This window comes from Lactuca virosa, chromosome 4, assembly GCF_052849685.1.
Source record: "Lactuca virosa cultivar CGN04683 chromosome 4, Lactuca_virosa_CGN04683_v6, whole genome shotgun sequence".
Classification (NCBI taxonomy): Eukaryota; Viridiplantae; Streptophyta; class Magnoliopsida; order Asterales; family Asteraceae; genus Lactuca; species Lactuca virosa.
The window spans coordinates 94,701,998-94,774,086 of NC_136429.1; the positions used below are offsets into that span (position 1 = coordinate 94,701,998).

The 72,089-nt window shown below is 38.8% G+C and overlaps 1 protein-coding gene across 1 annotated transcript; it reads left to right on the forward strand.

Annotated features, from left to right (window-relative positions):
- The first annotated feature begins 49,645 nt into the window (after positions 1–49,645).
- UNE1 (intracellular protein transporter, putative (DUF641)) lies at positions 49,646–51,288 on the forward strand. Its single transcript, XM_079043434.1, has one exon. It carries the CDS (start codon positions 49,794–49,796, stop codon positions 51,162–51,164), a length of 1,371 nt encoding a protein of 456 aa, XP_078899560.1. The 5' UTR covers positions 49,646–49,793; the 3' UTR covers positions 51,165–51,288.
- Positions 51,289–72,089: the final 20,801 nt, after the last annotated feature.

The following is a 72,089-nucleotide window of genomic DNA, read 5'->3' on the forward strand; positions in this document are numbered from 1 at the left end:
CAAGTTTTGAAATTCTTCAAAACTTTTCATTTCATAACTTATGAGGTAAAGGTTCATAAAAGTGAAGACTCTTCATTTTTATGTAACTTATGTGTTTAAACATTCATTAAAGGATGTGACCTTTGGAAATCCATAACTTGAGGACAAATTATGGATTCCATTAAACCACATAATTGATCAAGAATTAATCATTAAACAATTTAGCAAGTAATTCCTATGATCTAACAATAACTCATAAGAACATGAATATCCATATCAAAATTTCAAGAACATATGAACACATATAAACATGGAATTTTGATATTAGCCATTGTAAATGGATTAGAACAACCATTACACCATCTAAAACAGGTTTTAAAACATCAAAACAGTTTAGGGTAATGTTTCTAGTCCATTTCCAGCAGCAAAAGTCGAAAAACTGCACTCCGTGTCTCCTACTCGTCGAGTGCACGAACCTACTCGACGAGTAGGATGAATTTGTGCTTGGACTCGTCGAGTCCCCCCATGGACTCGGCGAGTCCACTGCCCAGACAGCTCAATTTTGCGACTTTTCAACAGTTTGCATCAAGTATTCAAGAAAACAATCCTAGGCTCTGATACCACTGTTGGGTTTTAAGCAATCTAACACTCCTAAGGTGTTCATGCAACCCTAAAACCTTGGATCTATGTTTTCCTATGAATACATGCAACTTTGATTTTTCCAAGGTTCATAACCTATCTAGCATGGCATGGGGAACATTAAACATAATGGCTAGAAGAATTACATACCTTTCAATTGTGAGTTGATTCCTTGGAGTTTGAGAGCCTAGCACCAATAATGTGGATGCCTCAAATGGAAATCACAAATCACCACAAACTTGGAAAAACCTTATGAGAGTGTATGTTGCTTATAGAAATCGGCCACCTCTTTGCACACACATAACTAGTGCCATTTCAAGCATCATAAGCTCCTTTATATAGTGTGGAGGATTAGGGTTACATCCATGTAAACCCTAATACCCATGACTCTTCCTTTCCAAGGATCCATGGGTTAAAAGCTCCATGGACTATCCATGGACTCCCATGCAAGCCAAGCTCATTCCAAATGAGTATTAGTCCACACTTATATAAATACAAGAGCCCATCTTTAATTAGTCACCTTTTTGATCACCAAATTAATTCTAAATTAATTTATGAACAATACTAATTAAATCAATATGATTTCATATTAATATATTATAACTTATAATATATTAACAAATCATAAACATACAATTCTCAAAGGTTTAACCATAAATAGTTCGGGTGAAGTGCAACCCAAATGGACCATGCCGGGTTGGGTCAAGTATATACCAAATAAAGTTATGGACTTAGACACCTTATCCAACACAATGAACATACTTTCTAAAACGAAATACTTATGAACTCACCAACTTAAATGTTGATACACTTTCAAAACCACTTGTATTCTCAGGAAACTAGTAGACAGGTACACACACAGGTTTCGAGAAGATGGAGCATAGTAGCTTCTAGTCTTTGTTTTGCTATTTACTTTTGGAAGTTAATCATATATGATTTGAATACAATGTAAACACTATAATATTAATGCAATGGATGTTGTTGCTTGCTTTACTATGATATATTTGTTGTGATACTGAACATGACGTCCTCCGCACCCGAATGTTTCTGCCATCTCGGTTTGGGGGTGTGACAGACTCTGAGTTCATATGTACTTATCTTCTGGAATCGACCATGCCACGTCATGTAAGTGAATTCCACGTCATGACTTTAGCTTTTTCCGTGGGTTTTTCTTTTCTTTAATTCTCCAAGACTCCAAAGTTCCGATCCTTGTCGCTTTTGGTCCTTGTTCTTCAAGATGACTCCTTTTGGCTGCAAAATATAATTTAATCTTATAAGTACCACTTATCTATGCAAACAACCAAAATATGTATAATAATGTATTCAAATATTGCCTAAAAATATGTATAAATATGGCAATATCAAATACCCCACACTTATCTTTTGCTTGACCTCAAGCAAAACTAATTATTTTTAATTCAAACTTTCATCACCAGCATTACATAGAACAATCCATTTTGAACTCAACCATTATACCAAGACCTCAATGCGCATATTTGTGTCTAAAATCCTAACAACCTCCCAATCCTAAGTACGCACAATCCATATGAACCTTCATCCCTTAGTTTATACGACACTCATTTCTGCAACCCTCCGAATCATTCCTCAAAAATCTTTCTTAACCTCAAGGTATTTTTGGTTAAGCTACCCAAGCATACATAATCTAGAAAGAATTACAACTTTGATACCATAATTGAGCACTTTGGAAGTCATCTCTTCTTTGATATTTGATCTTTGATTTCTTTGAATTCACCACCTTTATTGTTTGATTTTTGGTATCTTCAACTTTTTGAATTTCTTCAGAATTTTTGATCTTTTGATCTTCATACTTTGCCAGCTCCAAAATTCTTACAACTTTTTGGTAATTTCTCTCTCTTTTTTTCAGTATATATTTCACTTTTTTCGCTCAAATCCTACATGCTTAAGCAAGGGATCTTAACTTCAACCTTTATTGGTTAAAGGTATTAGTCTAAGTGCGATGAATACATAAGCTCTCCTGGATAGATTTCAGGTTTAGGCTGCAAAACATATTATGTCATATAAACTACCAGATTACCTTTCATATCTATAACATCCCAATTTTTAAGGCCAAAAATTTCATTTTTAATTAAGTTACTTATAAAATCATTTAACAAAAACATTATCGATATCATATCATTCCATAAAAACCATCAAAACATGTCTCAAATCATATCGTCAAATAGTAATAAAATCAGAGTACAATCCCATGAATCACATAGTGCGGAAATCTGGTGTGCGTGTGATCTGCAGCTACCGCACCGGCTCCTTCCCCTTCGCGGAAGAGGTACCTGAAACAAAACTGAAAACTGTAAGCATGAAGCTTTGTGAGTTCCCCCATCATACCCAATACCATACATAACACATACTGCCAGGCATATCTGGGTGCCCGACCTACCCTGCTGAGCATACTGGGGTGCTCATCCTACCCCAGTTAGGCATATCGGGGTGCCTAACCTACCCCTGTCAGACATACCGGGGTGTCCGACGTACCCCCTCCGGTTTATCTCAACCGATTACGGGGACTATTTCACTCCTACCACTACCACATAAAAGCATAGCATAAACATATTGTCAGTCATATCCGGGGTGCCCGACCTACCCTTCGGTCCTAACAACCAAGCTTGGGAACTATTCCCCTCCTACTATCGCTATCACATATAACATATCATGTTAGCGCATAAACATATCAGGTAGTAGCAAACCTAGATGAATATCACAAAGACAACCATCTAACATACAACTCCTACTAGTGTGTTGGCATTGTGGCCGTAGACCCACCACTACTGGAAGGTAACTCACCTCAATGTCGTGTAGTGTCTGCACTGTCCTCAGTATGGAAATCAACTCTTCTCGACTCCTCAATCCCTACACAACATCCTTTCTACATTACCATTTCATACTCATAACCCCTACAAGGGCCAACTCAAGTCCAAGTCAAAGTCAAGGTCAAAACCTTGGTCGAAATCAACTTTGGTCAAAGTCAACATCTGGTTGACTAGACTCGCCGAGTTGGTCTACCAACTCGTCGAGTCCCCATGTCCAAAAAATGCTACAATCCCGTCCGTACTCATTGAGTCTAGCAAGAGCTCGACGAGTTCTCCTTCAACACAACATCGGGAGCTTCTTCATCTGACTCGTCGAGTTCATCTTCATCCGAATGAAGGTGATTAGTCTATGACTCGTCGAGTTCCCTTCGAACTCGTCGAGTTCCCTTCGAACTCGTCGAGTCCGTCTTCATGTGGGTGGGACATTGCCTTGAACTTGTCGAGTTCCTCCTTGAACTCGTTGATTCCTTCGATCTTCAAGTCCATAACAAACCCCACCAGGCTGAGTTTTCCTTCAACTCAACCAAAGACCATTTCCAGAAGACGTTTGGGGGAAACTACGACCCGACTCGCCGAGTCCTATGAACGACTCGCTGAGTCCTTCTATGTCCAAAACTATACACTCGTCCATAGTGGGTCTTAATGCATCCAAATCATAGATCTGACCACCTAGGGTCCCTTTTATACATAAAGTCACAAACCTGGTGTCCATGCATGGGGTATTTGAGTCAAAAAGCCATGAAAAGAGGTTTATAAGATGCATGGGATTCTCATGGCCATAAAGTTGGCACCTTTATGCCATGGTAACCCTCAATGGCTCCAGATATGAAGTGTAACTCCATGATACACACCCAATCCCGAATATGGCCTTACAAAGCATAGAAAAAGGGGTAGAAATGAACCCTAACTAGAGATCTAAGAGTTAGATGGTCAAGGTTTCAGCTTTATACCCCAAATGAGCTGGAAATGTGCCAAAACCTCTGGATCTTCTTGCTTCCTCTTGATCTCTCAAGCTTCCTTCTCTTCCTCAAGCTTCAAACACACAAAAATGGCACCACAAAGCTCAAGAACACTCAATAAATGGTTAGGGTTTTAAGTTAGGGTCTTCTGGAAGTGATAGGGACGATGGAGGCTGGGTTAGGACGAGATAAGTTGTTTAAATAGGGTGCTAACCCTAAATATTAGAGTTTCATCCAGATAGCTTCTACTCGTCGAGTCGGTCCCCCGACTCGTCGAGTAGGTCACTAAAACCCTCGAATAAAGTCGAGTCTACTCGAAGAGTTGGTCCCCCAACTCGCCGAGTTCCAGAGTAAAATACAAAATTATTTGAATTTAAATACATACCAGGAACCTGGTGCCACAAATCTCCCCCACTTATTTTAGACTTCATCCTCGAAGTCTGTTGCTGAATCCGGAAAAAGCTCGGGGTAGTGCTCTCTCATCTCGTCCTCCGGATCCCAATTCCATTCCGAGCCCTTCCGGTGCTGCCATTTCACCTTCACCAGCTCCACCCTCTTGTTCCTCAGATCCTTCGACTTCCTGTCGAGGATAGCTACTGGCCGCTCGATGTAATTCAGGCTGTCATCCACCTGAATATCTTCTAAAGGCACCACTGCTGAATCGTCTACCAGAAACTTCTTCCAGAACCTAGAAGTTTCATGAAGAGCTGGGTACGCGTTTGCATTTTAGCATGGCTTTCCACCCCGCAGACGGATGAGCGAGCAGACCATCCAGACATTATAGGATATTTTGCGGGCGTGCGTATTAGATTTCGGTGGTAGCTGGGATACCTCCCTTCCTTTGGCAGAGTTTTCCTACAATAATAGCTATCATGCGAGTATCGACCATCCTCCCTTCGAGATGTTATACGGGAGGAAGTGTAGGACCCTGATATGCTGGGGTGAAGTTGGACAGAGGGTCATGGGGAGCACCGAGGTGGTGCTCAAGATGACGGAGAGGATCCAGCAGGTCCGGAGCAGGCTTCAGACTGCTCATAGTCGGCAAAAAAGTTATGCCGACAAGCGCCGTTTGGACCTGGAGTTCCTAGTCGGGGATATGGTCCTCCTGAAGGTGTCATCCGATTCAGAAAGCGGGGCAAGTTGGGCCCCAGGTACATTGGACCTTTCAGGGTTGCAGCCCGGGTGGGCTAGGTGGGATATAGGCTAGATCTGCCAGCCGAACTCAGTCAGATTCACAGCACTTTTCACGTCTCCCAGCTGCGGAAGTGCCTGGTAAGCTTCGTGATGAAGTCCATGGTAATATCCTCCCATTTCCACATAGGGATATCCAACGGTTGGACCTTGCCGTGCGGCCTCTAGTGCTCAGCCTTGATCTTCCTGCAGGTCAGGCATCTCTCAACATACCAAGCTACATCCCACTTCATATAGGGCCACCAATAATCAGGACAAAGATCTATGTACATCTTCGTCGCCCCGGGATGGAGGGAAAACCTGGATTTGTGCGCCTCCTCCATCACTACATGGTGCACTCCCCCATGATATGGGACCCACACCCTACAGTTTAGCGTCAACAATCCTCGGCTATCAGAATCGAAGGAGGAAACCTGACCCACAATACGCTCGCTCTTCCGATGTTCCTCCTTCATAGCCTCCTGCTGGGCCTCTCGGATCTGCTCCAACAGTGGAGTCACTACTATCATCCTCAAGCATAAATCTCGTATCGGAGCTGTTACTGCCTTGCGGCTCAGGGCATCGGCCACCACATTGGCCTTGCCCAGGTGGTAAAGGATCTCACAATCATAATCCTTCACCACATCTAACCACTGACGCTGCCTCATGTTCTGATTCGGCTGATCCATGAGGTACCTCAAACTCTTGTGGTCCGTGTAAACGGTACAACGGACCCCATAGAGGTAATGTCGCCAAATCTTGGGGCGAAGACAACCGCCCCCAACTCCAAATCGTGCTTCGGGTAGTTCGCCTTGTGAAGCTTCAGCTGCCTCGAAGCGTAAGCGATAACATGCCCTCCATGCATCAGTACCACGCCCAATCCTAAAATGGACACGTCGCAGTATACCACAAAATCCTCCACGCCCTCTGGCAGGGCGAGGATCGGCACCTCACATAGTCTCTGCCTCAATGTCTCAAACGCTGCCTGTTGCTCAGGCCCCCAACGAAAGACCTCGACCTTCTTCGTCAACCGGGTCAATGGTACGTCTATCTTGGAGAAGTCCTGAATGAATCTCCGATAATAGCCTGCCAATCCATGGAAACTCCGAATCTTAGATGGAGACTTCGGAACCTCCCATCTCATCACGGCCTCCACTTTGGCCGGGTCAACCAATATCCCGTTCTGGTTGACAAGGTGCCCCAGAAACTGCACCTCGTGCAACCAGAACTCAAACTTGGAGAACTTGGCGTACAAGCTCTCCCTCCTCAGGGTATCCAACACCTTCCTGAAGTGCTCCTCGTGCTGCTCCTGCGTCATGGAGTACACCAAGATGTCATCGATGAAAACTGTCATAGACCGATCCAGCATCGGTCTGCACACGCGGTTCATGAGGTCCATGAACGCATCAGGAGCATTGGTGAGCCCGAAGGGCATCACCACGAACTCGTAATGACCATAGCGAGTCCGAAAAGCAGTCTTCTGTATATCCTCAGCTCTGACCCTCATTTGGTGGTACCCTGACCGTAGGTCAATCTCGGAGAACCAAGACGCTCCCTGAAGCTGATCAAATAAGTCATCTATCCTCGGGAGTGGGTAACGGTTCTTCACCGTTACCTTGTTCAGCTCCCGGTAATCTATATGATGGGTTTTGAGCATTCTAACACTCCTAAGTGTACATGCAACCCTAAATACCTTGGATCTATGTTTTCTCTATTATACATACAAATATGAATATCCAAGGTATTCATCCTAACTAGCATACAAAACTTTGATTCATATGAATATATCAAGTTAGAATTACATACCTCTTTGATATAGAATGTCTTCATGAAGCTTGAGTGCCTAGTGCCCCAAGTGTGACACCTCAAATGGTTCGCACAACATCAAATGCACATGGAATGACTTGAGAGAAATTGGAACACTTCATAAAATCAGCTAGCCCTTTTTCCTCACACATAGTCACCGATTTCTTGAGCCATGGAATTCTTTTATATGGTGGCTATTAGGGTTACACCATGTAACTCATAACTTTACCCATTCCTTATGCTCCATGGATTTTAACCTCCATGGAGTATCCATGGGTCACCCCATGGACTTAGTCCAACATAAGGAATCTTGGATCACAAGCCCACATATAAAAGAATGAATGATTTACACAATCAACCCATATATTTAATTTGTCTCCTTTTGATCACTTAATTAATTCCAAATTAATTCTTGATCAATACTAATTACATAACCTTATTAATATATTAGAACTTATAATATATTAATAAACCTTAAGTGTTATTTCTCTCATTTTAGTCTATCCAAATGCATGATGCCATGCAACCCAAATGGACCATGCCAGGTCGGGTCAAGTCTTACCAATTATAGTTATGGACTTAGACATTAATCCAACAGTCTCCCACTTGGATAAGTCTAAAACTATTATTGCGTACGACTTCAAGAACCGACTGGCAATCGTAGCTCTCAAAAGCTTCTGTCGAACTTTGACCTTGCCGATGATCTCTGACCTTTGTAAATGACTTGTCCATTAGATAAGGGATCATATATTCCTCCATTCTAGATATCATATGGACTGAGACATGGATTATAATCATTCTCTCTGTCCATTTGTTGTTTCCCGATTTCCGATTTATGACGACTGACTAATCGAACAAATCAAATCAGTCCAGGCCCGGCCGAGCACTTACATTTGTCATCACCAAATCATCGAGGGGCCCACAGATATCGCTTTTATCCCGAAGGTAAAAGGAATGGATAAACTTCGACTCATATGGCTTGTTCTACTACTTTGTTGAATCATACACAAAGGCACGTTTTATAACATCGAGTTACCAATGAGTTTTTGTGCAATCAATGTATAACCAACTCATAGTAACAACTCATATCTCTAGGTTTGAAGAATATAAGATATTATCGTGTCATGATCACTCGTGATAAAATCCATGAAGTGATTCCAATGAGCGCGGGTTGAATCCAATACTCAGAACTTATGAGCACTCATGAGTGTTGTAGCACCACCTTGTCCCACATCTTAGACCTCTACAAGCCCAACCCATGAAAGTCTTGATTCATATCTACTTCCAACATATGACTGACTGTGGATGGTTTGAATAACTTAATCATTCAGGAAGAATGACCTAGTTATTCTGGAAGTCAAAACATGCAAAGTGAAACACAATAATAATCGAATCCAATATGGTCTCAGAACTTATGAATATAAATAAAACACCTTTTATTTATCACCATATGATTACACATTATTCATTGTATACTGTTTCAAACTATCAACTTTATACTTGAATTAAAACAATAGTTGTCCCATGCTCCAAGCATGTACACTATGTTTTCTAAACACTAGTCATGCCATACACCAAGTATGCATACTATGTTTGTCTATGATCTTTACTTTGTGAAATAGATCAATTGAACATAACTTCAATGATTCTCTTTTCATAGTCCCAAATGCTTACTCCAAATGCAAGAATTCCAAATTCATGCCATTTACTGAAATCTGTTAGATTCTAAACTTATATGCATTGATCCTCTTGTAATGATTATGCACAAAGTCACAAGGACTTGACAACAAACATTACAGAGCATTCCAAGGAGATCAACTCCTTGGAAACATCCTTCTTGCATTAAGTTTCCTAATCTTACACAGATTGAATAATTTCTAACTTTGAAACATTTCCATATTCCATTTTGACTATCACTTCTGAACAAGAGTTGCCTCCTTACAGATTATGTCAATATGGTCCTTCCAGAATTAACACTATACTTCCAACTGTCCTTGAGCAACCAATCTTTGGTAAACCTTAGATTGTCCTCGACAATTGCTTAATCCTTTTAGTCATATCCAGTTCTAGACCTTTTCCCTTCTTAATGCCCCAGACATTTGGAAAATTTTAGAAAGGATGAATATAGCACATGTAATCGATCCTATATCCGAAGCATATGGGACACGATTCATGATGTCTCACATAAAGACTAAACCAGTCTTTTGCTATAACATTTCCATTTCAATTTGCCAAGTTCTCATAGTTCAGATTATGAAAAGGGATGCCGTAATCATAATCGAATTTTAGAACGCAAATAATGGACCCATATATAGAATTTCCTTATGTTGAGCCATTCCAACATGAAATCCATATATATATCCTTGACTAAATACGATTTAAAACCTCAATCTAAACTTTTAGATTTGAGATGAAGTATAATTTCCTCTCCCTTAATTATAGCAAAACAACTTTTTTCCAATTGAAACCTTTTGTTTTCTATAATTAACATTGCTAACTTGCAACCTTTATCATAATTATCATGCTCCCACTAACACGATGATTATTAGCATAACACTTATGCTCCCACTAGCTTTGACATGTACTCAGAAATCAGCTAAACTTCTAGAAAAACAATACTTTATTGACTTTCTTACCAAAGTTCATATTTCTGATACTAGATTGCTTTGATAAAACTTTATCAATATCATACACCTTATCTTAGATAGCTCACAGGTGTGTCTAAACAATTTTAAGAACTATGAAAAGGGATGCCGTAATCATAGTCTCGATTGTTTAGACCTTTGCCACTGCTTCAAATCTACTTGGTGGAAGTGTTTCCTCACCATCATTTTCATGAATCGAAGAGAAACCTTATGACCCTTAGATTTTATGGTGTATGTGTTCTTATCCATGTGAATTGTCAAAGCCATAGTCACAAGACAAAGATAATGACAAATCCAAACTCATATGGACTGAACTCAATCTTAATTTCTTGCCATCTGGCAGCTCAAGGACCTACCATTGCTTCCAAGTTCTTATGCAACCAATTGAGAAATCTAAAAACTCATATGCGAAGCCAACTTTAACTGGAATGGGCACAGAAATAAAGTATGTCACAACGATAGGTTATAAACCTCACGTCGTGTGCTAGTGTTAAACTACAGGTTTTTATTCTTGATTAGATCTTGAAATTCTTTTCAGGATCTTTAAGACTCCCACTGTCCTCTTGACATATAAGACTATCTTGTCAAATATTCAAGATATAGTGCGGATTCTTTATCAAGACAAATATTTCACACAATTGGCCTTAGTTGGTCTTTGTTTTATCCAAAACATCAGAACTTACCAATTTCAAATGTACAAGAGTAGAAAACTTTTACTCTTACATTTGACAAGTGTTTTAAACCTTCTTTAAGACATGTCACTCAAGTTACAATCTTAGAGTATAACTCTAAGAATTGTTTTTGGAACGAAGTATGAATCATCTTCTTGATTTAACCACTTCAACAATTCATAACTCCTCTTCTTAACTATCAGAATGCACTTAGAGGATGAATTGTGATAAGGTCTCAAAATCATTAAGATGGTCTTAAAACATGATACTAAAGTACTCTCCCATCTTTTCAGATTTGAGAAACTTTTATCTTTCTGCTTAAGTTGATTCTTCTTATTCGCTCTGCCATACATTGGAACCTTTTCCAATGTCTCAGAATTACACTTAAGCTTGTAAGTATAACCATATTTACTGAGCTATAGTAAATTATGACGAATAGTCTTATCGATCTTTTGTGGTGGACTTAACTAGTGCACAAGAATGTGTACTCGATCCCTTAGTCCGTTACTTGACTCACACATCCATGTGAACAAGTAGTTAGTCTTAATTTTTCCAATGCTTGAAGGTTCTCATTCATCATGCTCTACAAATTGCATGATTCCAAGTTTCGGTCAAATTGAAACTTGGGTGATGAGAATCTTTCCTTATTTGGTAAATTTAGACACTACCACAAATGAAAGAATCAAATTCATATTTCCACTCTTGCTCTTAATGGAATCTTATAAGCAACACAGTTTTTCACAAATGCCATTGTAAGGATATTTTAAAATAAATAAAATCAAAAGATTTACCTTTAATTTTAAAACTTTGCGGAAAAACTCATCCTTACAATCCATATGAAAACTTGTTGTTATCTATTCCTAAGCAAAATATCATAACTCCTAAGAAGTAGCTCAAGAATCCGATCTTCAAACTATGTGATAGAAATCCATCTACGCTATCAGATTCAGCATATTCTTTCTTTAAGTTTCTTCACTTTTTCTTTGATTCTTAAAACATCACCATGTGACCCAGTCACATCATGTATCAAGAATCTCATAATAGAAACTTAGCAGAGTTAGATAGTGGACTTTTACCTGAAGTAGAGTCAAACTTATTGACTTTAACATCCTTAGGTAAATTTGGCAGCTTCGCAACCAATGCCCCTTTCTTTGGCAATGGACCCTTGATAATGGGACTATCTCAGACTTAGCCTTTCTCTTTACCATTTGGTCAACCGAGTTGACTATGGCCGATCCCTTTCCATTGGGAAGAGAGAGCTTTACCGGATATCCAATGTCATCATTGTCAATGTCCATAAAGTTTTAGGAAGTTGATCTTAGCAAATAGATAAGATCATTAAGGGTCTTGTCATAGTCTGTTTCATAGGAGTCCCAAAGGAACTCACTATGTGACTTAGAAAGTGATTGATCATCAACTTCCTCTAGACTTTGACACCCAACTCTCCCGGCTTGTCAATATGTGACTACATCTCCAAGATGTGATCACACATAGACCTTTGCTTGCCAATAGGGCTTGAGTGACCTTAAACTTTTCAGGAACTTGTGGGTTAGGGAGAATAATTGGAGGAGGTGAAAGAAGTATGGTTTCCATGAGACATTTTAGGAAAACTTGTTTCAAGAGATTTGGGAAGATCATCTTTTGGGAGATATTCAAGATAGTTGATTTAAAGTCCTTAATATAACACCCAATATGAAATATTAAGGCTAGGACCCAACACAATACTTTTATAACTTGGAAGAGGGATGCCGTAATCCAAGCTATAAAATATTTGAAGGTAGGTGAATGACGATTCACCAATTTCCACCAAGATAAACGAAATGTATTATTAGGTTTTAATTGGTTTTGAAACTCCTAGATTCTTTTGAGATTCATTGAACTGTTCAATGGCATGTTTCAATTTCGAGTGTGCCCTTCAGGTTTTGTGACTGGGATGCCGAGGATCACAAAACAAGGTGTGAATAACCATGCAAATATACTTGGTACCCTTAAGTGTTTACCCCTCAATCGATGTGTCGGTTAACCACACACGCTCCATCGATACTATGATAAACATTAAGTTACCATTTGCCTACCTTGTTAAATACGAGTTAGTGTGTCGGTTAACCACACACGCTCCACTAACCGACTTAAACAAAGTGCAAAGTGTAATTTCATGGGTTAGCACCAAATTCACATTTTCCTAAGTAACTAAGATTGGGAATTTATAAATGTTTAGTTACTTAGTATTTATCATTAATACTTTTAATGAAGGGAGAATTATAGTCATTGTCCTACCCGTTCGGCTAACGACCCTCCACCAGTCAAGGAAGCGGTGGGTGAGAGTGGACACCCATTAAACTGCCATTTTATAGGCAGTAACCTTATACCCCCCTTATATACCGGCTTCGTGAATGAGGCCTACTAACGGTAAGGCTGACTTTCTCTTATACATATATATATTATTAACTTATAATATTATAAAGTATAAGGGTTGAATTTTAACTTTTAAAATTCTAAGGGCTTAACTTAGAATTAAAGTATACATAAGAGAAAACTTTTCAAATTCCAAAACTTAAGGGCAAGTTTTGAAACTATTCAAAACTAATTAATTCCATAACTTATGTGTTTAAAGTAGTTTTAATTAAAAAACTCTTCAAGTTCCATAACATGAGGACAAGTTATGGAAGACTTTAAACTAATGAAAGAATGTAACTTTTCTTTATTTTTGTAACTTATGGAACTAATTAAGGTTACACATTTTATTACTTAATGAAGTGACTCTTGAACCTCCATAACTTGAGGACAAGTTATGGAGTCATAAAACCATTCAATGACGACAAGACTCTTCATTTTGTAACATTTGCCAACTTTTATGAGTTTTAAGAAACTTTAATGTGACTTTTCATGTAACTTGAGGACAAGTTACACAAACACATTTTAGAATCATCTCTTAGATTAAAATGGATTGAAAACAACAATTTCTAATAATTTTTCTATTAATCTAAGCAACTCATAAGAACAAGATAATTTAATCAAACTTTTTCATGTAATTAGACTAACCATTAAAATAATACAAAACATGAATCTATTGACAATTATCTTTGAAATTGGATTAGAATGAACATTACCACATCAAAAACAGGTTTATAGGTTCAAAAACAGCTTATGGTAATGTTCCTAGTCCATTTCTAGCCAAAAAACTCGAAGATATGCTGACAGGGGCTCCTACTCGTCGAGTGTATGAACCTACTCGACGAGTAGGATGATTTTCTTCATGGACTCGGCGAGTTCATCAGTGGACTCGGCGAGTCCAGTGCCCAGAATGCCCGAAGTTCGACTTTTTCAGCATTTTTCAGCAATTTGCATCAAGTATAATTGAAAACAAGCGAGTCCGAAAAGCAGTCTTCTGTATATCCTCAGCTCTGACCCTCATCTGGTGGTACCCTGACCGTAGGTCAATCTCGGAGAACCAAGACGCTCCCTGAAGCTGATCAAATAAGTCATCTATCCTCGGGAGTGGGTAACGGTTCTTCACCGTTACCTTGTTCAGCTCCCGGTAATCTATATGATGGGTTTTGAGCATTCTAACACTCCTAAGTGTACATGCAACCCTAAATACCTTGGATCTATGTTTTCTCTATTATACATACAAATATGAATATCCAAGGTATTCATCCTAACTAGCATACAAAACTTTGATTCATATGAATATATCAAGTTAGAATTACATACCTCTTTGATATAGAATGTCTTCATGAAGCTTGAGTGCCTAGTGCCCCAAGTGTGACACCTCAAATGGTTCACACAACATCAAATGCACATGGAATGACTTGAGAGAAATTGGAACACTTCATAAAATCGGCTAGCCCTTTTTCCTAACACATAGTCACCGATTTCTTGAGCCATGTGATTCTTTTATATGGTGGCTATTAGGGTTACACCATGTAACTCATAACTTTACCCATTCCTTATGCTCCATGGATTTTAACCTCCATGGAGTATCCATGGGTCACCCCATGGACTTAGTCCAACATAAGGAATCTTGGATCACAAGCCCACATATAAAAGAATGAATGATTTACACAATCAACCCATATATTTAATTAGTCTCCTTTTGATCACTTAATTAATTCCAAATTAATTCTTGATCAATACTAATTAAATAACCTTATTAATATATTAGAACTTATAATATATTAATAAACCTTAAGTGTTATTTCCCTCATTTTAGTCTATCCAAATGCATGATGCCATGTAACCCAAATGGACCATGCCGGGTCGGGTCAAGTCTTACCAATTATAGTTATGGACTTAGACATTAATCCAACACTATACACATCCGATGAGACCCGTCCTTCTTCTTTACAAACAGAATCGGGGCTCCCCAGGGTGAACTACTCGGTCTAATGAATCCATTGTCTAACAGGTCCTGCAGCTGTGTAGACAACTCCTGCATCTCGGGAGGAGCCAACCGATACGATGCCTTGGCTATCGGAGCCGCACCAGGGATCAGGTCGATCCTAAACTCCACTTGTCTCTCCGGAGGTATCCCAGGCAACTCCTCTGGAAACACATCCGGGTACTCTCACACCGTCGATACATCGCTTACCGCCGCCTTTCCCGCCTTCCGGGTATCCATAACATAGGCGACATACCCGGCGCAACCCTGCTGAAGGTAGCGCCTATCCCTCACTGCTGAGCATAAGGCTGCTCCATGTTGTGGCTTCTCGCCCTGAATCACCAGCTCTCCCCCACTTGGGGTCCTGACACGTACCAACTGATGCGTGCAGTCTATCACTGCCCCATTGGGGCTCAACCAATCCATGCCTATAATCACCTTGTTCTCACACAACGAATAGGAACCAAGTCTACCAGGTAGCTCTCCTCGAACAGCCTCAAAACAAAATCTCTGAAAACCGTTGACGCTTGTACTGATCGTTCATCAGCAATCTCGACCTCTAGAGGGAAATCCAACATGCCCGAAGACTCAGGAAACCTCTTGCTAAGCGCAAGAGAGACAAATGATCGGGTAGCCCCCGAATCAAACAACACCTGCACTGGGATGTCGTTCACATGGAACGATCCTAAATGACACATGAAACATATACATAAATATCACAAAAGACATATAATAAGACCTAGGGAGAAGAAATCATACCCCTCACCACATCGGGTGCGGCGCGTGCCTCCTTGGTAGTCAACTGGAAGGCCCGACTCCTCACCACTGGAGCCTCTGTTTTTCCCTGCCGGCCATCAGTGATCCACAGGGTCGTTGGAGTTGGCGCCACCATTGGCGCTGCTGCTGCTGTCAATCTCAGGCAGTTGGCCTTTTTATGGCCTCGCTGGTTGCAGTGGAAACACAACAACTCTGATGTCTGAAAATTGGGCGCAGGGGCGGTACAATCCCTATTGAGGTGCCCCGTCTTGCCGCACTTGTAGCAGCCCGATGACCCTAGTCTACACACCCCCTCGTGTGGCTTGCCGCACTTCCCGCAGCGGCTCTGGCCCTGATGGCCCTTCGACCTAGCGTCGGATCCATTGGGTTTCTTCCCCGAAACCCCAATCACCTGTCCCTCCTCTGCCTTCCTCTTCCGGATGTGCTCTAAATCAACATGTCGTGATAGCGGGTCCTCCGCCTCTCCTAATCTCCTGCATACTGAGGCACCAATAAGGCCCTCTCCCATGTCTCTGTCGTCTGCCTAATATCAAGAAACTCCCTAGCCAGCTGTTGAAGCTCCACAGCTGGCGTGAACTCAGCCCTGAACCGGGCTACAAAATTTGACCAAGTCATAGCCTTAATAGCCGAGGCTCCCAGAGAGTCACCAACCGACTCCCACCAATCTCTAGCCCTTTCCCTCAAACAACCTGCAACATATCGCACCTTCGACCCCTCCGAAGCTCGTCAACTGTGCAGACTCAATGTCTGCAATCCATCTCCTGGCAACAATGGGGTCCTTCACCCCGTGGAAATCCCACGCACCACTCCCCCCGAAGTCCTTGAAGGACAGTGTGCACGATCCTGACTGGCTGGACGCCATGTCACTCCGGAACGCTCTGAGGCGATCCTCCATCAGCTCAATAATCCCTTCCTTGATCGACCCGAAAATCACCGGGGTCGAATCAAGGATGCCTCTCGTGATCTCAGACGCGATGAACTCGTGTAGTCCCTCATCCACTGGCTCGGAACTTGCACCCAAACCTGATCCTGAACCTCCCCCTCTGTGTCGTGTAATCATCACCATTCTGAAACAAAACACATAATCGTCAGAGTCATTCATAATCTCGGGAGGTCTCATACACTCTACCAGTTCCCTGGTTATGTTTCCGCCTTCCTTGGCTCGAGTACGGATCCTCTGCTTTCAGTAGTACGGGCCCATACTACCTTCCACATTTATCCGTACTTTCCTCAAGGATTGCTTCGACTTCACCAGGTACCTTCTACTACCGCTACACTCTTTGCTAGTCTCATCCTAGGCTTACCCTAGGGTAACTCTCCAACCCACTCTCCGCCATCAGCTGCATAAGAAGCCCCTGCTACCTTCACCTAACTAACTCGCGAATACCATTACATATCGCTAAGACCAGATAATTCTTCGAATGAGGGTCGTGCCCTACAACGGTTGGAATCAAACAAGAGCTACAAAATAGGGCTAAACCTAACCTTTTGAAATTATTTAATCCTCACAATATGTAATGTAATGTATTCGTTTATTAGTTAGCCAAAGATAGTTAGAACTCCTATTAGCACAAAGCAAGCAGCATTCGGGCATTGAGTAACGCAAACCAAGCATATCTTACAATTCTATAAGCATATACAAAGGCATAACAGGCATCTTCCTAGATCCCCAGCCCTAATCTAGCATGCAGCTCTCATACATATACAGTAGGCATACAAGGCATCCTTCCTAGATCCTTAGCCCTAATCTAGCATGCAATTCTCATAATCATATCATATCATTACATAACATGTATGGTTATCTTGGGGAAAGTTACTTGAGCTCGGCCGGTCGCACACATCACACACCTTGTTCTTCCTCAAAACTTTTTACTTTAACTTTAGAAAAACATTTTCTTGCGAAAAATCTTTCAAGCCCTCGATTTGAGTCCAGACACCCCGGAAGGTGTGTCTGAATCCCTCAAACCAAGGCTCCGATACCAACTAGTAACATCCCAGTTTTTAAGGCCAAAAATTTCATTTTTAATTAAGTTACTTATAAAATCGTTTAACAAAAACATTGTTGATATCATATCATTCCATAAAAACCATCATAACATGTCTCAAATCATATCGTCAAATAGTAATAAAATCAGAGTACAATCCCATGAATCACATAGTGCGGAAGCCGTTACATTATATATTAGATATTTTTATTTGTTATTATTATGGACATCAATTGAAACAAATTTGGAATAAGATGAAAAACAGCTATCGACGAGGAAGACCTGTGTAATTACATTTCCTCCGATCCAAGGACGAACTTAACTAAAAAAAAATGAATATTTTTGAAATCCCCATGAATACCTAAATGATCTAATTTACATTCTTTTTAATTGATTAGAAACCCATAGATAAGCACTAAGATGAACAACTTGATAAAAATAGAAATAAAAACAAATGAACTTGTTTGAAATTGCATATTCAAAACCCAAAACCACATCCATACTACACAAAGTTGCAAACGAAATCACATAGTGATGAGTGTTTAAACCGAAAACCCGAACCGAAATCGAAACTCGAACCGAATTAGGACAGAATATGTTATTCGGATTGGTTCTTGGGTATGTATTTTAGGCTTATTTGGTTCTCGGGTTCTTCGGTCCGGGTTACCCAAATAACGTCTTAATCGGGACTAAAGGACCAAACTAAAAATTGAAAACTCATAATTTTTAGGGTCAACTTTGAACTGCCATAACATCTTCGTTATTTGTCCAATTTGCCAGATTTTTTCAGTTTGTAGTTCACAATTTAAACTACAGATTACATAGTTTACATGCATTTTTTGGTAATATATTCAATGATATACATACCCCTAAACATGAGGTGTTGAAACTGAGTTTTTTGTTTCAGCATGTTTGCAGAATTTTAAGGCAACTTTGAACTGTCTTATCGTTTTTGTTATTTGTCTGATTTGCCCAAATTTTTTTTCCAGCTTGTAGCTCACAATTTAAACTGCTTTTTACATAGTTTACATGCATTTTTTGGCTGTATATTTATTTTATTGTAATACCTGCTCCTAAACTTGGGGTATTAAAGCCTTTTTTCACTAACATCAATGAAATACCTGCTCCTAAACTTGGGGTATTAAAGCCTTTTTTCACTAACATTTATTTTATTGTAATAGATCATACATATGTTCGAGATGTTTTGTCCCCCGTAGAAGAAGTTTTCAATATTTTTAGAGTTATGGTTGGATCATTAGATCCACATTTGAATTTAAATAATGTGACTTCCTTTGGTTATTGTAAATTTTATTCGGTTTATTCGGGTTATTCATTTATTTTCATTACTATTCGGTCCTTAATTATATTATAAATGTTATTCGGTTTATTCAGGTAATAACCGAACCGGACTGATTAATACCCAAACCGAACCAAACCCGTATTGGTTTAGTCGGTCCGATTTTCGATTCATCCAATTAGTCTTATTCAGGTTCGGTCTGGTTCCAGGGGCAGAGCTCCTGGCTGGGGTTAATATTGTTTTGTTAAAAATGCATGGAAATCCGAATTTGATAAAATGAACCCGTTTTTAATGATCCTAATTCTAGATCTAGTTTTATGGTAGTAAAAGACAGTTTTGTGATAGTTTTCACTCATGAAGTTATTTTCCTGTAACTATCATTTGGCCATTTTTGGATAGGAATTTATTCCTTGATAATTGTTCATTTTTGGGATATATTGGTACACAGCACAAGACATAACATCTTCTTTATTCTCTTTTCTTGAATATTGAGTTTTATTTGATTAGAGATTTTTTAGTGTACTCTCGAAATGCTTTAATCTAAAAGTGTTTACTCTTAGTAATCTAAAACACCCAAATTTTCTAACATATCTAGATCCACGTTCTCAAAGAAGAAATACCCACTTATATGTTCTTTAAAGTTCAACCCTCTCCTTCCCTTAAAACACATTCTCTAAAATACGAAGAAGATGTGGATTATTGTACTAATAGTTTTACTAGTTGATTTATACAAGAAGCTTGAAATGATGTCAAGATTTAAACCTACCCTTAATATCAATCCCTTATTATTTCTCCTCGACTCTCTTTCATCGATTCCCAAATGGAAACCCACTTCAACACCTTCATCAGTTCCCAAAATCAAATATATTACATCTCTATGATACTTTTCTTTGTTTTTTGAAAAGAAAAAAACATACGCACTTTAATATATGTAAGAAGAAAGGCAAAAAAAATTTGGTTATATTTAGGTTAACATGTTTTTACCCTTGAAGACCTGAACAGAGGTTTCTACATGTCTTCTACAAAGAATAAGACACACATAACTTTTTAGGTCTACGGTCTTATACAAAACAAACAATTTGCAGACTAAACATTTGCCCGTTTATATACAAAAGAGGTTAAAAAATATCTTTTTTTGAAAAAAACAAACACACCTTATTTTATGTATATTAGATGTATATCCAACCTTATAGTAGGCCTTTATCTTACATTTTATATAAGGTTATGGTCAAATTTGGCCACTTAACTTTTGATGTTTACCCATTTCGTTACTTAACTCGTTTTAAAGTTTAATAGGTCATTGAAATTTTTATTTTTTGCCATTTGGTCATTTTGGCCGACAATAAGAAGTATCTTTTTTTGCTATCTAAGGTCACAGTTATTTTAGGTTAATCAACTTTTTTGGAGCTAAAATCTGTCTCTAAACTTTTAAAATTATGATATATTATATATATTTTTCCCACAATTATGACTTACAACTTCACATTTATTGAATTTTTACATGTTTTTCACAATTCAATTTTGTCGCTTAATTTAATTTTTTTTTGTTTTTTGTAACGCCCGCAAGATAAGGCTAGATGATTAAAGTATAATAGGATAATTATTCATCATGACGATAAATAGATGTTTTTTAATAGAATATTATTTAAGGTAAATAATCTAAACGAAAGTCGTAGTAAGCGTAAAATTGAACTCGTGAATATAGAGAAAGTCCAAATCTAACTTCATATGAGAAAGTTATGATTTTTCGAAGTGTCAGTATAGCAGTGTGTGACACAGAAACCAAAATTTAGATTGGTCGATTGTTAGGCAAAACAATCTAAACGAGAGTTGAAGATCTCGTGATTAGGAGTATGTCGATATAAAGATAGTCAAGAACGGATATCGTATGAGAGAATTATGATTTTTATACGGACTTTAACAGTCTAAGTCTGTTAAAAATATAACTTTAAAAATAAAGTAACAATTAGCCGATGAAGTCTAAATGAAAGTTGTAGTACTCATCGATAGCTATGCGTGGATATAGATAATGTCAAAAACGGAGTTCGTATGAAGAAGATACGAATTTTTGGAAATTTCTCGTCGACGCCATGCACACAATGGCACGGTGCGCACTTCTAAAAGGGGACCACATCGATCCACTCTGCAACTGCTACGTGTCGTGAGGAGGGAGGCCGACCAGATCCATGACACTACATGCTCCTAGTCTGGTCGCGGAGTGCAAACTCAATTTTTGCCCTATAAATACTCCTCCAGCCCTCACTCACTCCTCACTCCACCAGAACTTCTCTATGGGAATATCTCTCTGGAAATTCTGAAAATCCCTTAGGTTTTAGGGTATTTATCTAGGCTCTAGAGGATCTGAGAGTCCAATAGATAAGAGCTTTCGGGTCGGAGTTCTGCCAATACCATTTTCTGACTTTTCGTGAAAATATTTGTAAGTTAAGCTACATTTATATTGGTTTCAGTGTAACTTATATTTATATTCATAGTCGTTGTTATGAATTTATAAATAAGATTTATTAGTGATTCCATGTTATATTACTGATTGATCTACTTACGGAGGTGACGTTTAGGCTAGTGAGGTGTTTAAAATAGGATTTCCAAACAGTATACTCTTTATACCAAACGGACCCTACCTCCGATATGATCTTACCTGGTTGTTTCTTATTTGATAGATCTTGATGTAAACATTGAGATTATTGAGGAATCTAGACTATCATTAGTCACGAGGAATACTATACTAAGCCTTAGTGATAAATAAACGTAGGTCATATCAAAGGAAAAGCCAAGTGCTAAGGAGAAGCACTACTCTAATTTCAAGTCATCTACTTTATCAAGTGAGTGTATAGTTACTTTCAGCTTACACACAGATATAAGTATCCTAATTGCTTAAATGTTATGCGTGTTATTTAGTTGTGCTTAATATATATATGCAACATGATATATCTATTACTTGATTAAACTGTATATTCATCGTACTTAAAATATGATTGGCTAGTGAAGGGTTGTGTAAAATAATAAATGAGAGGCTATGATAGGTTAGTGAATGGTTGAGTGAAATAATAAATGAGGGATTGTGATAGGTTAGTGAAGGGTTGTGTGGAATAATAAGTTGTGACCTGTTGTGCTCACCCAAAATACTATTGTACTGTTGTGCCTAGTCATCTAAGAAAGTATTAGTTAGTAAAAGGTTGTGCAAAACGATAAGTTATGACCTGTTGTGCCTAGTCATCCACGAAAGTGTTAGTTAGTAAAAGACAATGCGAAATAATAAGTTGTGACCTGCTGTAGTCACCCAAAGTACTATTGTACTGATGTGGCTAGTCATCTAGGAAAGTATTAGTTAGTAAAAGCTTGTGCAAAATAATAAGTTGTGAATTGTTAGAAATTTGGGAATACAAAGGCTTCGAAATTTTGAGAATTGCGATATCACTTTCAGATTAAAGTAATTGGGTGGTACTTCCGATCTTTAATCGGATAAGACCCAGGATATGAGAGCAAGAACAGAGAATATGATTGTTATGATTTTCGAGTGTACCATCAAAATGAAGACCAAAATTGGTTAAGTACCTTTTCCACCAGAAAACTGTCACAAGATAGTTTTATGTCTGAAAAACTGTCACTAAAATAGTGTCACAACTAGCATTTTTAGCTAGGAAATTCTATTCTCATATAAACATCATCCATTGTAAGGCGTGTGCTCTAAGTGAAAACCATACTCTATGCTTAATCAAAACCATCCATTTGAATCCAAACTCTTGATTTAGGTTCAAAACCTAATACAATACATCTCATATGGATTGAAAACCCTAGAAATCCCGGTTCAAGTTAATTTGGACTAGGATCCTCTTATTGGGCCTAATGGACCAATAAACATTTAATTTGACTACTTTGGGCCTAGAATAGTTCATTTTATCTATAATGGGCCATGTTGGGCCATAAATGATGTCATTAAATCTAATGGGCCATGAACTATATTCATGGGCATCTTTGGGCCGTGAACTTCCATAAAGGCCCAATGGGCCCAAAAACACACATTTTGGGCCTCATGTTTTCGAGCTAGGCCAAAGAATGGCCAAAACTATCTCACTTCCTTTTTCTCCTAGCCCATTCTCGGCCCAAGCAACACTTATATATATAAAAAAAAGGATAAGAGGGTGATTAGTGTAGTGCCACCTTATTAATAACCATCAAGTATTTATGCTATTGTTTACCATACATTTAGGCAACTAATCTTGATCCTCCATGCAAAAACCACCTCACTCCCTCCTCCCTCTCTCTACTCACGGCCATAAGAGCCAAACCCCCCACCATCCTCTTGATAGGTTTTATACAAACAATCCTATGTGTGCATGCAACCCTAATTGGATCTATGTTTTCACTATAAGACATACAACTATATGAACACAAAATAAACCCTAGCATGCTTCTATAATTTTCGAAAATCATATAGAAGTGTAGAAGACATACCTTTGTTGTTATATTGCAATAACAACTAGTTTCCTTGATCTCTTGAACTTTTGAAAGCAAGCACCACAATTGTAGTGCCTCTAATGGCTCACAAACACCTTGAAGCAAGAAGGCAATTAAGAGAGAGAGAGGGGAAGGATGTTAATTTCGGCCCTAGGGTTTCCCTTGGAATCAAGTGGCCTAAAATTGAAGCATAGGGCATCTATTTATACTGTAGGGTGCTAGGGTTTCAGTCTAAACCCTAATGGATAGCTTAGCCACCAAGCAGCCCAAGGAACCTTCTGGAATGAGGCCCTTGGACGAAAATATGATGATCCCTCATCATAATTTCGTTCCCCCTTAGTCCATAAGGTTTCCCAGCCCAAAACTCAACTATCACACATTTGACAGTTTATACCCCTTTATTTAATTAATCTCTTTTAGTCACCAAATTAATTCCTAATTAATTTATGACTAATACTAATTAAATAAATATGATTTCTCCTTTAATATATTATTCTTATAATATATTAATAAACCATAATATCTTCTCTCTCATATCAAATTACCTTGTCAAGTTGCTTTGGTGAAGGCAACCCAAAAGGACCATGCACACTCGGGTCAAGTACATACCAAATATAGTTACGGACTTAGACACTAATCCAACAGTCTCCCACTTGGATAAGTCTAGTAACCACATCTCACATATGACTTCCGTATCCGATTAGCAATCGTAGCTTTCAATAATCGCTGTCAACTCTGACCAATAATCTGTCCTTCAGATAAGGGATCGTATAATCCTCTGTTCTAGATATCATGCTAACAATACTTATTGTTTAGCATTTTATTTCTTGATCTCTGATTTGTTCGACATAGAACTCAGTTGAACACATCAACTTCATCCTGACCGGGCCCGGCACATAAGTCAAACCAAATCATCAAGTGGCCAAGATATCGCTTTTATTCTCATAGAATAAAAGGAACAGAAAAACGTCGACTAATATGCCTTTATCATTTACTAGTTAAACCACACACAATAATGCGTTTTATAACATCAAGTTACTGATGCGTTTTCGCATTATCAATGTATAATCAACCAGCAAACAATAACCATATCTCTAGGTTTAAAGATTATATGATATTATCATCTTGCGATCACTTGTGATAACATTCATGAAGTGATACCAGCAAGTGTGGGTCTATTCCAATGCTCAATGCAAATTTCATAAGCACTCATAAACTTTGCAGCAAACCTTTGCTATGTCTAAAACTTTTCAGACAATCTACAAACAAATTTATGACAATCTTCCTTCATATCTACTTCCAACATATGAACGATTGTGGACTGTTCGAATAATCTTATTATTCAGGAAGTCAAAACATGCAAAATTGAAACAATAGATAAATAATCAACACAAGATAGAAGCTTTCTTATAAATAACACACCTTTATTTAATCATCAAATGTTGAATACATGATCATCCATTACAAGTTTCCTACCTATCTAATCTAAACTAATATCGTCCTTCAGCCCTACGCTCCTAGCGTGCTGCAAATGTTTAACCCTACTCAGTCCCTTCGTGAGGGGATCTGCTGGGTTATCTTCTGACGATACCCTCTTCACAACGAGGAGTCCCTCTTCTACCCGATGTCTAATAAAATGGTATTTCCTGTCGATATGTCGAGATCTGCCATGATCCCTTGGTTCCTTGGTTAAGGCAACCGCTCCTTCATTATCACAGAAAATTTCCATGGGCTCCTTTATGGATGGCACAACTCCAAGGTCTCCAATGAAGTTCTTCAACCATATAGCCTCCTTTGACGCCTCGCTCGCCGCAATGTACTCTGATTCGCACGTTGAATCAGCTACAGTTTCTTGCTTGGAACTTTTCCAAGTCACTGCTCCTCCATTCAGGGTAAAGACCCAGCCCGACTGTGATCGGTAATTATCCCGATCTGTCTGGAAACTAGCGTCACTGTACCCTCGCACCCTTAAGTCATCACTCCCACCGAGGACTAGAAACCATTCCTTGGTCCTTCGTAGGTACTTAAGAATATTCTTGACAGCAATCCAATGTGCCCTACCAGGGTTCCCTTGATATCTGCTGACCATGCTCAAAGCGAAAGCCACATCAGGGCGAGTACAAGTCATAGCGTACATAATCGAGCCAACTGCGGAAGCGTAAGGTACTCGGCTCATATCAGCTATGTCTGCCTCTGTACTCGGGCTCTGAGTCTTACTCAGTTTGGTATTGCATTGGATTGGTAACTCCCCTTTCTTGGAATTTTCCATACTAAAACGTTTTAGTACCTTCTCCAAGTATGTATCCTGACTAAGTCCTATCAGTCTCTTGCTTCTGTCTCTCACTATCCTTATTCCCAGAATATATGCAGCCTCTCCGAGGTCCTTCATAGCGAAACACTTCCCAAGCCAGGACTTGACCTCCTGCAATGTTGGGATGTCGTTTCCTATGAGTAGTATGTCATCGACATACAATACGAGGAAGCTCACTATACTCCCACTGGCCTTGACATATACACATGACTCATCTTCATTTCGCAGAAAACCAAACTCTTTGACCTTCTCGTCAAAACAAAGATTCCACCTGCGAGATGCTTGCTTTAATCCATAAATGGATTTCTCAAGCTTGCACACTCTATTTGGATGCTTCGCATTGACAAAACCCTCTGGCTGATTCATGTAAACATCCTCAGCCAGCTTCCCATTTAGGAAAGCGGTTTTTACGTCCATCTGCCAGATTTCATAATCATGAAACGCAGCTATTGCAAGCATTACCCTAATAGACTTTATTTTCGTAACTGGTGAAAAGGTCTCATCATAGTCAACTCCAGGAGTTTGAGTAAAGCCCTTCGCGACCAATCGCGCTTTATAAGTGTGCACTTTCCCATCCATGTCTGTCTTCTTCTTGAAGATCCACTTGCACCCGACTGTCTTACGACCTGGTACATTATCAACCAAATTCCAAACTTGGTTGTCATACATGGACTGAATCTCGCTGTCCATTGCCTCTTTCCATTTAGCAGACTCTGGGCCTGCCATGGCTTCCTTGTAGCTGTTAGGTTCGTCCAGATTCACTAGTGTACTATCACTAATAAACGTATCCCCGTCAGTAGTAATATGGAAACCATAAAACTGGGGTGGAACAATAACTCTACTTGAACGTCTAAGAGGTAAGGACTGGTCAATAGGTTCAACAGGAGTTTCCTCCTCAGGTTGCATGCCAGTGTCAGAGGTTCCTTCTTCTCCTGACTCTTGAAGCTCTTCAAGGTCAATTTGACTCCCACTGTCTTCTTGGCTTATGAGTTCTCTTTCTCTGAAAACCCCTCTCCTAGCAACAAAGACAACATTGTCATTTGGTCTATAGAAGAGATAACCAAAAGACTTATGTGGATAGCCGATGAAATAACACTTCTCACTACGAGGTTCTAGCTTGTCGTGAGTCTCTCGTCTTACGAAAGCTTCACAACCCCAAACCTTGATATGTGCTAACGAGGGAGCTTTCCCTGTCCACATCTCGTGAGGTGTTTTGGTAACCTTCTTGGTGGGAACTAAGTTAAGGATATGGGCGGCAGTCTCCAAGGCATACCCCCAGAATGAGATTGGTAACGAAGCACGACTCATCATAGAGCGAACCATGTCCAACAAGGTTCGATTACGTCTCTCAGCCACACCATTCAATTGTGGCGTTCTAGGAGGCGTCAATTGTGAAACTATTCCACACTCTTTCAGATAGTCGTGAAACTCAAGACTTAGGTACTCTCCCCCTCGATCAGATCGAAGCATCTTGATTTTCCTGCCCAACTGATTCTCTACTTCATTCTTGAACTCTTTGAACTTTTCAAAGGTTTCTGACTTCTGCTTGATTAAGTAGATATATCCATATCTGCTATAATCATCTGTAAAAGTCACGTAGAAGCGACAAGCGTCCCTTGTGGTGGATCTAAAGGGTCCACATACATCTGTGTGTATGAGATCCAATACACCCTCACCCCTTTCACATGTGCCAGTAAAGGGTGACTTAGTCATCTTCCCAAGTAAACAAGACTCACACACGTCATCGTCCCTAAGGTCGAAAGACTCCAAGACTCCATCCTTTTGGAGTTGGGCTATGCATTTCTTGTTCACATGGCCAAGGCGACAATGCCACAAGCATGCTTTGTCCAAACTTGTGGACGAATCAATATTCAAAACATCATTTCCTAAATTGTCAATAACTAACACAGATTCATAAATCCCATTACAAGGTAATGCATTGAAATAAAAGACACCATTCAAATAAGCATTAATAGAACCATTACTATTATCAAATGAATATCTGAAACCTTGTCTAAACAAACCATGAAAAGAAATGATGTTCCTTGCCATATCTGGCGAATAGCAACAATTATTTAAATCTAGTCCTAACCCATTACTCAACACTAAGGAATAAACTCCGATCTTGGTTACTGGTGAAGACTTCTTGTTTCCCATGATCAAGCTTATCCTTCCATGCTCCACTTCCCTACTTCTTTTTAGGCCCTGCATATCAGAACAAATGTGGTAACCACACCCTGTATCAAGAACCCATGAAGTAGCAAATGATGAGTTATTAGATTTAATTAAATACATACCTGCAAAGGTGGGCTTTATCTTCCCATCCTTAATATCTTGCAGATATTTAGGGCAGCTTCGTTTCCAGTGGCCCTTCTGGTGGCAGTAGAAGCACTCTGCTTCCTTGGGGTCAGAAGAGGGCTTAATAGAACCTGCTTTGGTCCCACTAGAAGAGGAACCATCTTGGGTCTTACCCTTATGGTGGCTCTTGTAAGGAGCCTTCCTCTTCTTTCCCTTTCCTTGGCCAATTGCCAACACAGGAGCAGCTACAGTAGAGGATGATGCAACAGATTTGTCCTTGAGGTTGCTCTCAGCTGTCCTCAGGAGCCCTTGAAGCTTACTTAGGGTGACCTCTTCCTTATTCATGTGGTAGGTCATTCTGAACTGGCTGTAGCAGGAAGGCAAGGAGTGGAGGATGATGTCGATAGCCAAATCCTCATCAAACTTAACATTAAGTTTGAGAAGACGATCAACATATCTTTGCATTCTTTGCAAATGAGCAGTTAGGGATTCTCCACTCCCCATCTTAGCGGTGATCATGTTGGTGATGATCTCATAGCGCTCTTGCCTCGCGCTCTGGTGGTACCTGTCCAGCAAATCTTGATGCATCTCATATGGATACATGTCCTCATAGGACTTTTGGAGTTCGAGGTTCATGGTGGCCAACATGATGCAATGAACTTTCGTTGCATCACGCTCGTGGGCCTCAAAGGCGGCCATCTCTTCAGGAGTAGCTTCTTCTGGGTTGATCCTTTCAAGCTTCTCGTCTAGGACATATTCTTTTTCCTCATAACGAGTTATCATGCGAATGTATCTCATCCACTCGTTGAAGTTCGAGCCATCAAATGTCACTTTTTGACACAGGTTCATCAACGAGAATGACCCAGAAGTGTTGTTGTTTGCGTTTGCGTTTGACATCTGAAATAGAAAGGAACAAAGTTTGATTAGAATGAATCCCTAATTAAACACCCACATGAGAAATTAGGGCTAGGATCCAACAACATTATTTACAACTTAGAAAAGGGATGCCGTAATCTAAAAGTAAATAATTTGAAGGTAAGTGAATGACGATTCACTAATTTTCACCATGAAAAACGAAAGAGGTTAAGTTTTAAATGTATTTGAAAATTCCTAGATTTCTTTTGAGATTCATTGAACATTTCAATGGCATGTTTAAATCTCGATATGCACTTCAAATTTGCGACTGGGATGCCGAGGATCGCAAACAAGTTTGTGAATAACCATGCGAATCATCATGATGCACTCAATGTCTTCATCACCTAATCAATGTGCTGGTTAGCCACGCACGCTCCATTGATCTATGATAAGACATCGAGCCACCCTTTGTCACCAATGTCAATCCCAAATTAGTGTGCTGGTTAACCACGCACGCTCCACTAACGTTTGACAGGGGTACAAAGTGTAATTCCATGGAATAGCATCATTTTCACATTTTACCCTAAAGTAACTAAGAGTGGGAATTTGTAAAACAATGTAGTTACTTTAATATTTCCATTATACTTATAATGAGGAATTAAGTGCCCTATCCTATCCGTTCGGCTAACGACCCTCCACCAGTCAAGCAAGCGGTAGATGTGAGTGTACATCCATTAAGCGTCATTTTATAGGCAGCAACCTTATACCCACCTTATAGACTGGCTTCGTGAATGAGGCCTACTAGCGATAAGACTAGCTTATTCTTATACATATATATAATAATTAATCTTATAATATCATAATTGTATAAGGGTGTATTTTAAAACATTTTAAAATACTAGTGTCTTTGTTGCATTTAAAATTTTCGAAAATTAGACAATTTAATTTAAAATTTTAAACACCAAAAATCTTTGATTTAATAATTATCAAAATTAAACAATTAATTTAAATTATTAAATCATGAAGGATTATCATAAAATTAAACAATTAATTTATCCTAATCCTTTTTATCCCCTAGATTTCGAAATTTATGGAAAGGATAATTCAAGATCTTCAATTATCTAGTTTAAACAATTAAGTTGATAATCACAAAGATGGCATTATCCAAATCCCTAAAATTTTGGGATCTTGTCTTGGGGGGCAAGGGATTTTCGAAATCCCTAGGGTTTCATAACCCTAATTTCGAAATTTGGAGGCTAGGCAAAAAAGTTTAAGAACCCTACAAAAAATCGCCAACTAGGGTTTCTTAACCCTATTTTCGAAAACCACCAAGCCTTAGGGTTTACTTGCCATAAACCCTAATTTGTCAAATTCATAATATGTATCAAATCAAATTGAAAACAAAAACCAAAGGCTCTGATACCACTGATAGGTTTTATACAAACAATCCTATGTGTGCATGCAACCCTAATTGGATCTATGTTTTCACTATAAGACATACAACTATATGAACACAAAATAAACCCTAGCATGCTTCTATAATTTTCGAAAATCATATAGAAGTGTAGAAGACATACCTTTGTTGTTATATTGCAATAACAACTAGTTTCCTTGATCTCTTGAACTTTTGAAAGCAAGCACCACAATTGTAGTGCCTCTAATGGCTCACAAACACCTTGAAGCAAGAAGGCAATTAAGAGAGAGAGGGGAAGGATGTTAATTTCGGCCCTAGGGTTTCCCTTGGAATCAAGTGGCCTAAAATTGAAGCATAGGGCATCTATTTATACTGTAGGGTGCTAGGGTTTCAGTCTAAACCCTAATGGATAGCTTAGCCACCAAGCAGCCCAAGGAACCTTCTGGAATGAGGCCCTTGGACGAAAATATGATGATCCCTCATCATAATTTCGTTCCCCCTTAGTCCATAAGGTTTCCCAGCCCAAAACTCAACTATCACACATTTGACAGTTTATACCCCTTTATTTAATTAATCTCTTTTAGTCACCAAATTAATTCCTAATTAATTTATGACTAATACTAATTAAATAAATATGATTTCTCCTTTAATATATTATTCTTATAATATATTAATAAACCATAATATCTTCTCTCTCATATCAAATTACCTTGTCAAGTTGCTTTGGTGAAGGCAACCCAAAAGGACCATGCACACTCGGGTCAAGTACATACCAAATATAGTTACGGACTTAGACACTAATCCAACACCTCTTTCATTTTTCAACACATTATCCTCTAAACTCTCCAAAGAAAACTCCTCCTTTTCCTCTTAAAAATCGTGAATTGGTGTGCTTCAAGAGGTTCATTTTCAAGCTTCTTATCAACTTGGTAAGTTATTATGAAGCCCTACAACTTTTAATCCAAGCTTTCACTAGAAATCTCTCCTTAAACCACTCTCATTTCATGATCTATGCTCCTAGAACTTCATAGATTTCGAAAACCTCCTCAAGAACACATCAAGGGCCGAGATCTCCCCCTTTCTTCACCAAAAACCGAAAACTTCAAAGCAAGGTGAGTTCATACCCCCTATTTTCGATTTTTACTTTGTTTTGGGGGAGAATACAAGTTGTGTTGTGTAGATCTATGTGGGTATGCATGAATATGTGTGTTTTTCATGATTTATTTGGTGGTTATGTGTTGTTTACTTCATAAACCTAAGAATATGTTAAGAACATGAAGTTTATCACTTAGATCTACATGAAAACCTTGAGAAAAGTATGTGCTATCACATATAATACATGTAAACTAGTAGATCTGGGAATTATACACTTAAAATAGTAAAAATGAGTGTTGTGTTCCAAGATCTATAAACTAAACTCAAAAATCAGCCTTTCACAGAAAAGTTTTGGTCCAATCTCGAACTGTTTTGACCACCTAAATGATAATATTTTTCAAAACTGTTTTACATGCAAAAACGTCAGGTTTATACCTTTAAAATGACTACTCTCACGTTTTCATACGATTTTTCTACAATTTTTGGCGAATTTTACAAAACTGCCTATCAGATTTGAAATAATTTCGGACCAGCCTGTGATGGTGAGCAATTTCACACTTGTTAGAAGCCATTAAAAATTATGAGAAAAATTGTGAAAAAAGTAGACAAAATTTCCAAACTTCCAGAATTTACGGATCCGAATTTCGACTTACGAATATTTTTCTACGAATTTTCCAACAACTAGGTCAGAAAAGCCCAAAACCAGAAAAATGTGTGTTTTCACAAAAATCAAGCCAAAAATAATATTTTTGACAAAAATGGGTTTAAAATGTTATTTTTACCACAAACTAGTCATCAACACAAGTTTTGAACAAAATGAAGACTAAGTGTTATTCTTACAAAAATTGGGCATTAATTGTAAATTTTTGGCTCATTGGGCCAAGAACGTCATTTTTACAAAAAGTGGGCTTTAATGCTATTTTAGTCAATACTTGAACCAAAACCAACGATAAACTAACAAACAGATTAATTTGATCATTTTCTAGGTTATTGGGCCTTAGTGGCCCATTTATATGTTTGATAGGTCATGTATACTACTTATATGTTTATTGGGCATCATTGACCCATTAACATGTGCGATGGACCTTGGATACTATTTGGGCCTATAAATACCTTACATGTGAAATGGGCCTTAGTTGTCCTTTCATATATATCTCGGGCCCATGTTATATAATCTCATTCCAATTGGGCCTTGAATTGATTTACATGTTTAGCGATGCCTTAGTGGTTCACTTACATGGTTCATTGGGCCTAGAATGAGTTTATTCTTTTCTTCGCGTAAATTCGATTAAGGATCTAGTGAGTTTTGTCGGTTGGCACCTATTAAGTGTACGATCGTAGCCTGTAGTTATAACCAAAGTCTCTTGGAGGAGAACGGGGATTTGTGTATAGATCTATACGGGGATGACACCCCACACCTGAGCTGTTCGCTACAGTTAGACTAACTCAGTCTAGGGTGACGAAAACCTTATAATCAAAATCGGCGTCCAACAACGCCAAGACAGGCGGAATTGTCATTATTTAGTATGGTTATGACGGCTCACTTAGAGGAATTAACGTTATGAAGTTTACGGAAGAACATTCTCTTTTCTCTTGGATTACTCGGAAACATACTCGTACTGGTACTCAACCTCGGGGGTTAGTATGGCAGCTTTCTCTTTTACAGACAACATCGGGTTGTCTGGGAACATTCTCTTTACATGCTCTTTACATTCCCTCTACATTCTCTTTACCCTTTTAATCAAATAAACAATAACATACATGCATTAATACAAGATCTGACACAAACATACAAAACAATTTGCAGAAAATATAGGATTTTCTGGTGGTTTCAAAGTTATACAAATCATTTTCACAAACATACTTATGAACTCACCAACATTTTTATGTTGACCTTTTTAAATTAACTTGTATTCTCAGGAAACCATTGAAGCAGGATGAACGAAACAAACTAATGGATATTGTGTTATATTTTGTTTCATCATACTCTGACTATTTTGGCATGTAATATTCAAATACAATACTCGATGTAAACAATGAATGTTGTTATATTACATGTGTGATGATGATGATGTTATGTTTGAATTATATACTCTGTAATGATATTTCAAGATGAAGTCACACACAAGCCCCCGGACGTTTCCGCCGTCTGGTTCGGGGGTGTGATAGATTGGTATCAGAGCATTGTTTATACTGAACTAGCATATCTAATCATACAGGATATGCAACTATAAATACAATGGGACTAAACAACTCTGAACATAATAATTAAAATACATACCTATGTGTGCATTTTAGAGTAATAACACAACAAGAACAGTAAAAGTCTTTGGAGGATTTGAACATCGCTATTAAACCCGGGCAGTTATGTAGTCGTATTGGGGGTGAATGTAGCCTGATCAACTACATTCATTCAAAATACAACCAACATGTGTTCGGGAGTAATCGTGATGGACAATGAATCAAAAACTTACCACCTATTTATCCAAAGGGCTTATAGAACCAAACCTAAACAAAATTAAAATACTATAGGAGTATTTGGTGTGCTATTTGTTTCTAGGATTTATACAACTTCGTGCAGACACTATGGTCGGGTACCATTAGCCAGGAGACCCATATCTCCCTAGTCAGGGGAAGGCAGAGTGGTTGACCCAGAGGAATACCCAGAAGGAGACTCGAAGGAAGAACCATAGTAGGAACATGAAGTAGAACTTGCAGATGGACCCGCCGAGCCAGTGGTGGACCTCGAAGAGGAAGAGCTCGAGGGCGATGATGATGACTCGGATGCAGAATCCGATGTCATCAATCCTCCATACAGAGACAGAGTACCGGCTTATCGTATGGGCCTCGATGGCCCCACGCCCCATGGGCACACGACATTTGGAGATGGAGTCACCAGCAGGGGATACGACCACACTACGGTAGGAACCAAGGTCTCTTCGATCTTAGTCATAGAAGACCAGTTGACCGGGCCCTCCCAGTCATGGTCCGGCGCACCCGAGACGTTGGCAACCAAGCTCAGACCCCAAATCAAACGAACCAAATGCGATTGTTGTTGAGAGAGATGAGAGACAAACACAGGAAGCGAACGGAAACTCCCGAGCAAGACAGTTAGTTTGGGAGGTACGACTACGAGATACCGAGCGACGAGTAGCTCGTCTCCGAGGTGCATCCACTTCATCAAAACCACCACCAGACACTTTCCGCCACGATTAGGATCAGCCTTTTCTCCCCCCCCCCCCCCCACTATCCGATATAACTCTCTTTCGGGTACTAAGACGGTACTTACCAATGAAACAATTATGTGCTATCCCTGTTTCATGTTATTGTATAAATTCAATTATGTGCATAACCGAACCCTCGAAACCGCTAGATACTTAAGGACCTCAGAACCAAAAACAACCCATATACTCTAAGGATAGACGTAACTATCGTGCCAAATTTATGATTACCTACTACCGTAAATACATCATAGGGATGTAGATGGAAACAATTAGAATCATACGACAAGACGTGAAATTTATAGAGTACAACCAGGAATGACGATCATTACTTACGATCTGGCTTATCATCATGCAGCAGGAAAATGTCATCCCACAGAAATATCAAGCACACCCACGAGACACCGCTCCTGGAGATGGACTCTGCTACATTCCAAGCTGTTGTAACAGCGGCAGTAACCGCTGCTATGGCACAACTCAACGCAAACAACACCAATATGGGAGGAAATAGCATCGATAACTCCAGTCGTAGGAACGAGCACGGAGACCAACAAGTGACAACTAATCAAGGCACCCCAAACCCCAAGCATAAGAACAGGAAGCGGAAGTCTGGAAGTAAGAGAAAGGGACAGCCCACTCAAGGGTTCTCGAAGAAGCAACATGTTGTTGCTGTCCATGCGACCATGACCCCTACTACATCAACACCAGCGAGAGCATATGCTGGAAGTCTTCCAAAATGCAACCAGTGCAATTTCCATCATAAGGGAGCCTGCCGGGAGCCGCATTGTAAGAAATGCAACCGAAAGAGTCACACCACCAAATACTGTAGAACTTATCCACGACAGAAGCGTCAGCCAAACAAAAACAACAACAATCGCAACAACCTTAACAACAACACCAATGTTGGGACCAATCACACCTGCTATGGGTGTGGAGGAACCGGTCACTTCAAGCGCATTTTCCCCAAGACTAACAATCAAGGAGCAAGAGGATCAGGAAGGGTCCTGTTCTTGGGTCAAGGCGAAGCGGTCCAAGACCCAACGGTTGTTCCTGGTATGTTCCCACTTAACAACTCTTTCTCTTACCTCTTATTCAATAGTGAAGCTGAGTGAAGCTTCGTTAGTAACATATTCAAACACTTACTAAAACAACAACCCTAGAGGCTAAACTAAGCCTTAACGGTGGAGATGACTAATGGGAAAACCGAATCAACCAAAGATATTTATGTAGAGAGCACCTTAACACTAAACAATCATTCATCTCAATAGACTTGATGCCAGTAAATATTAGGAGTTTTAATGTAATAATCGGCATGGATTGGTTAAGCCCCACCATGCTGATATTATGTGTTGCGAGAAGGCCGTTCGCCTTCACCTCCCCAAATCACAAAACCCTAATAACCTATGGTGATAAACCTGGCGCCAATCTTCGTCTCATTTCGTGCATCAAGGCACAGAAGTGCCTGCACAAGAAGAACTATGTGTTCCTCGCCCATGTTGTAGATAAAGCCAAAGAAGGAAAATCAACATTAAATACATCCCAGTGGCCTGTGATTTTCCGGATGTATTTCTTGAAGACCTTCCGGGAATACCTCCAGAAAGACGGGTCGAATTTCAAATCGACCTAATAACAGGAGCCACATCAATTGCCAGTTCACCCTACAGGTTAGCTCCCGTCGAAGTTCAGGAGTTATCCAGTCAATTAAGAAAATTGTTGAGCAAAGGATTCATCAGACCAAACTTTTCACCCTGGAGAGCTCCAGAAGACGGATCCTTCAGAATGTGCATCGACTTTAGGGAATTGAATAAGCTCACTATCAAAAACCGATACCCACTCCCTCGGATTGACGACCTATTTGGCTAGCTCCAAGGAACTAGTTACTTCTCTAAAATAGATCTAAGAACCGGTTATCATCAACTTCGAGTCCGAGAAGAGGACATTCCAAAAACTGCTTTCCGAACTTGTCGCGACCATTTCAAATTTGTTGTGATACCCTTAGGTCTAACGAATGCTCCCACGGTATTCATGGACCCTACAAACAGAGTTTTCCCAACCATTCCTAGTAAGCCTTTTTATTATTTTTCATCAATAACATACTCGTATGCTCACGAAGCAAGAACAAAACACTGTCAACACCTACGACCGGCCTTGGAAAGCATCAAAGCTGGAGAATATCGTGGACAAAACACTGTGTGGATAGAGATAACAGAATTACTTCAAGATATTGACAGTCACTTCAGAAGGCTATGGGAACACAGCTAGACATGCGCATTGTTTACCACCCTCCAACCAATAGCCAAAGCGAACGGACCATTCAACCACTCGAAGTCATGCTCCAAGTCTAGGTGTTTGAATTCAGCGAGTCATGGGATACCCGGTTGCCCTTGATTGAATTCTCATACCATAACAGCTATCACACGAGCATCAAGGTTGATCCTTTCGAGGCTCTTTATGGTCATAAATGCAGATCACTTGCCCGTACTCTCACGTGAGCAGAAACCATTCGCGAAACGACAGAGAAGATAATCCAAAATCAGAACTCGACTTCAAGCATCACGAGACAGATAGAAGAGTTATGGTAACAAACGACGAAAACCTCTGGGATTCCAAGCCAGAGGCCGGGTACTATTGGGAGTCTTTCCCTGGGAAAGGAATGATTCGCTTTGGGAAACAGGGAAAAATTGAACCCGCAATACATCGGACCGTTCGAGGTTCTTTCCCGAATTGGTCCAGTAGCTTATAAGCTGCAGCTACCTACGGAAACTCAGCAACGTACACCCCGTGTTCCACGCCCCGAGTTTGAAAAAGTGTCTATCAGGCAAAACTCTTATCATTACTTTAGAAGAGATCGAAGTAGACGAGAATCTCCTATTCACCGAAGAACCAGTCGAAATCACAAATAGAGAAGTGAAGAGTACGAAGCAGAGTCGTATTGTGAAGGTTCGATGGAACGCCCAGCGCGGACCGAAATTCGCATGGGAACGTGAAGACAGATCAAGTAGAAGTACCCTCACCTATTCTCTCATTCACTATCCTACCTTTCAAAAGAATTTCGGGACGAAATTCCCTCTAACGGGGGGATGATGTCACAACTAGCATTTTTAGCTAGGAAATTCTATTCTCATATAAACATCATCCATTGTAAGGCATGTGCTCTAAGTGACAATCATACTCTATGCTTAATCAAAACCATCCATTTGAATCCAAACTCTTGATTTAGGTTCAAAACCTAATACAATACATCTCATATGGATTGAAAACCCTAGAAATCTCGGTTCAAGTTAATTTGGACTAGGATCCTCTTATTGGGCCTAATGGACCAATAAACATTTAATTTGACTACTTTGGGCCTAGAATAGTTCATTTTATCTATAATGGGCCATGTTGGGCCATAAATGATGTCATTAAATCTAATGGGCCATGAACTATATTCATGGGCATCTTTGGGTCGTGAACTTCCGTAAAGGCCCAATGGGCCGAAAAATACACATTTTGGGCCTCAAGATTTCGAGCTAGGCCAAGGAATGGCCCAAACTATCTCACTTCCTTTTTCTCCTAGCCCATTCTCGGCCCAAGCAACACTTATATATATATATATATATATATATATATATATATATATATATATATATATATATATATATAAGGATAAGAGGGTGATTAGTGTAGTGCCACCTCATTAATAACCATCAAGTATTTATGCTATTGTTTACCATACATTTAGGCAACTAATCTTGATCCTCCATGCAAAAACCACCTCACTCCCTCCTCCCTCTCTCTACTCACGGCCATAAGAGCCAAACCCCCCACCATCCTCTTTCATTTTTCAACACATTATCCTCTAAACTCTCCAAAGAAAACTCCTCCTTTTCCTCTTAAAAATCGTGAATTGGTGTGCTTCAAGAGGTTCATTTTCAAGCTTCTTATCAACTTGGTAAGTTATTATGAAGCCCTACAACTTTTAATCCAAGCTTTCACTAGAAATCTCTCCTTAAACCACTCTCATTTCATGATCTATGCTCCTAGAACTTCATAGATTTCGAAAACCTCCTCAAGAACACATCAAGGGCCGAGATCTCCCCATTTCTTCACCAAAAACCGAAAACTTCAAAGCAAGGTGAGTTCATACCCCCTATTTTTGATTTTTACTTTGTTTTGGGGGAGAATACAAGTTGTGTTGTGTAGATCTATGTGGGTATGCATGAATATGTATGTTTTTTATGATTTATTTGGTGGTTATGTGTTGTTTACTTCATAAACCTAAGAATATGTTAAGAACATGAAGTTTATCACTTAGATCTACATGAAAACCTTGAGAAAAGTATGTGTTATCACATATAATACATGTAAACTAGTAGATCTGGGAATTATACACTTAAAATAGTAAAAATGAGTGTTGTGTTCCAAGATCTATAAACTAAACTCAAAAATCAGCCTTTCACAGAAAAGTTTTGGTCCAATCTCGAACTGTTTTGACCACCTAAATGATAATATTTTTCAAAACTGTTTTACATGCAAAAACTTCAGGTTTATACCTTTAAAATGACTACTCTCACGTTTTCATACGATTTTTCTACAATTTTTGGCGAATTTTACAAAACTGCCTATCAGATTTGAAATAATTTCGGACCAGCCTGTGATGGTGAGCAATTTCACACTTGTTAGAAGCCATTAAAAATTATGAGAAAAATTGTGAAAAAAGTAGACAAAATTTCCAAACTTCCAGAATTTACGGATCCGAATTTCGACTTACGAATATTTTTCTACGAATTTTCCAACAACTAGGTCAGAAAAGCACAAAACCAGAAAAATGTGTGTTTTCACAAAAATCAAGCCAAAAATAATATTTTTGACAAAAATGGGTTTAAAATGTTATTTTTACCACAAACTAGTCATCAACACAAGTTTTGAACAAAATGGAGACTAAGTGTTATTCTTACAAAAATTGGGCATTAATTGTAAATTTTTGGCTCATTGGGCCAAGAACGTCATTTTTACAAAAAGTGGGCTTTTATGCTATTTTAGTCAATACTTGAACCAAAACCAACGATAAACTAACAAACAGATTAATTTGATCATTTTCTAGGTTATTGGGCCTTAGTGGCCCATTTATATGTTTGATAGGTCATGTATACTACTTATATGTTTATTGGGCATCATTGACCCATTAACATGTGCGATGGACCTTGGATACTATTTGGGCCTATAAATACCTTACATGTGAAATGGGCCTTAGTTGTCCTTTCATATATATCTTGGGCCCATGTTATATAATCTCATTCCAATTGGGCCTTGAAATGATTTACATGTTTAGCGATGCCTTAGTGGTTCACTTACATGGTTCATTGGGCCTAGAATGAGTTTATTCTTTTCTTCGCGTAAATTCGATTAAGGATCTAGTGAGTTTTGTCGGTTGGCACCTATTAAGTGTACGATCGTAGCCTGTAGTTATAACCAAAGTCTCTTGGAGGAGAACGGGGATTTGTGTATAGATCTATACGGGGATGACACCCCACACCTGAGCTGTTCGCTACAGTTAGACTAACTCAGTCTAGGGTGACGAAAACCTTATAATCAAAACCGGCGTCCAACAACGCCAAGACAGGCGGAATTGTCATTATTTAGTATGGTTATGACGGCTCACTTAGAGGAATTAACGTTATGAAGTTTACGGAAGACCATTCTCTTTTCTCTTGGATTACTCGGAAACATACTCGTACTGGTACTCAACCTCGGGGGTTGGTATGGCAGCTTTCTCTTTTACAGACAACATCGGGTTGTCTGGGAACATTCTCTTTACATGCTCTTTACATTCCCTCTGCATTTTCTTTACCCTTTTAATCAAATAAACAATAACATACATGCATTAATACAAGATCTGACACAAACATACAAAACAATTTGCAGAAAATATAGGATTTTCTGGTGGTTTCAAAGTTATACAAATCATTTTCACAAACATACTTATGAACTCACCAACATTTTTATGTTGACCTTTTTAAATTAACTTATATTCTCAGGAAACCATTGAAGCAGAATGAACGAAACAAACTAATGGATATAGTGTTATATTTTGTTTCATCATACTCTGACTATTTTGGCATGTAATATTCAAATACAATACTCTACGTAAACAATGAATGTTGTTATATTACATGTGTGATGATGATGATGTTATGTTTCAATTATATACTCTGTAATGATATTTCAAGATGAAGTCACACACAAGCCCCCGGACGTTTCCGCCGTCTGATTCGAGGGTGTGACAAACAACACAACCCAACCAGGAGCTCTGCCCCTTGGACCATGCCAGGGGTTGCCGCCTCTTGGACCCCACTCCCAGGGGCGCTGCCCCAGGACTACGATGAACAATATAGAAAACTGAATTACGATGAACAGTTCGATATATTATTCGATCCACGATAGTCGTGCCTTCTAGAAAGTATTCTACAATTATGAAATCAATAAACATAGATTGAATATGGCTATGATATCATGCGAAAAAAAGGATGAAAAAACGAAGTCAATATATAAAATTACAAAAGCATATCGTAAAAGAACATATAGAAATGAAGAAAAAATGAAGTTGCAAAAACAGTTTTTGAAAAATAAACATGAAAAACGAAGAAACATTACGTTGTAAAAATAAGTTTTGGAAAAAAATTGTATATATAACTGAATGAGCATAATTCAAAGAGTTTAACAACTAATTATAACCTAAAAAAGTTGGTGACCTTAAATAACCAAAAAAGAAAATTCAATGCCCTTAGATATCCAAAAATATATGGAAACCTATTGTTGCCGGTCATAGTGACAATTTTGGCAAACATTAGCAATTTGGATGAACTTTTAAAACTTAAATGAATTAAGTGACCAAATAAACAAAATGTCAAAAGTTTTTTTGGAACTGACAAGCTTTTGTTAAAACTCAACAAAAAACAACCAAAGTCTAACAATCTAACAATAAACTAGACAAAGAAATAGATAATAAAACAGACTAAAACAAGATTTCCTCGTCGGACTCTTTTTGTAATTGAAAATTCCTTTATGTGAGAATTATTTACTATGACGGGGGCTATGGAATACATGAGAAACCCCTAATCCACGATCACCATTTAGGGCCAAAACCCATTTTGGACATAACCGATAATAAGTATTCCCAATTAATTGAGTCGAATGTCTTGTCGAATTCCACCTTAAACAAAAAGGTTTTCATTTTAGTTTTATTTGCCCGAGAGCAGAACTCATAGATTATGCTTGGCCCGTCAAGAATGTTTCTACCTTAAACACATGTCGTTTGCACCTCATCTATAACTCCACTGATTTCTTTCTTTCTTTTTAAATTGGGATTGATTAGTTTAAATAGTCAGAGTCTCCATAATTTTTTCTAAAACCTCCAAATTAAACATTTTGACTATTTATCTTAAAATCTTTCAAAATTAAAAGAAAGGTTAGCGGAAAAATTTCCGTTCCATTTTTCTTCCATATTTTTTAATTTCACTTAATTAATAAAACTCAAGAATACTAATTTCTTTTTACTTTATTCTCAATTTCAGTCTTTTTTTTCTCTTGTTAAGTTGATTTCGGATAATAACCGTTATATATATATATATATATATATATATATATATATATATATATATATATATATATATATATATATATATATATATATATATATATATTGGTAGACCAATTCTAATGGGGTTAATACCTTAAAAATCATTATTTATACATATCTGTTTTGATTTAACCCAATGTTTTTTTGTTACTTATTTGTCATTAATTGTGTTGACTGGGTATGAAAAGTCAATGCTAGCCGGTGTCATCGGTTTAGCAGGTAACCTAACTCTTTACATACCCAAAATCATTATTTGCCCCAAAACCTCTCATTCACTCTTGGTTCGGTGTTCTTCCTCACACATCACGTCTTCTTCTCCATGGCTTCGTCTTCAACATCTTCTATCATCAAACTGATTTATCACACCAAGTGTGATTGTGGTGATCAACTGCAATACTCAGTTTCAAGAACCGATAAAACCCAAGAAGAAAGTTCAAGGCATGCCCTAACTATAAGGTAAAATTAATGGATTTTGTTTTTCCATTTTGTTATCTTTCAAAAGTTATTAAATGAAGATTTTGTTGGCAGGGTACCAAAAAAGGGTGTAAATATTTCAAGTGGCTTGACACAGACGAGTTGGAGTTTTATGCTAATGAAAGGGAACCTTATAACGAAATTGTTGCCAATGGTGTACTGCAGGTGATCATGTTGCTAAAGTTTGTTTTGGTGATGTTGGTGATTATTGGAGTAATTCTTATAATTGACATTGTATTTTAACAACTAGTTGGTTAGGGCAGTTGTAATTTTTTATATTTTGGTAGGGTTAAGGCATTGCAGTAAAAGTAGTGGTTGTAAGGATGTTGTAGGTTTGTTATTTTGGTTTGATGTAAGAACTAGTTGGTTAATTGTTGATTTCGGAATGTAATGTTCATGTAAAATTATATTGATGGCAATCCAATGCTATTTATGACCCATGTGATTTGGTATTGCATTATAGTGATTCATTACAATGTAGTTATGGTAATGTACTAAAACTTGTGTAAGCAAGTAAAGGACATTAACTGGAATGACAATTAACTTATGATTGTAAGCAAGTGAAATGACAACCAAAGGGGGTATTACAAAAACTTGTGTAAGCAAGTGAAATGAAAAGCAAAGTGAAATGACATTAACTTCAAATACTTGCATTCTTAATAACATAAAAGGGGGTATTACAATCAGAACCAAACATCCAATTGCCCAACAATCTTTCAAATGGCCATTAACTACCAGTGTTCAAAAAGGCCTAACTGAATACTACTAGATGTTGATATATAATTGGATGGTTGTTACCAAAAGTTGATGCAATGTTAACAAAAAGGGCAAGCAAAATACATAGTGCCCATAATACCCCCCCCCCCCTCCTAAATAGTCCTACTCCAAATTAACTGGTGTCTCAATACTAGAACCCCTTCCATCCTTATCATAAATTGCTTTCTTCAGCTTGATCTTCAAAATTCTCTCAGAAATCTTCCTTTTCCTAGGCCTCCCAACAACTTGTGTATCTTCAGTGAAGTCATTCTCCCCATCAATTTCCTCATCATCTTCACTAACCCAAGAATTAGCATCTAAATCTTGTATAGCAACTTCCCCTTGCACTGGTGGCAGAAGGTCAGGTATGACACCCCCTTCTGCTTCCAAGTGATCTTCAATCTCATTAACATCTACACCCTGTAAGACATGATGTAGTTATTTACCCTATTTAAATCACATATTAATTATAAGATTTTTAAAGTAAAGGTTGGCATACCATTTCCAAGTTATCTTCAAGCAAGTTATCTTCAATCTCATTAACATCTACACCTTGTAAGACATGATGCAGTTAATTACCCTATTTAAATCACATATTAATTATAAGAAATTTAAAGTAAAGGTTGGAATACCATTTCCAAGTTATCTTCAATCTCATTAACATCCTCTTCTAAGTCTGCTTCCAAGTGATCTTCAATCTTATTAACATTTACATCTTGTATCATATGATGAATTTAAGAATTAAAACACAAATGAGGCAGTTATAAGAAATTAAAAATAGAGTTTGGCATACCATTTCCACTGGTGACACAGGTTCATGCATCATATTTACCCTTTCCAAAGCCTGTGCAATCTCATGACGTTCATAACCACATTCCTGCAACATCAATACATCATCATTATAAGCAATGATTGGAGGTTCGACTGCATTTTCTAAGGGGGGGGGGGGGGGGAGCTCAAGAAACATTTTATCAAAGGTTTCCTGATAATGAACATCCTCTTGTATAGTTTCCTCAATACCAGCATCTGCAGTTTCATTTTCACTTGCTTGAACAAGTACTCTAGTTGCATCATTTGCAGTTTCATGTACAGTTTCATTTTATTCTTGTGTTCTTGCTTCATAAGCTTGGCCATGTTTAGTTGCTTGAACATTTTCAGCCATTGTACTTGCTTCAATAGTTGCTTGATTTGAGGATCCTTCTCCATCCTTCTTTGTCTTCTTCTTTCTTTTCACTATAAGCTTAACTTTCTTTTGTTTTGAAGTTCCCTCTTCATCCTTATTTGTTATACCATTTCCATCCTTCCTTGGCCTTCCTGGTTTTCTAGGTGGCACATCATCACTTGCTCATTCTTACAGAATTTTAAGTTATATTTGAATTGTAAACATTTGCTACACCTAACAGTCCCACAAACTCTAGCTCTAACAGTTGGGAACTTGGAATCATTGATCTCAAACACATGCCTTCTTCTCTTGGTTTTTGGCCTACCCGGCATTCTCTTTGTCAATTGAGGTAATGGCTTTATGTAGTCAGTGGGTGTCCACATGTTGCTTCCATTCACTGGTGATATATTTGTGGTATACGCGGCCACAAATTTCACTTTTTGGAACCAAATGCTTAGAAAATAAGTTGGATTCATGTGAGTGTAGTTTATTGTTGCTTGACCATGCACACATGGTATTCCAGATATCTCCCATAGTCTACATGTGTAAAAGTGTTGTTCCAAATCCACTTTGTAAGCTGCATACCCATACCTTGTCTCAAATACAGACCCCCCAGTAGCTATCACTTTCTAGTTCCTATAAATAAAAATTAAAAATAACAATTTCATGTTAAGTATAAAGCACAATTTAATGGTAAGTAGTAACAACTTAATGGTAAGTATTTACCTCATCTCTTTTCCAAACTCCTTCATTTTCTATATGATAGTTAGACAAGATTCAGTTATACATGTAGAAGCTTTATCAGCCAAATAATAAAACCTATCCATGACATATATTCTGATTTCCTCTAACATTGTTATAAGTGGTTTTTTCCTAATATTTATGATCATGGAGTTAAAGGACTCAGAAATGCCATTTTCCACTACCTCACATGCATACCCTTGTCCAAAAAATGCCCTACACCATGATTGTGGATTGTTAGACATCAACCAATCATATCCATTTGAGTTGATTTTCTTAATTTTTTCCATGTTAGCCACAAAATCCCCTTCATGTGAACTAGTTGCAGCAGCCCAAAACAAGTTCTTCAACTCTAAACATGTATGCCTCTTCTTGAAGTTGGCATAAATGTATCGTGCACACTGCCTATGTTCAACATGTGGAAGGATAACTTTCACAGATTCTAGAAGCCCTTTAAACAAGTAAATAAAACATTAATATTGGTTAGATAATATAAATGAATACATGACAAAATTTGTATAGTATTTATGTTTACCTTGTACTGATCTGAAATGACAACTAGACCCCTTCCACCCTCAACACCCAAGTCATCAACCAAAATCTGTAAAAACCAAGTCCAATTTCCTTTGTTCTCTACATTTACTACAACCCATGCAATTAGATACATGTGATTGTTAGCATCTCTTCCAATAGCAGTCAAAATCTCCCTTTTGATTTGTCCCTTTAGGAAACATCCATCTAATCCAATCACACGTCTGCACCCTCTATTCCAGCCATCTTTCAATGCCTTAAAACATACATAAAAACGTTGAAAATAATTCACCCCATCTGGATTTACTAACACTCCTACTTTGCATGTGCTTCCAGGGTTAGATCTAAGGATTTCATTGGCATAATCCCATACCTTAGCATAGTGTTCCTCTAGTTTACCTTATATCATTTCCCTTGCTCTATGACATTGCCCTTTTGACACTTTCACAGAGTATTTTGTAAGGACATCCTCCATCATCTCAGGCAATGTCATTTTGGGCTTCCTAATTATATCATTAATGTAGTGTTTTGCTAACCAATTACAACTAACCAAATGTCCAAAATTATAATTCCTTGCACAAAGATGTGTTTCAACCATAGATTTTTATCTAAAAGTAAGTTCATTATACTTCCATGAAGCATGGATCCTAAAAGCACATGGTTTTTTTGCATTTTTTCCCACACCTAACAATTACCCTGCTTTTATCACTTTTCATGAACCAAAGTTGGTATCCATTAGCTACAACGTAGTTAGTTAGTGCAAACCTTAATTGAGCAGGAGACTCGTATAACTCACCAACTGTAGGCTTCATTTGGTTCCACTTGACGGTAGGATCGTGCACCCTGAACTTGACACCCACTTCCAGGCCATTTTCATCTTCAAGGTGTTCATGCTCATGCTCTTCCTGGTGAATATCTTCAACATCAGCTTCATCGTCCCCTTCAAATTTATTCTTTAACATTTTATTATCACATAAAATGTTAAGAAAAGGGTCGTCACACAAGTTAGATGTAAGATTGAAGTTATCTGGTTCAACATCTAACAATCCTAACTCAAAAGATCATCATCGGACTCTTCATCACGTACGTTTCTCAACTTTGTCTTCTTTGTCGTCTTTGATTCTTTACTCTTCCTTCTCCGTGATGATTTTGCCATCAAACCCTTGAAAACCTTCAAAAACCCTCTTCCAAAACCCTCTTTTGACGATGATTGTATGTGGATAACCCTTTGTTAGTCAGTCGAGGGAAAAGGTGGTGGCTACTATGCACGTTCCCAAGAATTAGTATTCGAGTGAAAAGAGGCAACCGGCAAGGACTTGATTACCGGTTGTTAACCGGGTAAGGTTTAATAAATGGAACGTCATCTCATTAACTGTGGCAAATAAGTAACAAAAAAAATTGGGGTTAAATCAAAACGGATATGGATAAATAATGGTTTTTAAGGTATTAACCAAATTCCAATGGGACACTAAAAAAACACCATTTTAGTGTTAGTTTTTCTCTTTACCATTCTAACCAATCTTTAAAATACACAATTTTAATGTGTACGATACACTCAAACACCAAATATAAATGCCAAAATGTTTGGCCTCCAAAATACATCATTTTTAATGTGTGGTTGGATTGGTTACACCATTTTAGTATTTAAAACTCACAATTTTTGTGTTTTACCATTGGAGTTGGCCTTAGGCCATTAATAACTTTATGTGATAATATGTTCTATTAATTTTTGCTGATAAAGAAATTACATTCATAAAAAAAAGAGAAAATTCGGCAAATGACCAAAATGTAGGGTGAGTTTGAAAAAAATGACCACAAAAATGAAGATTTCAGAAAATAACCACAAGTTCCGCAGAGGGGGTTTCGCAGAACCATAAACACCTCTGCGGATCTTGGTTTTTTTCATTTTTTTTTCGTTTTTTTTTCGTTTATTAATATATTTTTTTTAATCACATAAGGTATTATGTGATTATTATGTAAAAAAAATTTGTTTTCGTTTTTCATTTTTCTTATTTAATTACCCGTTTATAAAAGTTGTGTGATTAATAAAAATTATACAAATATTCTATGTTTTTTATAAAATTACACACACCAGTATTCTGAATAATAAACATACTTTAAGTAGGTTACAAAACATACTTTAGAAAACATAAACATACAACCTTTATAATAAACATACTTTGAAATAAACTTTATTGAAGGCTCTGCGGATCCTCTACAACTCTGCGGAATCTTTGTTTTTTAATTTTTTTTTTCGTATTTTCGTTTTTTTTTTGCGTTCATTTTCGTTTATTAAGATATATATTTTTTTAAATACACTAATACCTTATGTGATTATTATGTAAAAAAATCTACAAAAAAAGGTTAAAAATAATGAAATGTTTTATGTAATATGTTTGCCTCTGAGGAACCGAAACACCTCTGCGGATCTTGAGTTTTTTAATTTTTATTTTTTCGTTTTTTCGTTTTTTCTATTTTTCGTTTTCGTTTATTAATATTATTTTTTTAATACACTAATACCTTATGTTTTATATAAAAAATTTGACAAAAAAAAGGTTAAAAATAATGAACTTATGTTTAATATTAGTCCACAGAACTGTTTGGGAATCCACAGAACTGTTATCAGCGGATCAGTGTATACCTCTACGGATCAGTGTACACCTCTACAGATCAATTATAGAAGTTATAGACGTATTTTAGTGGGGTTTTGTGAGTTTGTGAGTTTGTGAGTTTCAATTACCAAAAGTTGTTTTTTTATTGTGTTTGTGGAGAGTGATTTGTAAAATGAGTTTTATTATTTTTAACTTTTCATTATTTTTAACTTTTTTTTGTCAAATTTTTACATAATAATCACATAAGGTATTAGTGTATTTAAAAAAAAATATATTAATAAACAAAAATGAACGCAAAAAAAACGAAAAAAACGAAAAAAAAATTAAAAAAAAATCAAAAAACAAAGATTCCGCAGAGCTGTAGAGGATCCGCAGAGACTTTAATGAAATTTATTTCAAAGTATGTTTATTATGAAGGTTGTATGTTTATATTATGAAGGTTGTATGTTTATGTTTTCTAAAGTATGTTTTATAACCTATTTAAAGTATGTTTATTATTCAGAATACCGGTGATAATTTTATAAAAAACATAGAATATTTGTATAATTTTTATTAAACACACAGCTTTTATAAACGGGTAATTAAATAAGAAAAAGGAAAAACGAAAACAATTTTTTTTTACATAATAATCACATAATACCTTATGTGATTAAAAAAATATTAATAAATGAAAACAAAAAAAACAAAAAAAAAGGAAAAAAAAATGAAAAAAACTAAGATCCGCAGAGGTGTTTATGGTTCCGCAAAACCCCTCTGCGGAACTTGTAGTCATTCTCTGAAATTTTCATTTTTATGGTCATTTTCTTCAAGCTCATCCTATATTTTGGTCATTGCCGAATTTAGTCAAAAATTAAAAAAAAAAAAATCGTTATCAATTTAAAGATGAAGTAATGGCAAATTTTGTTAAATCTGTTTGTCTGATCTAGAACGGAAAAAAAACATATCAAACTTGAAAAAATCTCCCCCCACTTTTCACGCGCTTTATGTCATCCTGTTCCCACCTCCATCTCCATCTCCTGCTTCCACTTCAACAGTCAAAGAGTCTCGCTGCTTTTTTATCTTTTCAGTTTCATGCTCACTCAATTCCCCCACACATTCCTCCGTATTTTTTCTGCAACTATGGACACCATTAAACCTCGAAGCACGCTCTCCAAGACCTTCCACAAAGTTCTTCCCTTCAAGAAATCAACAAAATCCCTCTCCAACAATGGCTTCTGCCTGCTCTTACCTCACGACAACAAGTTCAAGAATTCCGACCATGGCAGCGACTCTCACAGGTATTTCAACAAACACTCGGTGGACGACGCCCACCTCCGTCACAGAGCTGCCATGGAAGCTTTTGTTGCTAAGCTATTCGCCACTATTTCCTCCTTGAAAGCTGCGTACGCAGAGTTGCAAGCTGCTCAGTTCCCTTACAACGGAGAAGCTGTACAATGTGCGGATCAAGGGGTGGTTGATGAGCTCAAAGCCATATCCGATATGAAACGAAGCTTCTTGAAGAAACAAATCGACTCTTCACCTCCTCATGTCACCCTACTTCTCTCGGAAATCAAGGAGCAGCAAAGCCTCATGAAGATGTACGAAATCACCATGAATAAAATGGAAAGAGAGATTAAATCGAAAGATTTTGAAATCTCTTCACTCAAGAACAAACTCGTGGAAGCTGATTCAAACAACAAATCCATCGAAATCAGGCTGAATTCCAGTGGGTGTTTCCCCATCTTCGATAACGTCAATCAGTCCCAGTTAATCCCAACAAATTTCATCGATGTTCTACACTATACTCTTAGATCGATAAGAAACTTCGTGAAGCTATTGGTTCGTGATATGGGAAACGCACATTGGGATATCGACGCCGCTGTGAGAGCAATCGCACCAAATATCGTTTTCCCCAAATCGAGTTACAGATGTTTCGCTTTCGAATCGTATGTTACTCGTGAGATTTTCGAGGGTTTCAACGATGATGATGAAGAAGAAGACCATGTTCAGATGTTTAATCAGTTCAAGAAGATGAAATCATTGTCAACGTCGCAATTACTGAAAGAAAACCCTAGATCGGCGTTTGGAAAGTTCACACGCTCCAAGTACATGCGATTAGTGCACCCGAAAATGGAGGCTTCGTTATACGGGAACCTCAGCCAACGGAAGACGTTGAACACGTGGCAGTTTCCGGAAACGGCGTTCTTCGGCTCGTTTTCTGAGATGGCGAGGCGCGTGTGGGTTTTACGGTGTTTGGCGGCGGCGTTTGAGAAGCAGGTGAGTGTGTTTCAGGTGAGGAAAGGTAGTCGATTTTCGGAGGTGTATATGGAAAGCGTGACTGATGAGGCGTTTAGTGGTGGTGGTGGTGAGCTGCGCGTGGCGTTCACGGTGGTTCCGGGGTTTAAAATTGGGGAAACGGTGGTGCAAAGTCAGGTTTATGTTCCACCGGTGGCACGACGGTGATTCCGGCGAAAGGTGACGGAGGTTTATGTGAATGTACAGTTTGTAAGTGGTTATACGTAGTATTTTATATTATTCTGTGTAATGGTAATTCATTCAATAATCGTAAAAATTTTATTCGAATTAATTACTTTGATAATTTTTTTTTTTATCAAAATCATATTTATTCAAATTATTTTATAAAAAAAACTGATCAGAGAATCCGCATTGAGAATTGTTTTATTATTAAAAAAAAAAATTAGAGAATCGGCATTGAGAAAGAGTTTTTTTTTTTTTTTTTTATTTGTTGAAAAGCCTAAAATAAAAAAATTATTATATCTACATAATATACGAGTTTTTTTTCTTCAGTTTTTTTTTATACAAGTTATGTATTTATAATTGGTTACTAGTTGGAAACCTATAAGACAGCATAATCATTGAAAAGTATATGGCAATGGGTTGTAAATAACAAGCTCTCCGAAAAAGAGCTTTAATAATTTTTTTCAATTTTCAAGAGTTTATTTATTTTAAAAAGTTTTTCAAAAAGCTCTTTAAATATAATGTGGAATGTTCTTACAAACACGCTGTGATTTTATATTCTTATAATTATAAATAGCTGTATTGAAAATTCGTTGTTGGGATCGTTTATTTGAAAAGTTATTACTTAATTTGTTTATTGTCTTTTTTTGAAAAATAAATAAATTCTGATCGAGTAGTTTATAAAATTTGGCAAAATTTACCTCATTAGTTTAAATGATCGTTTAATTGGCCATCATCGATTATAAATAACTTTTTTTGTAAATGTCAATTTATAATAATTTTATGAAAACAAATAAAATAATTGTGAATTGAGATATATATTTTGTCGTATGCTATTGTTTTGGTATTAATTAAAGGAGTATGGAGGAACTGTTTATAAAGGACCGAAAGTTGAAAGATTTGATTGTAGATGAAAATATATTTGAAAGAGGAAGGGGACAAGGCTGAAGAAGAAGAGTCGCAAAGGTCGGCGGGTGAAGACTACGCTTGTAGATGTCCCACCAAAGTACATGCGAAAGCATTATTCCTAGGAATTTCCTTTAAGAACATGCTTCCATAACAATCCTTCAAATCTATCATTACTACCTTATTTTACTACTAATGCTTTTCTTATAATTTTTCCTCATTACAACAAATTGAATACCAAACAAATTCTATGCTTCAAATAATTATGTCCAAAAAGTATTTGTTAACTTGTAATGTTGTGTGATAGAAGCCATACTTGTAATGACAAGTTAGGCCGTTAGATGTACACTCATTATATATTCATATTATGATTATGATCTTGTAATCACTAACGATTAACAAAATGATACAACTATCTCCAAACGAGTCTAGAACTAAGCCATACAATCAATTTATATGAGATCACAAAAAAAACACGAGATCCCACTAAGAGATCACAAAAAACTTGAGCATAGGATCGAGGCCTCCTAAGAATGTACATGGTTCCAGTTTCTAGAAAACATGAGTATGGGATCATCGAGGTCTCCTAAGGCCGGAGGGAGTGACCATCGCTAGGGACTCACCTCTAGTTTGCTACCCTCGCTAAAGCCATTCCCATTAAACTACCACCGCTAAGGCCATTCCCATTAAACATGCTACAAGCATCATCAAGAAAGCATTAGAAAGAGAAAACGGAAAGAGTAGGGTTGTGATTGGGTGATTCTTTTTTATTTTCTTATTTTTTTCAACAAAAGAAAACCTATTAAAAATAACATACCATTTGGATGCTACCACTCTTTACCTTTATGTTATTATTACGGGTAAAACTTATGTATTACATGAGTTCATGTAATTTACCCTACTATATAACTACATTTAATTAATTGTAATTGTATTTTAGTCTATTAATATATATTTAAAAAAGGAAGACGTTTTATGGATTTTTATTAATTACTTATTTATCTAATTTTATAAAACTAAACATAGATAATTACATCAATATTGTTTTTAAAACATAGGTTTATATCATATCATATCATATCATGATGAACACATATTTGTTTTTCATTCTCATAGAATATGACTTTATTCTAGTGATTATTTTAGAATTAAAATCTTAAATAATACATTTGCACATATTTTCTCAAAAATAATAATTTGCATCAAAATAATAATCATTCTTAGTGCAACGTCGACACATTCTTTTAAAAATGTTGTAAAATAAAAATTTCACAAAGCGCAATGCATTCTTGGAGAATATGATTATTACAATCGATTGCAACCGATTGTTTTTTTATATAAAATGATTATCATTCGTGCATTCTTTAAGAATATGGTATAATATATTTTGCATATTGAAAATTCTTTAAGAATATATTCATCCTTAACATGATTGAATTAACCAATATCATCAATTAGATTATATTCGCTAAAAATTAATGACAGTTACCTTCATTCTTTTGGTTCATTTTGTTATTTATTGTTCGTGCATTATATGATATACTACAACATATGTTATCAAAAATAACAATTTGTTTAATAAAATCATTCATATTGCAATATTGACATATTCTTTTAAGAATCATGTAAAAATAATACAAACATGAATGCAATTTTTCCTAAAATATGTCTTCTATATTAAAAATATAAAAAATGTCAACTAATCTTTTATATAAAAAATGTCACTAATCTTTTGTGCACACTTTGATTTACATGGAGGTCAAACACAACTTCCATTCTATAAAAATTGTCAACTAATCTTTTGTAGATATTTTTTTAAGAATCGTTATAAAACAATAAATAACATAATTAATCATGAAAAGTCAATCTAATAAAAACATATATATTTATAATGTAATGCTTCAAATTTCACAATGAATAATTCCCCACAACATCGCTATTCCATAAGAAAAGAATTCGCTTTTCAGTCCAGGACCTTCAGGTCCCGACATCGCGGACATCCTTCAGACAAACTGATCCACCCCATTGAAAATCATGCTACCCAAGACTTCCAATCCATCCCGACTAAGGTTTCTCAGAATTGCATCGCTCATCAACATCCGAATTAGGAATTTCATCCCATATCAAAGTTGCCAACCTCACGAACTGACGCATCGGAGATCAATCCTTACAAAACCCAACAGACAAGACTAAACCATCCTTTATATCAACTATGCTAACCGAAATACGCAGATTTTGATCGGTCCTAGATCTACTCAACCAACTGCCGCTATGCTAACTTTTCATGAAGATGCAACAAAATAAGGAATTCCAACGATCACATACACAACTAGACCACGCTCCTACTTGGTTCCAACAACCCTGCTTAGCTATCTACTAACAACACTCAAGCTCACCCCTGATCCACTAACCAACAACAACGCTTGGGCCTACCCCTGATGTACTAACGAACATCAAGACTTAGCTCAACAAGACTTAACTGATCCTACCAAGTCTTTGGGCCGTGACTCAGACATCCAGGCCCCACTCAAACAAGAACAGACAAGGAAGCCCTTGTCACCTCCATCAACTTGGTCTCCTAGCACATTAGGGTCTAAAGCTCAAGCATGCCCTACATATGATGTTGTCACAACTAAAACTGATACGAGTCGAAGGGAAATCCAACAGCTGACGAAAATCTTGATCGATGCGAAATCGGAAGATTCAACATTTGTGCGGAAGTCTTGAACTTAGAGAAATTTGACTAAGAACCGAACATTGGCACAAGGTCTTCCTGGTAAGAGGTTCCACTCTCCCCTACTTGAGATATGCTAGAGTCTAACTACTTCACGATTCTTCGATACACAGACTAACTTGGACTCTACCACTTGATCGTAACTACTAATATTGACATACACAGAAGAATCTGAATCCTCACAACATTCATAAATTTAATTCGCATAAATCCAAAGCAAAAATGATTAATCCATTAACACAAGAATTCAGCTTAACAAAGCTAAATAAGATAATTCCATTTTGTGACATCCGTAAAATTCTCAAAAAATTTAAACTTTTTTAAAACAACCCAAGTGTATAAAATGTTTACAAAATCATCCAAAACCAATATAGTTCATAAATTGTTTTCAAAATAAATCAATATCAGAGTATCCCAGAAATCCAAATCATAATATGAGGAAGTGTACGTCACGCCTTCGCCTTCCCACGGTCATCAGAAGTACCTGAAACAATAATCGATAAACGTAAGCTCGAAGGCTTAGTGAGTTACCCCCAATATACCGATACACATATACAGTCCACATAACAATAACAACAATATCATAACATAACATCATGCAATGGGTCCACAACTCTATAGAATGGATTACCCCTGATCCGACAGTGTGAGTCTGGCTTGCCCTTCCCGACCCACAGCTCATATCTGGCTTGCTCTCGAGCCCACATCATAAGTCTGGCTTGCCCTCGGGCCCACAGCCTATGTCTGGCTTGCTCCTCCAGTCCTTGGACTGGAATGTAAATGATTGGCCCTCAATACGAGTCTGGCATGCTCTACCCGACCCTCAGCTTGTACCTGGAATGCACATGAGTCCACAGTATGACTCTGGTATGCCCACCCCGGCCCTCAGCTCATATCTGGCATACTCTCGGGTTTGTTGGCCACCACACGGAGCAGTGCAACCTCAACCCAACCACACAATAGGTCAACATATAACAGATAAGTACACATACAGGTAAACAAATAGTATCACAGGTAGTCCTACAGATCTACCAAACTAGCATATCATGCATAACTAAATCATACTCAGCATATCAACAACTACTAGGATATCAAATCCAATAGGCCGACCTTGGTGCCTTAGACCCCTTAGTATAGTAAGGACAACTCACATCTCGCTGTCGACTGAACTGAAAGATCAACTCCTGCCACACGGCTCCAAACACCAACACCTATAACCATTAATGACCTATTTCCATATATTTCCAAATTACCAAAATGCCCTTATAAGTCAAACTGGTCAACCCTTGGTCAAAGTCAAAGTCAACGGTCGAGGTCAACAGTCCATGTTGACCCAACTCGTCGAGTACAGTTGCTAACTCGTCGAGTTCCTTCAGAACTCACATAACCATGAAAACCCTAGTCGACTCGCCGAGTTTCCAAACAACTCATCGAGTACATGCGATGTCCAAATGTTAGGGAAACCTTAACTGACTCGTCGAGTTGTCTCACTGACTCGCCGAGTCTATGCAGAAATCCACAACGGGAAAACCCTTCCCAACTCGTCGAGTTGGCTTATCCAACTCGTCAAGTTCATGCCGTCCATTTCTTGTCTAGGCGATTTTAAGCTACTCCAATGCTCCAAACAATAGATCTAGCCTCCTAGGGCATGTTTACCACGTAAAGTTGCAAACTTTACGTGCATGAAAGGTCCTAATCATCAAAACCAAGCTAAATAGTGGGTTTAAGGGATGGAGAAGGGCCAAGGATTGCCAAATTCGATGCCTTTATGACAATGGGACTTAGGGGAGTCCAAATCTGAAGTTACAACTTCATATCTTACCTCAATACCCAAAATGATCTCAAACATGCTAAAGTTGGCCTTAAACCCAAGAAGAAGAAGATCTAGCTAAAGAAAAGCCAAGGTAACAACTTGTTACCTCCAAAATGATGCTAAGATGGAGTAGAATTCGGATCCACAACTTCTCCTTGCTCCAAGCTCTTGGACTTCAAGCTCTTCTCACCATAATCCACCTTCCAAGCTTATTATCACACAAAAATGAAGAGTACAAGAAATTTGGGGTTTCTAAGCTCAAGGGGAGGTAAGGGAGGCAGAAAGGAGGCTAATGACGCTTTAAATAGGGTGCAAAACCCCGGAAATTAGGGTTTCTCATTCCAGCTCCAACTCGTCGAGTTGGTCACTTAAGATACATGGCCAAACTCGCCCCTACATGACGAGTCGGGGCATCCAACTCGTCGAGTAGGCCTTCCCAAATGAAAATAAAGTTGAAAAGACTTATACCTGGGAGTCGGGGTGTTAAAATTCTCCCCCACTTGAACTAGAATTCGTCCTCCAAGTCTGCTGCGATAAACAACTTGGGGTAATGCTCCCGCATCTCAGCCTCCGGCTCCCATGTCCACTCGAATCCCCTCCGATGCTCCCATTATACCTTTACCAAAGGTACTTCCTTGTTCCGTAGAACCTTCACTTTCCTTTCTAGAACGATCACTGGTCTCTCTACGTAATTCAGGCGCTCTTCGACTTGTATATCGTCCAATGACACCATTGCCTCCTCATCTAATATGCACTTTCGCAACTGGGACGCATGGAAAGTGTTGTGGATCTGACTAAGCTCCTCTGGTAGATCTAGTCTGCATGCCACTTTGCCAACCCTGGCAACAAACCTGAATGGTCCAATGTATCGGGGACCCAATTTCCCCCTCCTCCTGAAACGGATCACACCTTTCCAGGGCGAGACCTTCAGGAGTACCATGTCTCCGACCTTAAACTCCAGCTCAGATCGACGTCTGTCCGCGTAACTCTTCTGCTGACTCTGTGTTTCCTGCAGACACTACTTAATCTGCTGAATCATCTCTGTGGTCTGCAGGACCACCTCTGTCCGTCCCATCACTCGGTTACCCACCTCACCCCAACAAACTGGGGGTACGACATCTCCTCCCATACAACAACTTAAAAGGCGAAGCATCACTGTTGGAATGAAAGATGTTGTTGTAGGAGAAATCAGCAAGAGGTATGTAGGAATCCCAACTCCCATCGAAGTCGATAACACAGGCTCTCGGCATATCCTCGAGAGTCTGGATGGTCCGCTCACTCTGACCGTCGGTTTGCGGATGATAAGTTGTACTGAAGTGCAACTGCATGCCCAGTTCTTCATGGAACTTCTGCCAAAATCGGGAGTTGAATCGAACATCACGGTCTGAAACGATAGAGACCGGAACCCCATGGCGAGCAACGACCTCTCGAATATACACATCGGCCAGCTTCTCGGCCGATGAGCTCTCCCGAATGGGTAGAAAGTGGGCACTCTTGTTCAATCGATCAACGATGACCCATATAGCGTCGAATCCCTTTGCCGTCCTCGGCAACTTCGTGATGAAGTCCATCGTGATCTACTCCCATTTGCACATGGGAATCTCCAGAGGCTGTTGCTTGCCATGCAGCCTCTGGTGCTCGGCCTTGACCATCCGGCAGGTCAGGCATCTCTCAACATACTCAGCGATCTCACGCTTCATGCACGACCACCAATAGCTCAATCTCAATCCCCTGTACATCTTGGTGTCCCCCGGGTGGATAGAGAGGCGAGACTTATGAGCCTCCTCCAAGACCATCTGCCTGACCCCAACAGTCATCGGAACCCAGACCCGACCGCAATGGGTCAACAATCCCCGAATATCCTGCACGAACTGGGTGTTCTCACCCCTAATCCTCTCAAGCTTCCAATTCTCCTGTCGCATACCCTCAGCCCGAGCTTCCTTGATCAAGCTCACGTTCACTTTACCTGGGTGGTAAAGGATCTCACAGTCGTAGTTCTTGACTACGTCTAGCCACCTGCGCTGCCTCATGTTCAGGTTCGGCTGATCCATGATGTGTCACATACTCTTGTGGTATGTGTAGATGGTATAGTGGACCCCATAGAGGTAATGTCTCCAGATCTTGAGAGCGAATACCACCGCCGCCAACTCCAAATCGTGCATGGGGTATCGCGTCTCATGCGGCTTCAGCTGCCGCGACGCATATGCTATAACCTGTCCCCTCTGCATGAGGACTGCTCCTAGTTTGGTGATGGATGCATCAAAGAACACTACAAAATCCTCGACTCCCCCCGGTAGAGTCAAGACTGGAGCCTCGCAAAGTCGCTGTCTGAGGGTCTCAAATGCCTTTTGATGCTCAGGTCCGCACCATAAATCCACCCCCGTCCTCGTTAGACGAGTGAGGGGTACTGCAATCTTGGAGAAATCTTGTATGAATCTCCGATAGTACCCTGCCAATCCCAAGAAACTCCTGATATCTGAGGGAGATTTCAGAACCTCCCGCTGCATAACTGCCTCTATTTTGGCCGGATCGACCAAAATCCCCTCCTGGTTAATGAGATGTCCAAGGAACTGATCCTCTCGTAACCAAAACTCGCACTTCGATAACTTGGCGTAAAGCTGTTATCACCTCAAAACTCCCAATAGCGCACGCAGATGCTCCGCATGCTGCTCTCTGGTCTTGGAATACACCATGATGCCATCTATGAACACGATGACCGAGCGATCGAGCATTGGTCTACATACCCGATTCATCAGGTCCATAAATATCACCGACGCATTGGTGAGCCCAAACGGCATCACCACGAACTTGTAATGTCCATAACGAGTCTAGAACGTGGTCTTCTCCACGTCCTCCTCCCTCACCCTGACCTGATGATACCCGGACCTCAAGTTAATCTTGGAGAACCAAGATGCTCCCTGCAACTGATCGAAAAGATCATCTATCCTCGGGAGTGGATAACGGTTCTTCACCGTCAACTTGTTCAAATCCCGGTAGTCTATGCACATCCGATGTGAACCATCCTTCTTCTTCACGAAGAGTATCCGTGTTCCCCACAGAGAACTGCTCGGACGAATGAACTGCTTGCACAACAGTTCCTGTAGCTGAGATGACAGCTCTTGCATCTCAGGTGGTGCCAATCGGTTCGACGCCTTGGCGATAGGGTCCGTACCTGACACTAGGTCGATCCTGAACTCGACCTGCCTCTCCAGAGGCACTCCGGGTAACTCCTTCGGAAACACATCCACGAACTCCCTGACAACTAGAACATTCGCAAACCGAAACCTGATCCTGAACTCGCGTATCCACCACATACGCCAAATAACCTGCACACTCGTGCTGAATGTACTGCCAAGCCCTGGCGGCCGAACAAAATCCTGATCCCAATCTGGTGCCCTCGCCGTAAACCACCAATTCTCCCCTACTTGGGGTTTGAACTACTACCCGATGCCCCTCGCAGTCAATCATGGCACCGAAGCGACTCAGCCAACCCAACCCCCGTCAAACAACCATGTGCACATAAAACAATCAATCACATAACAAATCTCTAACCAGACAAGCAGTCTAACAGATCACATAGCATATCAATATCCTAACCATGATTCCGACCAAACCGGTCACTAGCATAACATTACCCTATATCCCGGGTACCGACCTTAACCAGGTCTCTAACGCATACCATCCTAACTACCAGGATGCAAACATAGCAAAGCAATAACATAACAACAACTACCCGGATTCCCATCCGATAAAGGGCCGGCCTTGGTGCCATAGACCCTGTCGATAAAGTGAGGATAACTCACCTTGTGGCTGCCGAAATCCTGCAAATCTTTAACTGCTGACCCGCCGGGAATCCCAACTATCACATGCAAATCATCACATTAGAATCCATCATGACTTTCTAGGCCAAGGGCCCACAACACTCATTAAGTCCATCATCCTCTTATTGGGCCAAGACCCAAAACCAAATTCTCATGCAAAGCCCAATATTGGCCCAATTTACTAAATTGGGCCCACCTCACCAAATGGGCCTAGATCCAAGGTCCATAATAATTATTGGGTCTAAATCATTCCATCCATAATGTTTAGTCACGGACCAAGCCCCACTAGCCCATAAACAGCCCAATCACCTAAGGCCCAAAATCAAAAACCCAACAGAGGGCGTACGCTGGGCGTACTCCTCTGGTACGTGGGGCGTACGCTCGTCTGTACCCAAAAATCTTTCCAAGTGCTTAATGGCTTAAGCACTTAAGCCCATATGCTAGATCCAGTGACAAAAAGGGTCTAGGACTCATAAAGTCTCAATCTTTATCCTTTTGGACGTCCATAAAGCTCTTAACTCAAGGTTTTAACCCATTAAGACCTTCCTACTTCTTATATGGGACAACCAAAGCCATTGGGACCTCATTTTTCTTACTCAAGACCTCTCTAATGGTCTGAAAGGACAACTCATCTTAACCAAAACACATCATACATCAAGATGGGGGTTTTTGGGACAAGAATGGTGTCAAAACTTCACCATACATAGATCTACACAAAATAGATGTCAAGCAAGAAGCTTTATACCTTCAAGTGGTTGCAAAGGGTGATGCTATCTCGGATCTACAAGCTCCAGCCACCAAGTTTCCTTCTTGCCAACCTCTTCTTTCTTCTTCTAAGCTTTCCTTTGCCAAACTAAGCTCCACAAGGTCAAATATCCACAACAATGGAAGAAGAACGGCTACTTAGGGTTTCTGAGAGTAAGAGGGCAGATATGGAGGCTAGGGTTGGAACCATAATGTTCCTTATATAGTGGCTGGCCCTAAAATTAGGGTTTTAAGACTCTGAGCGTACGCTGGGCGTAACTCTAGTACGTTGGGTGTACGCGTCCTTGCACCCGCGGTCATTCACCTTATTACGTTGGGCGTACCCACGCGTGTCCCAAAGGCATGCATGGCCTTCCTCGTCAACTTTTCCCATTAAGGGCTATAAATGTCAATATCTTCAAAGTGTCATAACTCCTTTATTCTAAGCCCGTTCCCGACGAACTTTATATCCACGCGAAGGTGGCGAGAAGCCCTACGCTTCTATCAACATACCCCGGTCCGAAACCTTCCCGAATGAAACTCATTGCCCATAAAAGACCGAAACGCCCTTACTCTTGATCTCGGAAATTCATAAATAAGTACTTTTCGAACGGGGCGTTACAGCAACACTCGTGTATGCTAGCCATACATAACGCTGGACCCTATAGACATTCGAATACTCGGTCCTACTCTAAGCCCACAACCAAAAAAGGAACAGGAAATAAAGTTAAACCAAATATTCTCAGGCTATAGAATCTTAGTTATGTACAAATATGATGCGTACACTAAGCAACTACAGTAATGATGTCAATTCCATATAAAGAAGGACCATAGGCTATCAGGCATCATATAATCAGGCAATTCTATCATGAAATTCCTAAAGATCCCTAGCATATCACTAGCATGCTGTTCTAACATATCACAATATCAGATGCTGTATGGTATTTTGGGGTTTACTTACTGGCTCCGGTTGATCGTACACTTCGCTTCCTCTTTTTATTTTGAAAACTAATTGAAAATCATTTCAAAAATCCTTTAAAAATCTTTTTCCTTAGTTTGAGATTGGATTCACACGAATGTTTCCCCCAATTCACTCAAACCAAGGCTTTGATACCAACTTGTAACATCCGTAAAATTCTCAAAAATTTGAAACTTTTCAAAAACAACCCAAGTGTATAAAATGTTTACAAAATCATCCAAAACCAATATAGTTCATAAATTGTTTTCAAAATAAATCCATATCAGAGTATCCCAGAAATCCAAATCATAATATGAGGAAGTGTATGTCACACCTTCGCCTTCCTACGGTCATCAGAAGTACCTGAATCAATAATCGATAAATGTAAGCTCGAAGGCTTAGTAAGTTACCCCCAATATACCGATACACACATACAGTCCACATAACAATAACAGCAATATCATAACATAACATCATGCAATGGGTCCACAACTCTATGGACTGGATTACCCCTGATCCCACAGTATGAGTCTGGCTTGCCCTTCCCGAACCACAGCTCATATCTGGCTTACTCTCAATCCCACAACATAAGTCTGGCTTTCTTTCGGGCCTACAGCCTATGTCTGGCTTGCTCCTTCAGTCCTTGGACTGGAATGTAAATGATTGGCCCTCAGTACGAGTCTGGCATGCTCTACCCTACCCTCAGCTCGTATCTGGAATGCACATGAGTCCACAGTATGAGTCTGGTATGCCCACCGCGACCCTCAGCTCATATCTGGCGTACTCTCGGGTTTGTTGGCCACCACACGGAGCAGTGCACATACAGGTAAACAAATAGTATCACAGGTAGTCCTGCAGATCTACCAAACTAGCATATCATGCATAACTAAATCATACTCATCATATAAACAACTACTAGGATATCAAATCCAATGGGCCGACCTTGGTGCCTTAGACCCCTTAGTATAGTGAGGACAACTCACCTCTCGCTGTCGACTGAACTGAAAGATCAACTCCTGCCACACGGCTCCAAACACCAACACCTATAACCATTAATGATCCATTTCCATAAATTTCCAAATTACCAAAATGCAGTCAGAAGTCAAATTGGTCAACCCTTGGTCAAAGTCAACGGTCAAGGTCAACAGTCCATGTTGACCCAACTCGTCGAGTACAGTTGCTGACTCGCCGAGTTCCTTCAGAACTCACAGAACCATGAAAACCCTAGTCGACTCGCCGAGTTTCCAAACAACTCGTCGAGTACATGCGATGTCCAAATGTCGAGAAAACCCTAACTGACTCGTCGAGTCGTCTCACTGACTCGCCGAGTCTATGAAGAAATCCACAACGGAAAAACCCTCCTCAACTCGTCGAGTTGGCTTATCCAACTCGTCGAGTTCATGCATTCCATTTTTTGTCCAGGCGATTTTGTGCTACTCCAATGCTCCAAACAGTAGATCTAGCCTCCTAGGGCATGTTTACCACGTAAAGTTGCAAACTTTACGTGCATGCAAGGTCCTAATCATCAAAACCAAGCTAAATAAGAGGTTTAAGGGATGGAGAAGGGCCAAGGCTTCTCAAATTCGATGCCTTTATGACAATATGGACTTAGGGGAGTCCAGATCTGAAGTTACAACTTCAAATCTTTCCCCAATACCCCGAATATTCCCAAAACATGCTAAAGTTGGCCTTAAACCCAAGAAGAAGAAGATCCAGCTAAAGAAAAGCCAAGGTAACAACTTGTTACCTCCAAAATGATGCTATGATGGATTAGAATTCGGATCCACAACTTCTCCTTGCTCCAAGCTCTTGGACTTTAAGCTCTTCTCACCACAATCCACCTTCCAAGATTAATATCACACAAAAATGAAGAGTACAATCAATTTAGGGTTTATGTGCTCAAGGGGCGGTAAGGGAGGCAGAAAGGAGGCTAATGACCCTTTGAATAGGGTGCAAAACCCCGGAAATTAGGGTTTCTCATTCCAACTCCAACTCGTCGAGTTGGGTCCTCCAACTCGTCGAGTTGGTCACTTAAGATACGTGGCCAAACTCACCCCTACACGACGAGTCGGGGCATCCAACTCGTCGAGTAGGCCTACCCAAATGAAAATAAAGCTGTAAAGATTTATACCTGGGATTCGGGGTGTTACACATATAAATGATGATCCAAAATTACAATTGAACTTGAAACACAAACAAAATTACAAATGAATACCATTACCACCACAATAGCTAAATAAAAGAACTACCAACTCAACTCTTGGCCTTCGAAACTCTGGCTGTCCCATGATGACCGTCAGGTAATTGCCAAGATAAGGGTGTAGGATCCAGCACCCCACCGAACACGAGATAAGGACAACGAGCTCTGATGTGGCCTTCCTGGCCACAATGAAAGCACACTTGCGCACTCCGCCTGCAGTCTCTTCCAAAATGACCGTCCTCGCCACACCCGTGACATACAAAATGCCTTCATCTCCTTATAACTTACCCTGAACTCCAGCCGGCGGACTTGAACTGTTTCACTGCAAGCTAGGATTGAACCGGAGCGTGACACTTCTCCTTCGCCTGGGTCTCTATCTCAATCTCTCACCTCCTTGTGGCATCCTGAAGCTCAGCAAGGGTACGGTATCGCTCGGCAGACACACACTATTGAATATTCGTCTTGATCATGCTCAAGTACCGAGTCATCTGATCCTGCTCTGAAGCAACGAACTTAGGACTAAACAAAGCCCTCTCAGTGAACATCCTTGTGATCTCTGCCACCGACTCGGTCGTTTGTCTCAGATCCAGGTACTCCTGGGCCAGTCTCTTCGTCTCCACCAGGGGAACATATATCGCATTGTAACGCCTGGTTCCTGGTATGTTTTCAAACTATAAATTTATTCATTTTAGTAGGGCAACTTGACGAGTTGGGAGCCTCAACTTGTCGAGTAGAGACCAGAAGAGGCGTGGGTTTTAAGCAACCTACTCGACGAGTTGAGAGTCCTAACTCGACGAGTAGGACTGCCAGAGGGAAACCCAAATTTCCAGGGTTTTTCACCCTATTTAAAGGTCTTAATCCCTTCCCTCAGCCTCCCTGAAACCCTAAATCATTTTGTGAGCCCTTGTGAGAGAAACTTGAAGTTTTGAGTGTGTTTTTGTGCTTGGTAAAAAAGGAGTTAGAAGAACTAGTAGCCATAAAGCTTGAAGTAAAGCTTTAGATCTGGGATCTCATCCATCTTTGGCAGCCTTCTGAGGTAAAAAATTCCCTAACTTGATTATTCATAGCTTAGATCTCTTCTAGTTTTGATTTATGGGTCTTTTTGACCCCATTGTGGGAAGTATGAAACCCTTCATGGATTGTATGTCAAGGATTCCCATTTCCAGTAGTATTTGGCCCTTAGAATCATAAAAAGGGTCTTAAGCCCGTTCTTCTCCAAGAAAAGGCCATGTTCATGGAAGTAGATTGCTATAACTTGAGTTTGGGTCTATTTGAGGCATACAAAGCCACCAAGTTGCCAACTTTATAGAAATGGGTCATGAAAACAATATGGATCTGTATTTTGGAACCTTAGATATGAGGAAAAGGCTATATAGATTAGATATGCAAGGGACTCGGCAAGTTCATAGAAGAACTCGACGAGTCCGGTCGAAAATTCCCGATCCTGTTCATGGAGCTCGGCGAGTCAGCAAGGAACACGACTAGTTGTGCTAGGAAGTACTGTTTCTGTTGAGTAGGAGGAACTCGGCGAGTTGGAGGAAAACTCGACAAGTTAGATCGCGAGTTCACGATTCTGTGATTCATGAGAATTAGACGAGTTGAAGGGTAAACTCGACGAGTTGGGTCAACTCAGGGTTGACTTTGACTTTGACTTAACGTTGACTTTGACCTTGACTTTGATTTTGACCAAGGTTAACCCGTGAAGGGATTTTGAGCATGGAATGATATCTAAGTGGTTGTTATGTATAGGGTATGAGTAGAGTTGGTTGCGGAGCAGAGACACTTCAGCTATTCACACGACATCGATGTGAGTTTCCTTTAGTAGGAACATGTCTACGGCACCAAGGTCGGCCCGTATATGTGATTTGTTAGTAGCCGAGTGTGGGCGAGGCCCGTATCTCATAGATAGCCAAGTGTGGGCTATGCCCATATCTCATAGATAGTTGATATGTTATGGAATTGATATGCTTAGTTATACTTATTGTCAGTGTGATACTGGTATGTGCTTATGATTAGTTGAGTGTGGGCGAGGCCCGTATCTCGTAGATAGCAGATATGGTATGGATTGATATGCTTAGTTATACTTGTCGTATGTGTGATGTCGTATGTGTGATAATTGTATTTGTTTATGATTAGCTGAGTGTGAGCAAGGCTTGTATCTCAGAGTTAGCTGAGCGTGGGCGAGTCCCGTATCTCAGAGTTAGTTGGGTGTGGGCGAGGCCCGTATCTCAGAGTTAGCGGAGTGTGGGCGAGGCCCGTATCTCCTTGAGTGGAGGCGAGGCCTGTATCTCCTAGTTGCATGTTATGTGTATGGTATGTGGTAGTTTGGGGAGACTCACTAAGCTTTGTGCTTAAAGTTTTCAGTTTTGGTTTCAGGTACTTCCGGTAGCAAGGGGAAGAGCTCAGGATGAGTCTAATAACTATTATTGCAAGTACGCCTTCACAACCCGACCAACAATCGTAGCTCTTAAAAGCTGTTGCCGAACTCTGAACAAATCAATGACGCGTCCATTAGATAAGTGATCATATATTCCTCCATTCTAGATATCATATGGACCGAGACATGGATTATAATCATTCTCTCTGTCCATTTGTTGTTTTCCGATTTCTGATTTATGACGACTGACTAATTAAAAAAATCAAATCAGTCCAGGCCCGGCCGAGCACTTACATTTTGTCATCTCTAAATCATCGAGGGGCCCACAGATATCGCTTTTATCCCTTTGAGGGTAAAAGGAATGGATAAACTTCGACTCATATGCTTGTACTGACTACTTGTTGAATCATACATAAAGTCACGTTTTATAACATCGAGTTACCAATGCGTTTTCGTGCAATCAATGTATAACCAACTCATAGTCAACAACTCATATCTCTAGGTTTGAAGAATATAAAATATTATCGTCTCATGATTCACTCGTGATAAAATCCATGAAGTGATTCAAATGAGCGTGGATTGAATCCAATACTCAGAACTTATGAGCACTCATGAATGTTGTAGCAACCACTGCTATGTCTAATGCACATTAGACAGATCATACAAGCCAAATTCATGACAGTCTTGATTCATATCTACTTCCAACATATGACCGACTGTGGTTGGTTTGAATAACTTAGTCATTCGGGAAGAATGACCTAGTTATTCTGGAAGTCAAAACATGCAAAGTGAAACACAAGAATAATACTAATCCTATATGGCCCCAACACTTTGAGTGTAAATAAAAACACCTTTTATCTAAGCACCAATTCATGTTTCGATTAATCAACTCAATACTTGAATTGAAACAATAGTCATGCCATGCTCCAAGCATGCACACTATGTTCGTCCAAACAATAGTTATGCCATACTCCAAGTATGCACACTATGTTTACATGTGGTCCTCTCTTTGTGAAACAGATCGATTGACAGCATTTCAATGATGCTCATTTCATAATCCCAAATCCTTTACAATAAATGTAAGAACACCAAATTCTTGTCATTTACCGTAATCTTGTTAGATTCTAAACTTATATGCAATGATCCTCTTGTAATGAATATGCACACAAGTCAGAAAGACTTGGCAACAGACATTACAAGGTATTCCAATGGAGATCAATTCCATGGAAACGAAGTCTCAAATTCAAAGTACATTCCTTTTAACATCCTTCTTGCATTAAGTTCTCTAATCTTACACAGATTCAAAGAATAACTTCCACCTATGGAAACAATTCCATATTACCATTTTGACCATCACTTCTGAACAAGAGTTGCCTTTTTTCAAAATATGTCAATATGGTCCTTACTCTATACTTCTAATTGTCCATGAGCAACCAATCTTTAGTAAACCTCAGATTGTCCTCGACAATTTGCTTAATCATTTTAGTCATTTCCAGTTCTATTCCTTTTCCATTTTAATTCCTTAGGCATTTGGAAAATTTAGAATGGATTATAGCACATGTAATCGAACCCATACCCGAAGCATATAGGACACGATTCATGCTATATATTTTTATTTGCCATATTCTCACAATTCGAACTATGAAGAGGTGTGCCGTAATCATAATCGAATTTTGAGAACGCAACATATATAGAATTTCCTTATGTTGAACCATTCCAACATAACATTCTTATATATACTTGACTAAAGTAGATTAAAATCTCAATCTAAGCTTGTAGAATTGGAATGAAGTATAAAATCCTCTCCCTTAATTATAGGAAAACAACTTTTCAAAGTGAATTGAAACTTTTGTTTTCTATAATTAACATTGCTAACTTGCAACATAATCATCATGCTCCCACTAGCATAATGATTATTATCTTACTAGCATAACACTTATGCTCCCACTAGCTTTGACATGTACTCAGAAATCAGCTGGACTTCTAGAAAAACAATACTTTATTGACTTTCTTACCAAAGTTCAGATTCCTGATACGAGATGCTTTGATAAGACTTTATCAAAATCATACACCTTTCCTTAGATAGCTCACATGTTTGTCTAGACCTTTTGCCATTCTCACTAGTTAGTGTGCCGGTTAACCACACACGCTCCACTAACGACATGAGAATGCAAATATCACAACTGCTATCTACTTAAAATCCATTTAGTGAAAGCGTTTCCTCACCATCATTTTCATGAATCGAATAGAAACCTTATGACACTTGGATTTTTATGGTGTAAGTGTTCCTATCCATGTGAATTTGTCATAACCATAATCACAAGACAAGGTTAGTGGCAAATCCAAACACATATGGACTGAACTTGTTCAATCTTAATTTCTTGCCACCCGGCAGCACAAGGGCCTACCATTGCTTCCAGGTTGTTATGAAAACATTTGAGAACTCATAGAACTCACAAGCATAGTCAACTTTTAACTGGAATAGACGCAGAAATAAGAATATGTCAACACGATAGGTTACAAACCTCAAGTCGTGGGCTAGTGATTAACAAAACTCTTGATTAGTTCTTGAAACTATTTCAGGATCTTTTAAACCCCCACTATCCTCTTGACATATAAGACTCTCTTGCCCAATATTCAGGAGATAGTGTGGATTCTTTTACAAACACTTTACACAATTGGTCTTAGTTGGTCTTTGTCTTATCCAAAACATCACAACTTACCAATCTCAAATGTACAAGAACAGGAAACATCTTACTTCTACATTTGACAAGTGTTAAAAACTTTCTAAAGACTATGTCACTCAAGTTACAATCTTTGAGTATAACTCCAGGATTTGTTGTTGGAACGAAGTATGATTTATCTTTTGATTTAACCATTTCAACAATTCACGATTCCTCTCCTTAGGCAAACAAATGCACTAACGTGTCCTTAGAGGATAAATTGTGATATGATTCCATAATCACTAAGATAATCATAAAACAAGATACACAAGTACTCTCCCATCTCTTCAGATTGGAGAAACTTTTATCTTTCTGCCTTATTTGATTCTTCTTATTCATTATGCCATATATTGGAACTTTTCCAATGTTTCAGCATTACACTTAAACTTGTAAGCATAATCATATTTACTAAACTTTAGTAAATCATAACGAATAATCTTATCAACCTTTGTGGTAGACCTGACTAGTGCACAACCTAATGTACCCGATCCTTTAGTCCTTCGCTTGACTCACATGCAAATGTGAACAAGGAATTAGCCTTAATTTACCAAAGATGAAAAATCTCATTCATCACACAATACAACTTGCATGATTCCAAGTTTCTATCCAACTGAAACTTGGGTGATGAGAATCTTTCCTTATTTGATAAATTATGACACTACCACAAACGAAAGAATCAAATTCATTTTCCAATATTGCTTATCGATGGAAACATATAAACAACATTTTTTCACAAATGCCTTTGTAAGGATACTTAAAATAAATAAAATCAAAACTTTTCTTTTATTTTAAAACTTGCGGAAAAACTTATCCTTACAATGCAAATTCATATGAAAACTTTGTTGTTATCTATTCCTAAGCAATATCTCATAACTCTTATGCAGTGGCTCAAAATTCTGGTCATCGAACCATGCGATCAGAATCAGCAGACTTTTTCTTTAAGCTTCCTTTGATTCTTCAAAAAACATCAAAATGTAATTACATTACATCATGTATTAAGAATCTCCAAAAGAGACTTAATAGAGTTAGATAACGGACTTTACCTGAAGTAGAGTCAAACTTTTGACTTTACCATCCTTATGAGGTTTCATGTAAATTCGGCAGCTTCACAACCAATGCCCCTTTCCTTTGGCAATAGGCACATATGGACTCTTTGGGAATGGTACATGAGACTATCTCAGACTTAGCCTTTCTCTTTACCATTTGGCCAACCGAGTTGACTATGGCCGATCCCTTTCCATTGGGAAGAGAAAGTTTTTCTGGATTTCCAGTGTCACCATTGTCAATGTCCATGAAGTTTTGGGAAATCGATCTTCTAATCAAATTTTCTTTACCAGTGTTCCAAATCATTGTTGATTCAGCAGCACCAAGCAAATAGATCAGATCATTAAAGGGTCATGTCGTGATCTGTCATCAGGGAGTGACTGAAGAACCAAGTCAACAGCCAGCTACCTCGAGACTTCGACACCCGACTCTCCCGGCTTGTCAATATGTGACTTAATCTCCAAGACCTAAGCACATATAGACTTTGTTTGCCAATAGGGATTGAGTGACTTAGAACTTATCAAGTCTTGAAACTTGTGGGATAGGGAGATTTATTGGAGGAGGTGGAGGAAGTGAAGTATGATTTCCAGTCCCACTAATGCACAACAAAGGGATTGATATTTCACCTTGATTGCCATTTGGGATATCATCTTCATTAAGATAGCTTGTTCCTAAAGATTTGGGAAGACCATAGTTGTCTGAAGGAGACATATATAAGGGAGAAATTCAAGTTAGTTGATTTAAAGTCCTTAATATAACACCCAATATGAAATATTAAGGCTAGGACCCAACAACCTATTTATAACTGGAAGAGGGATGCCGTAATCCAAGTTATAAAATAGTTGAAGGTAGGTAAATGACGATTTACCAATTTCCATCATGAAAAACGAAATATAATTAAGTTTTAATTGGATTTGAAACTCCTAGATCTTTTGAGATACATTGAACTTTCAATGGCATGTTTGAATCTCGATTGTGCCCTCTCAAGTTTGTGACTGGGATGCCGAGGATCACAAACAAGGTGTGAATAACCATGAAAATTGACTTGGTACCCTTAACTTTATCACCTAATCGATGTGCTGGTTAACCACACACGCTCCACCGATCTATAATAAAGTCAAGTTACCCTTTGCCACTCTTACTAGTCCTTATTAGTGTGCCGGTTAACCACACACGCTCCACTAATGACTTGGTAAGGTACAAAGTGTAATTTCATGGGTTAACACCTTTTCACATTTTCCTAAGTAACTAAGATTGGGAATGTATAAGTGTTTAGTTACTTAGTATTTATCATTATACTTTTAATGAAGGGAGAATTATAGTCCTTTCCTACCCGTTCGGCTAACGACCCTCCACCAGTCAAGGAAGCGGTGGGTGAGAGTGGACACCCATTAAACTGCCATTTTATAGGCAGTAACCTTATACCCCCCTTATAGACCGGCTTCGTGAATGAGGCCTACTAACGGTAAGATTGACTTTATCTTATACATATCTATATAATTAGAATTATAATAATAGTATAAGGGTGTATTTTAAACATTTAAAATACTTGGTGGTTTAATCTATTAATTAAACTAAACTCTTAATTTA

Excerpts from the sequence above, each read along its gene's own strand:
- UNE1 (XM_079043434.1), top strand. The coding sequence starts at position 49,794 with ATGCTCACTCAATTCCCCCACACATTCCTCCGTATTTTTTCTGCAACT.